Source organism: Mauremys reevesii, linkage group 1, assembly GCF_016161935.1.
Source record: "Mauremys reevesii isolate NIE-2019 linkage group 1, ASM1616193v1, whole genome shotgun sequence".
Lineage (NCBI taxonomy): Eukaryota > Metazoa > Chordata > Testudines > Geoemydidae > Mauremys > Mauremys reevesii.
The window spans coordinates 235,532,360-235,601,008 of NC_052623.1; the positions used below are offsets into that span (position 1 = coordinate 235,532,360).

At 44.3% G+C, this 68,649-nt stretch overlaps 2 long non-coding RNA genes across 2 annotated transcripts; one reads left to right on the forward strand and one right to left on the reverse strand.

Moving 5' to 3' along the window:
• Positions 1-19,615: 19,615 nt before the first annotated feature.
• Positions 19,616-24,849, reverse strand: LOC120387386. The gene is made up of 2 exons (XR_005590144.1): positions 24,407-24,849; positions 19,616-22,174 (listed from the first exon to the last, which is right to left on the reverse strand). It is a non-coding gene; the product is annotated as an uncharacterized LOC120387386 (long non-coding RNA).
• A 22,069-nt stretch (positions 24,850-46,918) lies between these two features.
• Positions 46,919-55,965, forward strand: LOC120374943. The gene is made up of 3 exons (XR_005586371.1): positions 46,919-47,179; positions 51,682-51,723; positions 55,477-55,965. It is a non-coding gene; the product is annotated as an uncharacterized LOC120374943 (long non-coding RNA).
• The last annotated feature ends 12,684 nt before the right edge of the window (positions 55,966-68,649 follow it).

Below are 68,649 nucleotides of genomic sequence, written 5' to 3' on the forward strand. Positions count from 1 at the left end.
TCGGGGAATGGGAACGGTGCCGAGGCGGGAGTTTTTGGGGCCCGGGAGATCGTTGGTCCTGAGGTGGGCGCGGGATCTTCTGTGGCGCTGTAATCAGTACCACCGGGGGAGCACTGTGCACCGAGGCGCTTGGGCCCGCGTCTTGAGAGGGCCGCAATGCAGACTCAATGAGGAGTTGTTTGAGTCGAATTTCCCTCTCTTTTCTTGTCAAGGGCTTGAACGCCTTACAGAATTTACTTGTCAGCCTGATGGCCCTCCCCCAGACACCTAAGGGCAGGAGTCATGGGGATCGCCCGTAGGCATGGTCTTGTTGCAAGATGTGAAAGGCTTGAAGCCTAGGACGGCATGCCCCAGAGCCCCGCAGGGCAGTTGTTGAGTGCGAAACTGCCCTCAACTACTAAACTACATTTAACACTACAGAGAAAATACTTAACACTAACTATTGACAATTAACTACAATGGTAACAAATAAGATAGGCTAGGGATTAGTGGAGCATTTGAGAAAACAAGAGACCACTGTTCCAACAACTGTCCCAAGCGGTAAGAAGGAACTGAAGGGGGGTCGGGCCAGCACTACTCCAGGGGGCTCCCTAGCTGGCCATATTGGCACTACTCCAGGGGGCTCCCTAGCTGGCCTGACAGGTAGCTTCTAGGGAAAAAGTTTCCGACTTCTGTGCATGCGGCGCGCGCACACCTAACTGGAGCAATCACTCAAAGAAGAACCTGTGCTTCTGATTAATAGTCATTGCATGGGTGAGCAGGTTGAGATGGTGGGATCATAAGCATAGTTTAAATAAATCCCCATCCACTCTGTTCAGGGAAACCATAATGTGAACAGAACATCTGTAACAAGGTGAAAAATGCTTGGCCTTTAAGGGCCTGCTCCTTGGAGGGGTTGATTTCACTAGGTGCTCAGCACCTTCTAGGAGTTGCTAAGCACTATTCAGGATCAAATTCTGAGTGTCCATTACTAAGAAAATTTGATTTTAAGGGACTGGTACGCTATGTTTTAATATGGACATTCAGTTTTGGGGGGACCAGGAGGCATGGTGGGTTGCTTGCTGTATTTTATGATATTATTGCTATGCCCTTATTTCTAGAGAATTAAATTAATCATATGTGGTTTAGGAGAAAAGTGAAAATGAGATTGGTGGTACGATCAGTGTGTAGTTGGTTGGTTGAAATTACAAAACCACATCACCATAGCACAATCTGGCACCCTCTTCACTGGGTACTTGCAGGATTGGAATTAGGGAGCTTCTCCTAGAGGTGCATGAATTAAGTATTGGTGGCTGAAGGCACTATATAAAGGTAATGCCTACAGGCATGCTATGTGGAGAGAGAGAGAGATGCATGCTCACTAGAACCCTCTGCTATACCTTTTTTAATAGCTGTATCTTGTGATGTACCCAGTACAAAACTCAGTGCTATCAGTTGTGTGAGAGGGTGGGACACAACGCCACCCAGATATTACCCCTCTGGGTTTTCCTGTGCCCTCACCCTCAGTGCATGCAATATGACACACCCAGCCAACAGGTAGGCCCATTCATGGTATTTGATGAAAATGTAAGAAATGGAATTAGCTGTATCTAGGTTTAAACACAATTTCTGGCCTAATGTGAACAGCTTCCATGCCTGGCTGTAGCACTAAAACTGAAGGCTTTTGTCACCACTGCTGCTTCTCCTCCTCCTTTTCACAAGACAGAGGGGAGAGGTAGGAGTGATCAGCTTGGGAGAGGCTGCCCCTACAGCTTCTTCTCGTCATCACCAGGTAGGATCAGGCCAAGAGAAGCCCCCACTTCTCTTCATTAAAGGAGAGAGAGGCCAAACCCATTTCTCTCCTTTGAATGGAGGTGTCACAAAGGTCGCTTGCAGGGAAGAGGACGTTGACAGCATCTCACAGAGGAGACTGCGAATGAATGGGTACCTGTGACTGTCAGTGAGGCATGCACAAGTGGTAGTGAGCGGCTTGGAAAAGTAGGAATGGGGCAGATGAGAACACATGGGAGAGCATATTGGTAACCTAACACTATTGTAACACACAGAAGCATGCACACTAAGGGCTAGTGTACACACAAAGTTGTACCACTTTAACTATACCCCATATAATTAAACTAGTGGATTGACATAGATTATTCCCATAGGAAAAGGGGAATAAACTATTCTGATAGAAGACATGTTTATACTGGTCTAACTGCATCGACACTAGGAGTTGTATCAGTATAACTAGTTTGGTAAAAATAAAATAAAAAAATCACATGGTTAACCACAATAGTTATATCGGTACACAAAGTGTAAGTTAAAATAAAAAAGGATCTGGTTTAAACTGCCTGACATCAGGAATAGAGAGGTAAGACGACAACTCTAGCCATATCAGCCCCTGTTGTATCTTGAACTTACAGCAGCTTCCAGACTCTGGATGCTGTTACCATACAGCATGTGCTGCAATACCGAGGCAGTAGTATGAACAGCACTTTAGTATTCGGTAGGTTTCATGAATGTAAAACAACCCCTTAATATTATTTTATTATGGTTTTGCAGAAGAATTTCCTTTGATTTTTTTTAAACCGTTTAAAAAAACTAAATAGAAGAAAAGACCAATGTTTCTAGCATTCGTACAGACATTGATATGATAGATCTAAATGACTCCTCTAGAACTCAGTCTCTTTCCTATATATTTATTCAATTTTTAATTGCTTATGATTTGCCATACACTGCAATGTCTCTCAAGTAACTGTTATGGTCTATCATCCAAAGACATTTTTAGCCAATTTTAAAACCACATGTTATTTACCTAATAGACCATACTGGCTCCTGTGGAGCCATTACACTCCATTGTGCAAATATTTATTTAGATAATCTTAGAACACACAGATTATTTGCTGACTGGAACATATGATGCTTTTGTATCTAGAGTTTTTCCAGAAAAATCCATACTTTCCATTTTATTAAAACCAAAATGTATATCTTGTAGATTATAGTGGTTTTTTTTGTGCTGTTAAAATCTAATATGTAAAAAGAAATTTGAAGCATAGTTAATGTGCTCCCTAAGAACAGTATGTGTGTGTATACCTGTTGTAACCCAGTGCACCCCTATATTCATATTCTACACACTAGTGTAATAATCTTTGTCCAAAATATGCCTTGTGAGTTATTGTTTCAAAACTAATAGCTCACTGGTCAACAATATCATGGTGAAATATATGTAGCAACATTATACATACAGTTATGAATTCCCCCGTATGATGTTGGTAGCACATTTTCAAACCCACGCACCTCTGACTAGGCAGGAGAAGTTAAACAGGTCTGTCCTAAACAAAAGAATTAGTTTACCTCAATTTACATATAAGTAGTAAATTTACATATGAGTAGTAAACAGGGTCCAATAACTGGAAGATAGCTAATGTAACCGGTAAGTCTAACGTCAATACCGGGCAAATTAGTTGAAACAATAGTAAAGAATAAAATTGTCAGACACATAGAAGAACATAACTTGTTGGGCAAAAGTCAACATGGTTTCTGTAAAGGGAAATCATGTCTTACTAATCTATTAGAGTTCTCTGAAGAGGCCAACAAACATGTGGACAAGGGGGATCCAGTGAACATAGTGTACTTAGATTTCCAGAAAGCCTTTGACAAGGTCCCTCACCAAAGGCTCTTACGTAAATTAAGTTGTCATGGAAAAAGAGGGAAGATCCTTTCATGGATTGAGAACTGGTTAAAAGAAAGGGAACAAAGAGTAGGAATAAATGGTAGATTTTCAGAATGGAGAGAGGTAACTGGGGTTCCCCAAGGGTCAGTCCTAGGACCAATTATATTCAACTTATTCATAAATGATCTGGAGAAAGGGGTAAACAGTGAGGTGGCAAAGTTTGCAGATGATACTAAACTGCTCAAGATAGTTGAGACCAAAGCAGACTGTGAAGAACTTCAAAAAGATCTCACAAATCTAAGTGATTGTGCAACAAAATGGCAAATTAAATTTAATGTGGATAAATGTAAAGTAATGCACATTGGAAAAAATAACCCCAACTATCCATATAATATGATGGGGGCTAATTTAGCTACAACTAATCAGGAAAGAGATCTTGGAGTCATCGTGGATAGTTCTCTGAAGACGTCCACGCAGTGTGCAGCGGTAGTCAAAAAAAGCAAACAGGATGTTAGGAATAATTAAAAAAAGGGATAGAGAATATGATGGAGAATATTTTATTGCCCTTATATAAATCCATGGTATTCCCACACCTTGAATACTGTGTACAGATGTCTCCTCATCTCAAAAAAGATATACTGGCATTAGAAAAAGTTCAGAAAAGGGCAACTAAAATGATTAGGGGTTTGGAACGGGTCCCATATGAGGAGAGATTAAAGAGACTAGGACTTTTCAGCTTGGAAAAGAAGAGACTAAGGGGGGATATGATAGAGGTACATAAAATCATAAGTGGTATGGAGAAAGTGAATAAGGAAAAGTTATTTACTTGTTCCCATAATATAAGAACTAGGGGCCACCAAATGAAATTAATGGGCAGCAGGTTTAAAACAAAAGGAAGTTCTTCTTCCCACAGCTCACAGTCAACTTGTGGAACTCCTGAGGAGGTTGTGAAGGCTAGGACTATAACAGTGTTTAAAAGAGAACTAGATAAATTCATGGAGGTTAAGTCCATTAATGGCTATTAACCAGGATGGGTAAGGAATGGTCCCCAGCTTCTGTTTGTCAGATGTTGGAGATGGATGGCAGGAGAGAGATCACTTGACCATTGCCTAGGTTCACTCTCTCTCGGGCACCTGGCATTGGCCACTGTCAGTAGACAGGATACTGGGCTGGATGGACCTTTGGTCTGACCCAGTACGGGACAGCAAGAACGAGACAAGGCAAATCATACATAGGAGGAAGAAATAACAGGGGCCACCTTCATCCCCAGATTCCACATCACCTTCTTTACAGTTTGAATAAACTTTATTTTAAGGGGCAGTCCTCAGAAGAATCCACTTCAAAGGGTGACTGGACTATAAAAATGAGGGGCAAAAACACCCCAGGGTATTTCTCCCTTGCTCTATCTTATATCTAAGAAGGCAAAGGAACCAGCCTTTTGACTTTGAGGAGGACATCCTGACCTGAGAGTTTGGTCAGAAATGTTGCTAGGAACATGTGGTAAGGATTTTATCTTGAACCAAGTGTAGTTTGTGAAGTTTTAGCTATTAGAAAGCTTTTTATCTTTATTCTTCTTGTAACCATTTCTGACTTTAATGCCTTATACTTCTACTCATTTAAAATCTATCTCTTTATAGTTAAATAAACTTGTTTTATTTTTAAAATCAAAACTAATCCAGTGTTGTGTTTAAATTGTACTGTTTGGGTAACTCCAGTTAAAGTAACAAACTGTTGCATATTGCCCCTTACAGTGGTAATGGACCTCTAATATCTAAGCTGTCCAAGAGAGCACTGATCAATGCAGAACACACTTTCTGGGGAAAATTTGCACCTGGGAGCGTTTTGGGGTCACCCTGCAGGTAGTAACCAAGACTGCTGGAAGCCAGAGTGTGGCTGGTGTGTTGCTGACAGGCAGCTGGGGTCAGAGTTGCAGGACTGAGGTTGTGGCTAAACCCAGACACTCAGAGTGTGACCTGTGTCAAAGTTAGAATCAAGACTCACAATTTGTCAGACCACTCTGTTTTTATTAGCGCAGCGCTCCGCCAATAACATTCAGATAATGTGAGTGGCCATGCAAGACCCAAACAGTCTTATTTATACAGATAAAAGAGCGGGAATCAAACAAAGGGACAAAGGAGAAAACAGCAAAATTCACCTGGGGCATAGCATGCATATCCTACTTCCTTACTAACTCCTATCGATCTAAGGGTAATGCTTCACCAATTGCCCTTAAACGGTGCAATTGTTCTATGTTAATGTCTGTTTTCCTGACACCTGGACTCCAGCATTCCAGCGACTTTCCTTAAAGGTACAGACAGCATTTCTTTAATCCTATCTATTTTTGTAACATAATTCATTCTACTTTCACAATCCCTCCTTTTGGTCACGCTTCGCCATGACCAACGATGGACTGGGTTCCACATATTAACCGTTCTTTATCTTTTTGTTCATCAGCGATATTTAAAATCATCATATTAGCACTCTGTTTTGGGGCAGTCACCTGGGTGGCATATTTTACACAATTTTGGATACAACAGGAGATTAACTGAAAACATACAAAAATCACTAAGATTCCAAACAGGATAGTCAGGGCTCCCTGAAACAACCAGTTTCCTAGGCCAGAGAAATTGAACAGGTTGCTTAGCCACTTCCATAAAGAACTCGGCTCTTCATGAGGAAGATATGCGATTTGTTCTAAGTGGCTAGCGCGATCTATTACCTCATTGGTATTGTCAGGTATATACACACAACATTCTTTTCCAATGAGTGCACAGGTCCCTCCTTTTGCCGCCAGCACTATGTCCAATGCCTGACGGTTTTGAAGGGCCACCTGTCGGATCGCCTCTGTTTCTTTGGCCAGAGTTTTTAAACTCTCTCCGGTTTCATTTGCCATTATTTCAACTACTGCTTGTAACCTCAGGAGCCTTTTTGCATGGTGTATTACTCCCCCAAGTGGGATAAGGGAACCGCCAATGGCATCTTCCCAGGTTAAGGGGCTTATGTTATTTATATACCATTGGGCATCTGGTAAGTCCCTTCTTTTTCGCCTGAAATTACGGAGGCGTTCTCGTGGGAAGGAACCTAGCACTCGGAATTGTGGGAAGAGTTGGGCGGGATAACAGATACCTGACCAGTTAGCTGGTAATGCAGTATAAGCTTTGGTTCCACAAACCCAATGATGGCCTATTAAGGCCAGGAAGGGTCGATTGCATCCATTTATTACATAGGTGTCTGTAAATGAGGAGTAATATCCTCCAAAGGGAACAGGGTAATCCTCCTTACGAGGAGTGGTAGTGTTTGTATGGCATTGAAAGATTGTATTATTTTTACTAAGATTACTGTAAGGGAAACATGAGATTGATTTTTCTGTTTGATCCCAGGTTGAGAAAAAATTCATATCCCCATACCCGGCCCGCCACTCTTTAGTTTTGTTTGAATAATCCCATACACCATTGGCCACGATATGCTGAAGGCAACGGCTTTTTCCCAGATCCAGCCCTGTCCCATTACACACCCAACACCAGTGACCCTTTCCCTCCACCACACTTATTCAGTTAGATACATTTATTCCCACTGCTTCCCAAGTGTCATTGCTGTTCCATGTTTTGTTAAACGGACGAGGTCCTCCAGTGAGATCTGGGGAATTGAGTGGGATAGCCAGGACAGGAATACCAGCTTGAGAATGGGCTGGGATGTGGCTGCAGACCCAGCATTTAGAAATATTAAGGGTCTGAGCTATCCACACTTGCTGCTGGATAAAAGAATTGTCATTGTGGGCTCCCCAGACCTTAAGACACCAGCAGCCGAGGAACAGGTGCCACCAGAGGTGCATATTGGAGGCAAGGCCCTTCTGGTTCTGACAACCTCAACTGAGGGAACCGCAGTCACGGTTTTACATCCACCAGGCAGCAGGCGCTAGGCTCACTACTGCTTCTTTTGGTGGGCCTTGCTTTAGGTTGTCGTCTGCTTCTGGCAACCCTTACGAGAGCGTAGATTGTAAGGTATTGCAGGCTGTTCCTCTGCGTCTTCTTCTGGAGTCAAAATTGACTCTGCGCGGTCCTGAGGTGATGATTGGTTCACCGGGGAGGGTGTCTTCTTACACTGCAAAGCATGTATCCACGCTGCGATGCCAGATAGTTTAACAGCCGTCTGGGTAGTAAGCAGTACCTGATGAGGACCCTTCCACCGGGGTTCCAAGGCGTGTTTTCGATGATGGTGCCGTACGTAGACCCAGTCACCTGGCTCGAGGTTGTGGCAAGCGTCGGAGGTGGGTTCCGTCGGCCAGGCGGCTCGAACCTGTGAATGGAAGTGACTTACAGCTTGCATTAATCCCTTGCAGTATTGAAGGAGCGTACTGTGAGTCAAGTTCAAGTCTGGGACTGGAGTAATGGTAGCCACAGCTCGCATAGGGCGTCCCATAACAATTTCAAAGGGACTCAGTTTATGTCTTTGGGATGGAGTGGATCGCATTTCCATAAGGGCTAGTGGTAAAGCTGCTGGCCAGCTTAACCCTGTGGAGTCACAAATCTTAGCAAGCTTATTCTTAAGTACACCATTTCGCCTTTCCACAGCACCTGCACTTTGTGGGTGGTAGGGACAGTGCAGCAGGTGTGTGATATGTAATATACGATCCAAGTGTTGAACAATTTGTCCAGTAAAATGTGTACCCCGGTCACTGGACAGAGTGGCAGGAATTCCCTTGGCAGGCATAATATGATTTAACAAACATTTAGCAACAGACAGTGAATCAGCCTTGTGACAAGGAAAGGCTTCAATCCAACCAGAAAATAAACATACCATAACCAAAATGAATTCATATCGTTGGCACTTGGGCATTTGTACAAAATCAAGTTGCCAATGCAAGAAGGGTGCTTGGGCAGGCCCCAGGAATCCCTGAGCCACTTTTACAGGTTTACCAATATTGTGGCGTTGACAAGTGGTACAGGCGGCACAGTGGCGGGCTGCAAAAGAGCTGAAATGGGGGGCCCACCATCCCACCTTAGTTACAGCAGAGACCATCCCCTCCTTTCCGACATGCGAAACACCGTGAAGCAGGGCGGCCAGAGATGGGTAGAGTGAAAAGGGAGCCACAAAGGCACCAGTAGGCGAACGCCAAAGGGAATCAGGATGCAGAGAGCAACCCTGGGCAACCCAGGAGTCTTTTTCGGCTTCTGGGGCAGAATCCTGGAGTAGGGTGAGGTCAGTGAGGGACGGCGGTGCTATAGAAACAGAAAGGGAACCTAGAAATGCATCTGGGGAAGGTTCTATGGCAGCAGCATGTTTAGCAGAGGCATCAGCAAATGCGTTACCCTTAGCAACATCAGTATCTGCCGTCGAGTGGCCAGGGCACTTAACAATAGCTAGGGCAGAGGGAAGTAAAACTGCATACAGGAGAGCAGCAATGTAGGGGCCGTTTTTAATGGGGGTACCGGCGGAGGTAAGGAAACCCCGAGCTTGCCACAGGGTGCCAAAGTCATGTACAACCCCAAAAGCATAGCGGGAGTCAGTGTAAATGGTGGCGGAGCGTCCCTCCGCCAAAAAGCAGGCACGGGTGAGGGCGACTAATTCAGCAACTTGTGCTGAGGTTACAGAAGGTAAAGGCGCAGCTTCGAGGGTTTCAGAGAGTGACACAACAGCGTATCCTGCAAGGAGACGACCTTGGCTGTCTCGAAAACAGGAACCATCAGTAAACAAAACAAGGTCAGAGTTAGGGAGAGGGACATCGGAAAGGTCAGGGCGCGGGACAGTGACAGCAGACACAGTTGCAAGACAGTCATGGGGATCACCATCATTAGACAAGGGAAGGAGAGTGGCAGGATTTAACTGAGAACAACGCTTTATGGTGATATACGAAGCCGACAGCAGTAGAAGTTCGTACCTGGTAAGGCGAGCGGAGGAGAGGTGGCTTGTGTTACGCTGTAACAGCAGAGTTTCCACAGAGTGAGGGACCATGAGAGTAAGGGGAGAGCGAAGGACAAGGGATTCAGACATTTCGACTAGGCGCGCTGCGGCAGCCACAGCACGCAGGCAGGGAGGTAGGCCTTGGGCCACAGGGTCCAAAGTGGCAGAGAAATAAGCTACTGGGCGGTTCTTTTCTCCGTGCACCTGAGTAAGAACTCCAAGTGCACATCCAGATTGTTCATGGCAGAAAAGGGTAAAAGGCTTAGAATAGTCTGGCAGCCCTAAAGTGGGGGCAGAAGCTAAACCTTGTTTGAGGGAAACAAAGGCAGAGTCTGCTTCAGGGGGCCATGGCATGGGATTAGGCACAGAGAGTCGAGTGAGTTCCTGGAGAGGTTTTGCAAGGGAGGCATATTGGGGAATCCATTGCCTGCAAAATCCAGCCATGCCCAAAAATTTTCGGACCTGGCGTGGGGAGCAGGGTCGGGGAAAGCTAAGGATAGCCTGGACACGGGTGGGAGAGAGCATACGGGAACCCTGGGAGAGAAGAAAACCAAGGTATGTGACAGAGGCTTGACAGAGCTGTAGTTTAGAGCAAGAAGCCTTGTGACCTTTGTTTGCTAAGGCAGTAAGGAGCACTAAAGAATCAGTTTTTGAGGCAGATAACGAGGGGGAACAGAGGAGTAGATCATCCACATATTGGACTAGAGTGGACCCGGATGGGAAAACAAGGTCAGCTAGGTCTCGGGCTAATGCCTGGGAAAAGTAAGATGGGCTTTCCGTATACCCCGGGGAAGCGTGGTCCATGTATATTGCTGTCCCTTGTAAGAAAAGGCAAAGAGGTACTGGGAGTCAGGGTGAACCGGAACAGAAAAGAAAGCAGAGCACAAATCAACAACAGTAAAATGAGTTGCAGCTGGTGGGATAGAAGCCAGAATCGTTGCTGGGTTTGGGACAACAGGAAAGGCGGGTATGACAATACGATTAATGGCTCGGAGGTCCTGAACAAATCGCCATGATTTGCCATCAGCTTTTCGAACTGGGAGGATAGGGGTGTTACAGGGACTGGAGCAGGGAACAATAATGCCTTGCTCCCGCAGGGCAGTTATGACTGGAGCAATGCCAGCCTCTGCCTCAGGGTTTAAAGGGTATTGAGAAAGGCGAGGCAGGGGTTTGGAGGAGTCCACAGTAATGCAGACGGGGTCAGTGTTTAAGCGGCCCACCTCAGAGGGATGGGTTGGCCACAGAGAGGATGGGACCTGCGAAATTAGGTGTTCAAGGGATGGGACCAGTGGGCAACAAGGGACTGGAGTGGAAAGGGAAGTTTCAGACAGCAGGGAGGCTACAGAATCACTCAGAGAGGACTGGGGAATTTGTAAATAGACCCCATCCGGGGAACAGTATATGGTGCAGCCAAGCTTACATAACAGATCCCGACCCAAAAGGTTTACCGGAGTGGAATCAGAGAGAAGGAAGGCATGATCCGCAGGAAGGGGACCAACCTGGACTGGTAGAGGTTTTGAAAGGGGATAAGAGGTTGGGACTCCCGTAATGCCCACAGCGGACACAGTTTTTCCGGAGCGGGGAACCGCAGGCAGATCAGTAGTACGAACTGCAGAGAGTGAAGCTCCCGTATCAACAAGGAAAGGGAGAGAAAGATCATTGATAGTTAACACACACTCACCCGTAGGAGTGAGTGGTAGTAAAGGAGTTAAAATTTCCTGAGGTTCCCCGGCATCCCATCATTGCTGTGAGACAAAGTAAGGCTGGGGACTGACTGGCTGTGCTGGCAGGGGGTCTAGCTGGTTATTTACAGAATTACCAGGCCGGCTGGGACATTCGTTCTTCCAATGTCCGGGCTGTTTACAGTAATTACAAACATCCCCATAACCCGAAAAACCAGTTCCTTTGCCCCTCCCTCGACCACGTCCCCGTCCCTGGTATTTTCCCTTTCCCCGGAACTGTTTGCCCTGCCCTGAATAATGCTGTATTTGCAGGGCCATTAACTGTTGAGCTGATTGTTCCTCCTTTCCCTTTAAAGTACGTTGGCAATGCTCTGCCACTGTTTGCAATTTGTCCATGGTTTCAGTCTCCCACCCAACACTTATTCGTTTTAGCATATTGCCAATAGCAGGTAGGAGGCCATTAACAAACGCACTAGCCAGGGCGCCCTGTCCATTTCTGTCTGGCTGTTGTATACCAGAATGTTGCAGAAAAATGTCAGTTAGCCGAGTGCGATAGTCGCCCGGGTTTTCTCCCTGTCGTTGCTTACAGCCATTTATGACCATCCAGTTGGTTTTACGAGTCCATACCTGAGGGATGGCTTCAAATAGATTTTTAGCTCGCTCTTTACACTTTTTCCGGTAATCAGTATCAGGACCAGTGTCTGGTAAAGTAGAGTGGCGGTCAGCAGTGAGCCAATTTGCTGCTGTGAGCCATTTTTCATGCTCACTTGGGGCTGCTACAAGTAGCTTGCACAGCTGCAGGATGTCTGCCTCAGAGGGTTCATAGGTGTCACATACTAACAAAAATTCCTCTGCAAATTTGGTAGGATTTTCCCGGGGCTTTGGAAAGCCTTTTACAATTGAAAGGAGCTCTGTGCGAGTCCAGGGTTTATAGCTCCAAGTGGGACCCCCTTCTCGGCCCCCAGTATGCAGGATTCGGAGGGGAGCCTAGACATTTTTAAGGCCCAAGCGCGAGCTTTTACGGGGCAGAGTGGGTTCAGAGGAATGGGCCTCAGCCGTACTAGATGATCCAGACAGGTCTGAACTGGAGATCTCTGGGAATTGTTCAGGAGCTGAGAAATCTGGTGACGGTTGTTCCTGAGCTGGGGCCGTGGGTGGCTGTCTATTGATCCGACGCAAGGCTGCCAGGCCAATTAGTGCGTCTTCCTCATCATCGTCCCCGGAATCTAGCAAGGGGTTTTCTTCGTCTTTTCCCACCCGGAGACAGGAGTATGAAGGGGGGTCTGCTCGGAGAACAGGATCAAGGAGCGCTCGGTCTAGTGGTGGGAGAGGAGGTTTCCAATAAAGCTTTTAACTTATCATTTGAATCTTTGAGAGAGGCGAGTTTCGATTCTGTCCATCTACGATTTGCCTCTTCCCACCATTGCATGAAACAGTCAACCTCTCCTTTTGCCAATTTAGTTTTAGATTGGCCGAGTTTGTCTTTTAAGACGTCTACTCGGTCCTTGTCCCAAGATCCTAACAGTGGCCACTGAGTTTTGGGATCTCCCTGAGTTAGCCTAGACCATTTTTCCAGAAATTTACAGGAGTCCGGACCCTTCCTAAAATGCATAAAATGAGCCGGGTTTCTTTAGGAACTGCCCGACTTAGACGTCTGGTTACCCATACAGGAGGACTTTACACACCAATCACACAAGAAGGAAATTCGGGTTCATCAGAGCGATGCCCGGTGCCACACAAAAGGAGCCCACAGGCTACTGCCTCAATCGCCCTTGCTTTCACACCAGGGGCTTTACCCAAGGTGCGGTGCGGCTGCGATTGTGCAGATTTCACTCACTCAGACCGCGGGGACAGGAACCCCTTGGTTGGCCAATCCCCGGACGGAGACGGCACCCAGACTCAAACACTCCACAGAGAGGACGGATAGACACAGAGACAGGACAGTCCTCAGTCCGGACAAAACACAGATATAATTACCTGACCAGATTCCTGATGCCAGATCCTGGGATCCCTACCAGAACAGAGTGGGAACCAACAGGTTCGATGGCGTAGACTTCACTGTGGTTGTGCACCCTTCCGTTCAGAAGGAGGACCGCTTGGGCCAAATGCCCAGGTGCCGGCTGCCACGGTCGTCCCACAAAACGGTCAGGGATCACACAGCCCCAGTGAAGACGGTTGCCATCTCGGTGGAACCTCCAAATTGTCAAAGTTAGAATCAAGACTCACAATTTGTCAGACCACTCTGTTTTTATTAGCGCAGCGCTCCGCCAATAACATTCAGATAATGTGAGTGGCCATGCAAGACCCAAACAGTCTTATTTATACAGATAAAAGAGCGGGAATCAAACAAAGGGACAAAGGAGAAAACAGCAAAATTCACCTGGGGCATAGCATGCATATCCTACTTCCTTACTAACTCCTATCGATCTAAGGGTAATGCTTCACCAATTGCCCTTAAACGGTGCAATTGTTCTATGTTAATGTCTGTTTTCCTGACACCTGGACTCCAGCATTCCAGCGACTTTCCTTAAAGGTACAGACAGCATTTCTTTAATCCTATCTATTTTTGTAACATAATTCATTCTACTTTCACACCTGCATGCTGGCAGCTGTTTGTGAACGTCCCAGGTTGGGAGCTACAACACCAAAACATTGTGAAGGTTGCAGGGCAGGCAGTGACATAACCCCTCACTGATCTGGATTGCACCCCAGAGTGTGGCACCTATCTAAAGTGGTTATCACATATGCACAATAGCTGCAGGATTCAGATTTCATAATGATTTTTAAAGTGTGTGTGTAATATATATAAAATGTGTGTGCACGTGTGTGTGTGTGTGTGTGTGTGCATGTATATACACTTTATAGATATACACACATTGTGAAATATTGTTGAATACTGTAGGTGCTTTGCATATAAAGTAGCTATTTTCCAAACACTGAATATTTCTATAGTTAGATTAACATATCATTGAGTCACCATGACCCAGATCCTCAAAGGTATTTAGGTGCTGAACTCCCATTGAAATTTAGTGGGAGTTTGGTGCCTAAATATCTTTGAGGATCTGGGCCAGACTCTTTAAATATCTCCTGATAATGTCTTCAACTGGTGGTGGTATGTATATGTTTGTCTCTTATTTTGTGATACTATATAGGCTTTACATTAAAAAAATGCATGGCTGTAAAAATAATCAAATATAGTTGAGAAACAACCAAGCCATTTTCTTAAAATGAAAAACATCATATAGACCTTTGATTAAATTCTCCTCTTAATTACACTGCTGTAATCCTGTATTATTCACAGTGGTGTCAGAGAGAAATAGGGGTCCCTTTGTGTGTTAGGTTTGAACCCAAAAGATTATTTCAATGGATGAAAATAAAAATGCTGGGCATAGGAGCTAGACAATGGGATCATTGTCAGCCCTTTACCTGCAAAGCTCGACTGGGGCCCATTGTGATAGTGGTTTTCTTTTTGCTAGAGTGGATCCTGTTTCTTGCTGAGATGTAGTGAGCATTAGACATCAGTACAACTACCCAAGAGCTAGCGGTGTCTCAGCTTTCTCGTCTGCCTTCCTGTATTCTGTGTGGTGTAGGGCATGACAAAGTGAAAAGCTTTGGAAAAAACAGATTCATTCAGTGTAATTGAACTAAATGGATAATAGGACACTTATTAGAGCATTAAACAGAAGAATATTCTTTGCAGGCTTTTGCAAAGACTACACTTCTTTGTCACTTTATAATAGACACTCACTTAGGAGTCTATTCTCTTCTCCATGCATTGGGATTTTAGATGTCTAACTCCCATTAATGTTAATGAGAGCTATGCATATAAACTCTTGAGCATAACAAAAAAATCAGAAAAAATAGACCCTTTAGTTCCTAGCAAAAATGCGTTGCCAAAGCAAAGATAGCTCAAGGTCCATACTTATTTGTTTCTGTTGTGGGAATATTTTAGTTGAGCAAACCTGCAGCATAACTCTTAAACTAAACCTAATCATTTAGGGCCAAATTCTGCAACCTTTATTTATATAGAATAGTAATTAATTCCTCAAATAAACCAACTGAATTCAATGATTCCAACTACTTGTGGAGTAAGATATGATTCAGTGAGAATAAGGCTGGCAGAATCTGGCCCTTATATATTTTCAGGCATAATGGACCAGATTCTTACACGTTTTTCTCATGTTGGGTAACACTTTACTCCACAAACAGTCCCAGTGACTTTGGTTGGACTGTACAACACCACTTAATTTGTGCCAGGGATGAGCCCCGGCACCTCTAGGCTTGGCAGTTTATAGCTCCGTCACCCTTTGCCTTGTCAGTTATGAAAGTAAAAAAATCGCTTGACTCCCGGCACCTCGTTCATTACAGATTAAGCACTGCATTTACAACATACGTAAAGGTATCAGAATTAGGCCCATTGTTTGCTTTTTAATTTCTTTAATACTATTATAGTTGAAAAAATTAGATTGTGCTAGTACTTTAAACATTACAGTTCACTTTTGCACAGGAGATGCAATGATCTTCAGGGCTTGCAGTTATACTGGTCCATATTCACTTGTCAGTTACAGCAGTGCAGTTCCATTGAAGCCTTCAATGGAGTTCCATTGGGGTAACGCAGAACAGTTTTGCCTATTTATTAAGTAATTAATGCTCAGAACCCCCCAGTGAGTAGGATTAGTATAGATAGAGAGAAACGCTTGTTGGCAATTTATTCTTGGTGACTGACCTCAGTTCACCTGGATATTATATTGAAACCTACCTTGACAAAATTAACATTCCAGTAAAATGATGCTAACTTCTTAGAGTTTACCTCTGTTGTTTTCCTCATTTTATAGTTGGAGGAACTGAGGCCAAGATGCAATGTGACTTTGTGTAAAGCTCCAGAGAATGTTGGAGCCAGAATTGGAGTCCAGCTACCCGTGCTCTTCTTACCCATGTTTCTCACAGTTCTATCAAAGAAAGACAGTTTCATTGTGAAGCTTACTGGAAATTAAAATGAAAGTATCTGAGTGAAAACAGAACAGAGGAGAAAGTGCAGATAATACATTTCTGGGTTCTCCCTTCATTTTTTTATTAGTGAATGGAATCACAGAGAGTTTCTCTGAGCACACAGTGTAGTCTTACAGTTTGTATTTTGTATTCTCTTTCAACCGCCCCATTAGCTGAAGGACAAGTTCTATTTGCAATATTTTCTTATTAAATTGGTCTACGTCAGGACCTTCTCAAATATGTAAAAAGGTTGGGATTTTTTCCCTTTTAGAGTCAGGAAGCATACACTTGTTTGGTCTCAGTGAAAACTCCAGTTACTTGCAGTCAACTGTGGGTTAACTTAAAAGTAAGCAGAAAATTGATTTTCTTTCAATAATGAGTTAGTGTTTTTATTCATTGTTTATATCCATCCTAAATAAGAACTGACATGGCCAGAAAAAACAGGTTGATTAGTAGCGATGGCTAAAAATTGTATCCAATAGGCCTGATTCTCCTCTCACTCATACTGGTGTAAATTAGAAATAAACCTATTTAATTTGTATTGGAGTCACACCAGCTCAAAGTTGGTGTAAAAGAAGAATCAGCTCCATTACATTTGGGGACAGTTTGGGTTAGTTCTTAAGAGAGTAGAATGCCTAATAACGATTTTACTAAATATTATATTTCAGTAAGACTGGTACAGTGTGTATTTTGATTAAACAAGTATTTGTACAGAGCTAAATAACCCTCTCTCCTACTTATCCAGGAACATTTCAGGTGGCTTCCACTAGATGGCTACACTAAAACCAGTTTTGTTGCATAGCAGAAGCACCCAATATTTACACATAAATGCTTGCTTTCTACATTGAACTGCTTCTGCCACCTGTTCATCTCTTCTGATGAAGACAACCTCAGATAACCTGAAGTACATAATGAGCTAGAATGGAATATATCATTCTCTTTTTATTACAAAGAGCACTGCTGTCTCGCACAAGTGAGACAGATGAGATTTCAGTCATGAGAGCTCATTCCTTTATAATTAGCAATACAGTCAATTTGTTGAGACAGAGGTGAGACCGAAAACATAGTGCCCTTAAAATAATGATACTATAACATTCTCGTTTAACCCTCCCCAATAAACTGGGTATTTGCTGTTAAAGTGCTGGGGTTTATTTGTTTAACAATTAAATCCGTGGCAAGTTTGAGGTTTTTAAGCTTTCCGAGCCTAAAAATCACACTCAAGTATTTCTGGAAGAAATCATCATATCTGAAGGGGTTTCCTCAACACATGTGATGACTCAGACCGACTGATGCATTTGATCCTATTTTAATTTGCCACTTATGCATGTGACACTCACTCACCAAACAGCACATTTCCAACTAGAGACCAAAAGAGTGCCCTGCCTAGAGTGTAGAACAGTGCTTTATTTAGTCACTTATTAACAAATATTATAGGTGTAGAACCAAGTCCAACCCTAGGTTTTGTAGGGCCTACGTGATGGTTTTAACAATTATGACCACAGAGTCAGGACCTTATAATTCCTGTGGATTCTTTCAGCTAGAAAGGGGTCAGACCTGGTGCTATTATATAGCATTTGTCATCAGTAGACCTCAAAGTGCTTTACAAAGGAGGTCTCACTATTCTCATTTTACAGAGGGGGAAATTGAGGCACAGGGAGGTGACTTGCCCAATGTCACTGGAAGCAAAGGGGAGACTGAAACCCAGGCCTCATGAGTCCTAGCCACCAGATGCCACTACCTCACTACTACTGAAGGGTTGAGGTTTTGGCAGACAACTGGGAAGAGTAATAGTAATACCTAGCTCTTAAATCATTGTACAAAGGTGAGAATCATTATCCCCATTTATAGATGGGGAAACTGAGGCATTGGAGTGTCATGATTTGCTAAGGATACCCAGCAGGCCATTGGCAAAGCTGGGAATAGAACTCAGGTCTCCTGAGCCCCAGTGCCCTAGCTACTAAGTCCAGAGTAGATCCTTGATGTGTGTAGGGAGGAGATGCTAACAAACTTTCACTCCTCATTTATGGCTTGATCTGTTTCCGTTGATGTCTATAGCAAAACTCCCATTGATGCCTATGGGGCAGGATCAGAGCTTTAGGCTCCAATTCAGCTGAGTACTGGAAGCGTGGAAGTAGTCTAACTGAAATCAAAGGGACAACTCACATCCTAAAGTTACACACATGCTTAAGTACCTTGTTGAATTCAAGCCTCACACTAATCAAAGGAGGGAGGGAATTGTAACGAACTGCATGAACATAGAGCTACGGTTGCTGATATCTATTCCTAAAGAAAACAAACACTAAAAATACAGGAAATCCCAATTTAAAATTTAATCAAACTTTATTTTTCCTTTTCTCTTTCGCAATACATAAATTTCCCATACAAGTACAAATAAATCTAAATTCACATGTTTTAACTCTGACCTTGTAAACATTACTAGTTCTCATGTTGTATTTGAAGGTATGGTTCTCAGTCAGGATACCATCTTGCTGTGGACTTTTGCTGCAAATTAATACAGTAATTTGTGTGGGGAACATACATAAGTGTGGAGATGGAAATAATTGGCTTCAGAGTTCACAAAATGAGTGCAAGTCAGACTTTTCCATTCTTTAATTTTAGAACATGTTTATGAAGGAGAATCAACAGTTTCTTTTGTGGCTACAGTTATGGTGTGTGCAGAATATACATACAATGTGGCAGTGTTTTCTGATATTTCGTTACACTAGTGCAATTCTATATTTTGATGCATAGGTTTGCTTTTATACAAATAGAAGATATGAGGTAAGAATGTAGACAGTTTCAGGAGTGGGCTCAGCACGTTGGAAATATATTTAGTTTATGTACACACTGAAAAGCTGTGGTCAGATTGAAGACTGTTTATGTTTGGAGTTTGATTTCTTCTTTTTACTGTAACAGCTTTAACTCTGTTAATGTTTTTTTTTCTGTTGGAATATGAATCCGTATATGACCCCAGGAGTCCATTGTACAGTATGGAGCTAGTTATATCACTCATGTATAAGTTAAACAAATTTTTGGTTCCATGTGGATAGATCTGAACTCCAGATCTGGATCCAGACTTCATGGGCTGGAGCCTCAGCTGTTGTGCAGCACCATGTGACAGTAGAACTGCCATATTTATTAGTAGTACAGTAGTATTTTTATTATTTGTATTGTGGTAGGGGCTCCATCGTACACTGGACCCCATTGTGCTGGGCATTGTACAAAGACATACCATAGAGAGAGGTGCTTACTGACCCCATGAGGGTCACCCTGTACAAAGGGAATCCTCCACAGTTTACAGCCTCTTATGTTACCTTCCCACCCACCCACTTCTATTGCTGCATAGCTGGAAGACAAGGAGTGTGACATGGACTTTGCTGTGCCATGCTCATCTCCAAATGCAGCGTCAGCTCCTGGGGCCTTTTGCAACCTCAGTGAATTAAAGAAGCCCTCGAGTTACTATAGTTTGTCAGCCCTATACTGAGTAACCCAGGACTGAGGGAGAGCAAAAGGGAGTTTTGTGTCACCTTCAGACCTGTCCCCTCACTCCCAAACTGCACTTTGTACAGTTCTGCTGAACCCCAGAATCTGGGCCCATAGCTCTATAATGGACACACTATAAAAACCCTAATCCAAACTTGGGAGGTTGGATCTGAACTTAAGCAAACTCCATAGTGTTCAGATTCATTGCCTGGTTCACTGCATGATGAGAAAGATTTCGTTTTCAGACTTAGGGCTGGGTGTAGGGGTTTGATTTAGGCTCATGTCTTGTGTCTATTTACATTGATTGACTACAACAGTAAGTGGTATAAAAAGGACTGCAAAATATAATGATCTTTCTTAGGAGGAAATGTAGACTAGTGGGTAGAGGACTGGGACTCAGGAGACCTGGATTCTATTCCCAGCTCTGTTACTAGCCTATGGGGTGAGCTTGGGCAAGTTATGTCACTGCTCTGTGCCTCAGTTTCCCCATCTGTATAATGGGAAGATGATGCCGCTTTTGCAAAGCACTTTTGGATTTGATGGCGATATAAAAGTTAAGTATTTATTACTAAGAGTAGAAGGTATTGCTGCTAACCTCCAATCATTGAGTTCACCTTCATCTCTGAATTACTGGCATGGTAAATCTGCTTATTCTGTGACTAACCTGCCTTAATTGCAACTAAAATATGTATAAACCACTGGTTTTTCAACTCTGTCTCCAAAAGATGCAAATACACAATGATTACAACTAAGTTCTAGATCAATGCTAGACAATAAAGAAAAGGCTGACATGCTTTTTGTCATTTAGGCTGACCAACAGTAACTAACCTAAAAACCCATGTCTAAATTAACAGTGGTGTGGAAGAATCTGACTTTATTAGCAAGTTGCAATCACACTGCAAACAGAGCCAAGGAGAATACCAGTCCATTGGAGGAATATTCCTAGGTTAGTGTGGAAAGAAGAGGGAGCACAGCAAGATGCTTTGCTGAAGCACATGGAAGGGAGCCAAGAAAAGCACCTGTTCCAATTCTTCTTAATTGCCTCATAACAGGAATAGTCTCCACACAGGCTGCTCAAGAAGAACCAGCCTGAAAAGTAAGTTGCACTGGAAAAAATTCAGCAGCAATTAAGAGCTGGTCACCCAGACATGAAATCTGTATTAACTCACAAACGGTAGTCATGGTTAGATCACCACAGTCTCTCTACACTTCACATATATTCACAAGCTGTAGATAGGCTAGTCAAAGCTTGTTGCTGTGACAGTGTTTTTCTACTGCCTATAGATTTTTACTCATTGCACGCAGGGGCTGCTGTGAGGAAAACAGGAATGTAATCAGTTGATGCACAGGGAGATCAGTTTTCTTGTCACTTGGTGCTGTACAGTGAGTAGGATCCTAATTTACATTTAGTAACAAAAATGCAACCATGATAAAATAATGAAACTCATAAAAGCCAGAAAATTCAGAGCTGAAGCTGAAGTTCCACCACCCATTGTGCCTCTATTACAGCAGGTAGGCCCAGATCCTCAGCTGGTGTAAAAATTCATAGCTGCATTGCTTTAAGTGCAGCTACACTGATAGGGTATCTATACACTGCCTTTCAATAAATACTTGCTGTTTAGAGAATCCCATAAAAATGCTTGCAAATTTTAGCTAGTTCCAGTTAAAACAGCTCTCTCTTCTGTTGCCTTAGTGTTTTCCATGGGTTTAGTGTATATCCCTAATGCTACACCTTACTGTTTTGTTTTGATGAATTAGAACAGACTAGAGGAAATTATCAACCTCAAAAAGTGTTTCCCAGAAGTTCCATTCCAATCATCGCCATGGTGCTGGACCATGCTTTCATTTGCAGCAGAGTGTGGCACAACTTGTCAGATGCCATCAGCACATACTCAAAAAATTATTGAACAGACTTTGTCATACCAATCATTTACTTCTTAAGATATACATTCTTTACCCAAGAGATGGGAATACATACAGTATCTGGGTGGCATTTTCAAAAACGCATAAGTGACTTTAAATGGGTCTTACTCTTCTATGAGACTTGGGAACTTTTGAAAATCCCTTTACTCATTTTTAATATGCACAGCACAATTTGACAAGAAGCCACAAAACTGTCACAATCAAACCTGCAAAGTAGCAGGTTCATTTTAAAGCCAGAAGGACCATGATCATGGAGTCTGACCTTCAAAATAGAGCAGGCACTAGAATTTCACCTAGTAATTCTTGTATCTAGCACAACTACTTTTGGTTGAACTAAAACATATCAGCCATGGTCAGTAAGTGTTCACAGACCTGGGCAGCTGGTATCCACACAGCACAAAGCCACATCCACTCCCAGACAGATGCTCTTTCTAATCTTATTTTAGGTGCTTTCATGGTAACCTGTCATCTGGCCTGTCCCTGTCTTGGGGCTGGATGGCCTCCCTCTTCTTGGTCTTCAAGAGGTTCAAGATGTTCTGAAAGCCTAGCAAAAATAAATACAATTGTAGTCATGTGTATAAGATGTAAAAATAAGTCATTTATATGGCAACTTTCATCCTAAAGGATCTCCAAACGATTGAATATATATATATACACACACACACACACACGAGAATGGTTTTCCCCAAAACTGAAATGCAAGCATTTCTGGGGTGGAACATGGCAACTTTTTTTCCCACACTAACAATACAAAGTTTTAAGACTGGATAGGAAGTAAAGAAGACTGTCATAGCCAAATGAATCTGTGGGAAGAACGCGCTTATAGGCAGAGTGCAACTACCCCAGTTGCTATTTGAGAAAGAGGGCATAAAAAGCAGATAGCAAATGCAGGAATATAAATCAGCAGCCATACCCATCACTTTAAAGTGACTTCACCTTCACTTGTCTCCTTGTCGCTGACCTCCTATTTTATTGTGGAAGCAACCATAATAAACTGGGTTACTGGGCAACAAAATGGCAGATGAAATTCAGTGTTGATAAATGCAAAGCAATGCACATTGGAAAACATAATCCCAACTATACATGTTGTGGCAGAGCTCTGACGTTGCTCCTGTGGGTCCTGCACTTCTAGGCGGTTTATGCTTAGCCTCAGTGGCTCACTGTGACCCTCCACGTAGCTCTTCTCTCTCTAGGGCCAGGGTAACAGTCTGAGCCCTTTTCATCATAGGCCTGCAAGGAGGTTGGTGAGAGACCTCCCACAGTCTCTGTTCAGCCTCCTGTCCTGACAGGGACCTGACTTCCCCTTCCAGGAGCCGTTCCTGTAGTGGTGGGTTGGGGGGAACCCAGGCCCACCCTCTACTCCGGGTTCCAGCCCAGGGACCCTAATGGTAGCAGTTGTTGGCAGCCAACCTTTCACTGCCAGAGTTGCTACATTTCCCTGGGCCACTTCCCCACAGCTCTCCTGCTTTTCCCTTCTTCACCCTTACCTTAGGGCTCCTTTAACAATGGTTTGAGGGTGTCTTCAGTAACCAGCCCTTCAGCCGCACTTCCTCTCCTCTGGCTCCCTGGCTCTCCTCTGCCTGACTGGAGTGAGCCCTTTTTATAGCATCAAAAGGGCCTTAATTAGAGTCAGGTGGTCACATTAACTGAATGGCCTCACCTGACTCTTTACAGGTTAATTAGAGTCAGGTGTTCTCATTAGCCTGGAGTAGCCCCTGCTCTGGTCAGTCAGGGAACAGAAAACTGTTAATCCAGTTGCCAGTATATCTGCCTTCAGCTATTCTGCTGTACCCACCTGGCCTGGGTCTATCACAATACAAAATGATGGGATCTAAATTAGCTCTCATTCAAGAAAGAGCTCTTGCAGTCATTGTGGATAGTTCTCTGAAAACATCCACTCATGGTGCTAGTGGCAGTTAAAAAAAGCTAGTGGAATGTGAGGAATCAATAGGAAAGGAATAGATAAGACAGTAAATAGAATAATGCCACTATATAAATCGATGGTGCACCCACACCTTGAATACTGCCTGCAGTTCTGATCACCCCATCTCCAAAAAGGTATATTAGAATTGGAAAAGGTACATAGAAGGGCAGCAAAAACGATTACGGGTATGGCACAGCTTTCTGTGAAGAAAGATTAAAAAGACTAGGACTTCTCAGCTTGGAAAAGAGATGACTCAGGGAGGCTATGATAGAAGTCACATGAATGGTGTGGAGAAAGTGAATAAAGTAGTGTTATTTACTCCTTTACATAACACAAGAACCAAAAGTCAGTTCTTCACACAACGCACAGTCAACCTGTGGAACTCTTTGCCATGGGATGTTGTGAGGGCCAAAGCTATATGTAAGCAGGGGAATGGTCTTGCTATTGTGAGGAACTTTCCTGGCTTATACACTACCCCGGTGAAGTGGGCTAGCGAAAGGATGTGAGTCCCTGCTCCCACTTCCTTTACCCAGAGGCCTGCCTGACCTCAAGGGCTCCCCTTCCACTCTTCTGTGTGGCAGAGTTCTCGTAACCCAAACAAGGCTGGGCCCAGGATTCCTTGGGTGGTGGGGCTTGACTTCCAACCTTGTCATGGTCACTTAGGGCAGGGGCTAGGGTGTCCCCACTCTGGGATGCTCTCTCTCCCCCTGCCACATCCCTGACCCATTGCTCATTACATACAGTTCAAAGCAAATAGAATTTATTAAACAGCAAGCAATTTTTAAAAAATAAGGAAGAAATGGGAAAAGTTAAAGGAAAACACACAACCCTGTGTGGCAGTGCAAGACTCACCACCATGGTGCCTCCTGCTAGCCATTCTGGAATTAGCTCAAGTCCTTCCACAGGGCACCCTCCTCCAGTGGTGTCTCACTCGCCATTACTCCCACTTTGCTGTCTCCACCACTTTGTGGCCCACGTTGCTCCCCGGAATGCGGCATCCTCTTCTTGGCACAGCCCTGTGGCTGTGCCCCGCTCTGCTGTCTCCCACCATTTCGGGGGAACCAGCAGTCTATAGTCCAGCCCCTCTCCTCAGTAGCCTGCTGCAGTCACCAGTCTAGTCCCTTGCTCCAGGAGCAAACTGCAGTCTGTGCTGACCACTTCCCTCAGGGCAAATGGGGGCAGCCCTTGCACCTTATCTGCCCTTCCTCCAGGGCCTCAGTCTGTCAGAGGTCAGCCAGAAGCTCCTTCTGCTCTGCTACCCTGCTCAGCCATTGTGCTTCTAGGCAGCCAGTCCTTCTCCCTAGCAGACCAGGGAGAGACCCTCTGCTCTGTTGAGCAACCCTTTATATATGGCCCCTGTTGGCCCTGATTGGCCGCTGCAACAAGCCACCTCCACAGTAGCCAACTTTCACGTGATAAATAAGCACCCTGACTTTCACAATAAGCCAAAAATCAAGCTCATTTCATTTCAAAACAAGGCCAAAACAAGCCAGTCCCTAAGAACCCCCACACTCTATGTGACTAGATCCCCTGGGGGTGCAGTCTGGGACTGGGGTGGGCCCACTGTGCACCCTTGACTCTCTCCCCAACTTGCCCCTGCTTGCCCCTCTTGCTCCTGCTTGCCCTCCCTTGCTCCCTTGTCTCTGCTTGCCCCCTTGTCTTTGCTTGCTGAGGGCCAACCAAAAAAAGGAAAAAGAAGCAACAAGCTACAAGCCAAAAACTAGCCAACAAGCAACTCACAAGCCAATTAAGCCAAAAACAAGCCCACTTTCAGTGGGTTTTTTTTCACGGTTTTGGTATGTGCTCATCTCCCAATTGGCTCGCTTAGTGAGCCCTCCTCTAATTGGAGGGTTCTGCGAAGGCTCCCTTCTGCCTGCTTTAACCCTTCCTCCCTGTGCGGAGCAGCTGCCCCATCACACCCCACTCTGTGGCACGGGGACATCACAACCAGCATCTTGGAGATTTAAGGGAAGTTCAGTCTGCTCCTCACAAGTCCCAGGACACTTCTCAGCCCCTGGCTGTGCTGGAGGGATGCTGCAGGTCGGACACTTCCCAGCTCCAGCTCCAGACAACTCCAGCTCCAGCTCCACTCTGCCTCAGCTCCACGCTGCCTCAGCACTGCTGATGCTCTGCCTCCAGCTCTCTGGGCTGCTTCTCTGGCCCCTCTGGCTCTGGTTGCTGAAGTTCTCCTCCCAGGACAGGTCTGCTCTGTCGGCTGCTTCTGTCACTCTGCTCCCAGCACTGACCTGCTTTCTGGGCTGCTTCTCTGGCTTTTGTTGATGTGACTCCACTCCCAGCACAGATCTGCTCCCCCTTGGCTGCTTCTTTGGTTTTCTCTGGCTGGCATGGCTCTGCTCCCCAGCTCAGCTCGGGTTCCTGCTCACTCCTTAGCACTGCCCCACTCTGTCGCAGTCTGACCCCCCAGGCAGCCAGGAGCTGCTCTAGGTATTTTGCTGCCCCAAGCACGGCAGGCAGGCTGCCTTCGGCGGCTTGCCTGCGGGAGGTCCCCGGTCCTGCGGATTCGGCGGCACGCCTGTGGGAGGTCCACCGAAGCCGCGGGGCCAGCGGACCCTCCACAGGCATGCCGCCAAAGGCGACCTCCCTGCTGCCTTCGCAGCGACCGTCAGAGCGCCCCCCGCGGCTTGCTGCCCCAGGCACGCGCTTGGCGTGCTGGTGCCTGGAGCCACCCCTGCAGGCAGCTCCAGCTGACATGGAAGGCAAGACCCCTTGGCCTCCTGACTCCCTCATTAGCCTGTCCACCCTGTCAATCAGGCAGACCTGGATCATTGGTCTCTCCCCATTGCCCCTGGGGACTGTCAGTCTCAGGGTCCTGATTTCACATCGATCCTTCCCCTTTCTTTTGGCACTGGAAGCTACCCAACCAAAACTCCCCACTGAGCTTTAATAAGGGGCCGACAGTCCCTTTACATATAATTGGGTTCATAAAAGCATTAGATAAGTTCATGGAGGACAGATCCATCAATGGCTATTAGCCAAGATTGTCAGGAATGCTGCCCCATGCTCTGGGTGTCCCTAACCTCTGACTGCCAGAAACTGGGAGTGGATAACAGGGAATGGATCACACAATAATTGTTGTGTTCATTCCCTCTGCACCACCTGGCACTGGCCACTGTTTGAAGACAAGATACTGGGCTGGGTGAACGATTGGTCTGACCCAGTATGGTCGTTCTTATGTTCTTAACCACAGTAGCCAGGCTAATGAAGGTGTGGGATACGCATTAGGCTGCGGGGAGAGGATGTGCCCACCAGCAGCTCTCTACCTCAAGAAGTGGTCCATATGAAGTAGTTTGAGAACCCCTAGCATAAGCTCAGTGGTTTGCAAGCCTTTCCATTCTGCGGACCACGTTGTGAGCTGAGAAGACCTCTTGTGGTGTGAGCCATCTCCATAGTGATCCACAGACCATAGTTTAATAATCACTGACATAGGCTATTTTTTTCTATTTTGTTTCACTGCTTCCTGTGAACATCCATTTCCTTTTGTCCCTAGTAGGCAAAGTTCCAAGGAAATATTCCAAACGCATCACTGGCTTGCTCGAGAATGTAGGTGTGTCTATCTCTAAAGATTTTCATAATGGAAGTAAGGAGGTGTGTGTATTTAAGCAGAATGATTAATGGCCTTGATGTGCTATTGTGTGCCCTCTAATAATATCAGTCATTATTCTATTTGGCTTTAATTTTGTATGCAGGTTGATATAGTTAAGATTAATGAAGCAGTTCTTCTTAATGAAGAAACTAGTTCAGAGGATGCATTTTTCCACCAAAGAGTTTGCAAGATAAATTAATTAATGCCATTCACAATCTCCCCCTATTTCAGGAGAAAGGAGGGAGTAGTCGGAGGCCACAGGTGTAAGAAAAAATGAGATGTGATTCTCTGAGAAAGTTTTGAGCACACTTTTTTCTGATTACTATGGGGAGCAGCAAGCACGCAAGCTTCTCAAAGTGAAAGGCAGCTAGTTGATTAAGTGAGAATAGCATAATAAGCAATGTTGTGAGTGCACATAAAGCTACTCTACATCAAATCAAACTGACAGTAGCAAGTTTGGAGTGCTCAGGACCCTTGAAAATCAGGTCCTCGGTATTTTGGTTGAAAAAGGAAGAAGAAATGTTGTGAAAATGTTTGCACTTGAAATTGTTTTCATGTTGCAGGGTTTAAAATAGACTCATTTAGTTTTGTGGTGTGTTTTATACAAATCATCATTATTTCATTTACCTGTTTTGATAACCATTTTGATAAAAAATGTTTATCTTTTTAATCAAAAACTCAAAATTTCAGTAAATCAAAAATATTGATAACAGTAGTGCTGGTCAGAAAAATGGTTGTTTTTTTTCCCCATGGAAGAACTCTCATCTGATTTCTGACTTCGGCAGACAGGAATACAATGGTAACTGAGTCAGAGAGCAATCCTTCAGAAAGAAAACTTTAGAATGTCTTTGTTATTGGCTGTGAAGTGAAAAAATCCAAGCAAAAGAAGAATCTTGCATTAAAAGTGATGTTGTCTTGCTATGACAATGAGACCTATACCACTAAGACTATATTAAATATATATTTTTTTAAAATTCGCAGTATTACTTACATGATATGACAAAGCAAAAAAAGTTTGCAACTCCATAATAACTACTAGACCATACATGTTTGAGATACCATTCATGTTTGCCCTCTTTTTACATTGGATCTGTAAATATCCCGTTCTTAGAACATAAGAGGAACCCATTCTAATCAATGAGAAGCACTGGAATAAACTCAGCCCAAATGTAAGCTGACACAATCATCTACCATTGACTTCAGTGGGAGTTTCACCTTCTTATTCCATGCTGGATTTGGTCCAAAGATCTCTGAGCAGCAAAGACTTCTGAAATCCATGTGTCCTTTAGTGATTAGACTGATGCTTTTTTTGAGGTAAATACCAGTTGGTTTCTTCTTGTCATAGCTGGTAGGAGGATAAAAACAGAGAAAATCTGCAAGGACTAAATCTAAAATATAAAAGTAGAATAGAAAGGGTTAAGATAAAACAAACAAATAGGCTTAAGATCCATTTTAAAAAAAACAACTCCTCTCTGTTTTCTCTCTTCATATTTGCCTAGAAATTATCTTCACTGCAGTGTCGGTGTGATGGCCATTGTCTGAGATGGCACAAGGGATTAAACCAGGGCCGGTCAAAGCTAAAAGTGTAAGTCTCTACAGTTTGAGCTAATAAGCCAGGTTGTGTACTGTTAAGGTATGTCTACACTACGGGATTATTCCGATTTTACAGAAACTGGTTTTTTAAAACAGATTGTATAAAGTCGAGTGCACGCGGCCACACTAAGCACATTAATTTGGCGGTGTCCATGTACCAAGGCTAGTGTCGATTTCCGGAGCGTTGCACTGTGGGTAGCTATCCCATAGCTATCCCATAGTTCCGGCAGTCTCCCCCGCCCATTGGAAATCTGGGTTGAGATCCCAATGCCTGATGGGGCAAAAAACATTGTCGCGGGTGGTTCTGGGTACAGCCTCACCCCTCCCTCCATGCAAGTAGCAGACAACCGTTTCGCGCCTTTTTCCCTGGGTGAACTGTGCAGACGCCATTCCACGGCAAGCATGGACCCTGCTGAGCTCAAGACAGCAATCATGGACGTTTTAAACACCTCGCGCATTCTCGTGCAGTCAATGCTGAAGCAGGACCTGAAAACCAGTCGAGGAGGAGGCGGCTATGGCAGCATGGCGACAAGAGTGATGAGGGCATGGACACAGAATTCTCTCAAACCGCGGGCCCCTGCACTTTGGAGATCATGCTGGTAATGGGGCAGGTTCTAGCCTTGAACGCCGATTTTTGGGCCCAGGAAACAAGCACAGACTGGTGGGACCGCATAGTGTTGCAGGTGTGGGACGATTCCCAGTGGCTGCGAAACTTTCGCATGCGTAAGGGCACTTTCATGGAACTTTGTGACTTGCTTTCCCCTGCCCTGAAAAGCCAGAATACCAAGATGAGAGCAGCCCTCACAGTAGAGAAGCGAGTGGCGATAACCCTCTGGAAGCTTGCAATGCCAGACAGCTACCGGTCAGTCGGGAATCAATTTGGAGTGGGCAAATCTACTGTGGGGGCTGCTGTGATGCAAATAGCCAATGCAATCATTAAGCCGCTGCTACGAAAGGTTGTGACTCTGGGAAATGTGCAGCTCATAGTGGATGGCTTTGCTGCAATGGGATTCCCTAACTGTGGTGGGGCGATAGATGGAACCCATATCCCTATCTTGGCACCGGAGCACCAGGGCACCCAGTACATAAACCGAAAGGGGTACTTTTCCATGGTGCTGCAAGCACTGGTAGATCACAAGGGACGTTTCACCAACATCCATGTGGGATGGCCGGGAAGGGTTCATGACGCTCACGTCTTCAGGAACACTACTCTGTTTAAATGGCTGCAGCAAGGGAATTACTTCCCAGATCAGAAATTAACAGTTGGGGTGTTGAAATGCCTGTAGTTATCCTGAGGGACCCAGCCTACCCCTTAATGCTATGGCTCATGAAGCCATACACAGGCAGCCTGGACAGTAGTCAGGAGTTGTTCAACTACAGGCTGAGCAAGTGCAGAATGGTGGTAGAATGTGCATTTGGCCGTTTAAAGGCGCGCTGGCGCACATTACTGACTCGCTCAGACCTCAGCCAAACCAATGTCCCCATTGTTATTGCTGCTTGCTGTGTGCTCCACAATCTCTGTGAGAGTAAGGGGGAGACCTTTATGGCGGGGTGGGAGGCTGAGGCAAATCACCTGGCTGATGATTACACGCAGCCAGACACCAGGGCGATTAGAAGAGCACACCAGGAAGCAGTGCGCATCAGAGAAGCTTTGAAAACCAGTTTCATCACAGGCCAGGGTACGGTGTGACTGTTGTGTTTGTTTCTCCTTGATGAAACCCCTCTCCTCCTTGATTGACTCATTCCCTGTAAGCCACCCACCCTCCCCCTTCGATTACCGCTTGCTTCCTAAGGAAATAAAATCACTCTTGTTTAAAAATCATGTATTCTTTATTAATTAATTAATTATAAAAAGAGGGCGAGAACTGACAAGGTAGCCTGGGTGGGGTTTGGGAGGAGGATAGGAGGGAAGGAAAAGGCCACTAAAAAAAATTCAAAATAATGACAGCCTTTTGGTTGGGCTGTCCACTGGGGTGGAATGGGCAGGTGCACGGAGCCTCCCCCCACGCGTTCTTAGTCGTCTGGTGGGTGAGGAGGCTAAGGAACATGGTGAGGGGGGAGGGCGGTTATACAGGGGCTGCAGCGGCACTCTGTGATCCTGCTGCTGTTCCTGAAGCTCCACCAGACGCCGGAGCATGTCAGTTTGATCACGCAGCAGCCCCAGAGTTGCATCCTGACACCTCAGATCTTCCTGCCGCCACCTCTCATCTCGAGCGTCTCTCATGTTCGTCCCTCCTATCCTCACGTTCGTCCCTCCTGTTCTCACGGTCACTGGCATCTTTCCTGTACTTTACTACCATGTCCTTCCACTCATTCAGACGAGCTCCTTCGTTGCGGGTCACTTCCATGATTTCTGAGAACATTTCGTCTCGCGTCTTTTTTTCCGCCACCTTATCTGAGATAGCCTTTGGGATGGAGGAGGGAGACTTGAAAAATTTGCAGCTGCAGGAGGGAGGGAAAAAAGGGAGAGAATTATTTTAAAAGATACATTTTACAGAACAATGGTTATACTCTTTCACAGTGAACAACACTATTCACCTTACATAGCACATGTGATCTCACTACAAGATCACATTTTGCATCTTAATATTGAGTGCCTGTGGCTTTGGTGTTAGAGATCACAGACGCAGGCCCGGGCATCAGAATTCGGCTTGCATGCAACCATGGTAAGCCATTGTCTTTCGGCTTCTGCAGCCTTCATATATCCAGCGCCCTCCTTTCCCAAATAGCAAGCAAAGCCCGTTGAGTGCTGCTTCTTTCCTGTTAACGTGCATCATCAGAACCGCCCCCATCCAATTCTCTGGGATGATCGCTTTACCCCTCCCCCCACCGCGTGACTGGTATCATGGAAGATCACTGCTAGCCACCCTCCTCCCCACTGCGTGGCTGGTAGAAGGGAAGATCCTAGCTAGCCAAACACGAAAAAGCTCAGTGCCAATCACCCGCCCCTCTCCCCCTGCTTGGCTAAATGCAGGGAAGGATTTCTTTTAAGCCACAGGCAAACAGCCCAACCATCTCTGTCCCCTTAATTAAATTCCTGAATTTCAACCAGGTTACCATGAATGATATCACTCTCCTGAGGATAACACAGTGAGATATAGAATGAATGTTGCTTGAATGCCAGCAAACACCGGGACCATACGCAGCTAGGCTTTGTCATGCAATGATACCAGATTACTTGCTACATGCATGGCGTGGTCAAGTGTCCGACCATGGAGGACGGAATACGGCTGCCCTGCCCAGAAACCTTCTGCAAAGGCTTTTGGAGTACCTCCAGGAGAGCTTCATGGAGATGTCCCTGGAGGATTTCCGCTCCATCCCCAGACATGTTAACAGACTTTTCCAGTAACTTTACTGGCTGCGAATGCATCCCAAGTCCTCAGGGCAAATTAATCATTAAAAAACGCTTGCTTTTAAACCATGTTTTATATTTACAAAGGTACACTCACCAGAGGTCCCTTCCACAGCTTCATTGTCTGGGATAGTGGCTTGGGAGGGCTGGGAGGGTAATTCCGTCAGGGTGAGAAAAAGCTCCTGGCTGTTGGGGAGAACGGAGTGCTGTGTGCTCTCTGCAAGGTCGTCCTCCTCTTCCTCCTCCTCATCTTCCCCGTCCGCAGAATCCTCAGCCATGGCTGCGATTACCACCCCCACCTCAGAATCCACGGACAGTGGTGGGGTAGTGGTGGCGGACCCCCCCTAGAATTGCATGCAGCTCAGCGTAGAAGCAGCATGTTTTCGGCCCTGCCCCGGACCTTCCATTTGCTTCTTTGGTTTTCTGGTAGGCTTGTCTGAGCTCCTTAACTTTCACACAGCACTGTACTGAGTCCCTGGTGTGGCCTCTCTGCATCATGGCCTTGGAAATTTTTTCAAATGTTTTTTCATTTCGTCTTTTGGAACGGAGTTCTGTTAGCACGGAATCCTCTCCCCATACAGCGATCAGATCCAGTACCTCCCGTGCGGTCCATGCTGGAGGTCTTTTTCGATTCTCAGGAGACTGCATTGTTACCTGTGCTGATGAGCTCTGCGTGGTCACCTGTGCTGGTGAGCTCTCCACGCTGGTCAAACAGGAAATGAAATTCAAAAGTTTGCGGGGCTTTTCCTGTCTACCTGGCCAGTGCATCCGAGTTCAGATGGCTTTCCAGAGCGGTCACAATGATGCACTGTGGGATACCACCCAGAGGCCAATACCGTCGAATTGCAGCCACACTAACCCTAATCCAACATGGCAATACAGATTTCAGCGCTACTCCCCTCGTCGGGGAGGAGTACAGAAATCAGTTTTAAGAGCTCTTTATATCAATATAAAGGGCTTCGTTGTGTGGACGGGTGCAGAGTTAAATCAGTTTAACGCTGCTAAATTCGGTATAAACGCGTAGTGTAGACCAGGCCTTAGCTGTAACAGACTCACGCCCTTGGAGAATCAGAAAGAGGAAGACCCACACCACATGCACTGACCAGCAGGGAACATGAGCTCTTTGGGGGAGGGCCTACCTTTCTGGCATGTTTGTAAGGACCTAAACTGCGTAGGCCCCAGTCCTGCAAGCAGATCCACATGAGCGGCCCATTCCACCCACTCAGTGGAATTCTATGTGGATCACGTGTTCATCCCAGCGGACCCCCTCCCCTTTTTTTGTGACTCTTTTTATATTTCATCTGTTCAGGCTCATCAGGTTTATTCTGCCTTGGGACTAGTCGTGTTAAGTCTTAGTAGGCTGTTGTTTTGGGGTGTTTTTTTGGAATGGGTGTGTGTGTGTGTATCTAAAAATGTCTTTTCATTGGGAAAGGCCACTTAATAGGTACGATAAGCCGTCCACCCCTATTGTTCCCCAGCTATTTCACAGTTGACAGCTTCACCATTTTTAAACAGAAAAGTCACCTTGCATTTGTAGTTTTAAAAAACAAATTTTTTCCAATTCAAGAAAACCCTACAAACAAACATGAAAAAGCCCAACATGTAAACATTTTGTCAAAAAATTTCAAATGAAATTGTCCCCAAAATAGTTTGGAAATTTCCCTGGCTGATAAATCAGCCCACTTAAATTAGTTGTTATGACACTGCTGCAGAACCAATGAAGCATCTGTCTTAGATATTTATAAAAATGACACTTTTGGAAATGTGTGATTAACCATTTCTCTATTTTTTTAAAAAATAGAGATAGACCTGATGTAAATTACAAACTGTGGGTTGTCCCAAGCCTGCATCTGTGCTGGTATAAAAGTGATGCATTTTGATAAACTGCACTGCTGAATGCAGCAGTATTGAGTGATTGCATTGCTGGAAGAATTACTGTCTTGCCTTTGGTGGGTAAATTATGGAACTCCTTCCTCCCGCCAACTACATCAGAATTAGTGAAGGCCCTCTAGAAGGCTCCTGCAACCCTGTCCATATTTACCATGTTTCTATTAGACTGACTTTTGGTAGATTTAACTGAACCACTGGGAAATTTGTCTTTGGAAGTTTCTCTCATGTAGACCCACCCCCAGCAGTGGTGCTTCTTGAAATGGTTTAACAGCTTGAAATTCTCTGAAATATGACGTTTATGGAGATTAGTCAGGCCAGCATCTTTACTGGTAGCTGCTTGAGTCATGGACTTGCCTTTGCAAAGAACAAGTCAATATTGGCAGGGCTAGCGAAAAGTGTGCTTCCCAAATGAAAGCAGGCAAAGAAAAGAAGCGCCTCTGATTAAAAATGCACACTCAGGCAGAAAGCAAGGCTAAACAAACTGCAGTGTCCATATTTGTTTGCTGTAGTATGGAAGCAGTCCTATCATGCTGCAGAGGTGCAAACTCAGGAGTGGTAGTAGAAGACTGTCATTATTCCCTGGTCCCACTCACCTGCCATGGGCTACAAAAGTGGCTCCTATAACAGTATCTGTCATGGCAGGTTTAAGTACTTTTACTTAGGGCAAGTTCTCACTTGCCACATATCTCACCTTTTGTGTTTTAGTTTTGGTGGGGAGACATAGAGCTGCTCATCTGTCTAAATCATTTAAGTATTCACCCACGAAAGCTCATGCTGCAAAACATCTGTTAGTCTATAAGGTGCCACAGGATTCTTTGCTGCTTCTACAGAACCAGACTAACACGGCTACCCCTCTGATATAAGTTCTACTAGTAGATGAATAGTGATGTGGTGATGTCAGTTACAGTGGAAGTTAGCTAGATGGCACTAGCGCATACTTTTGTGTTGCTATACGGCGGTGAGGGGAAGCCTCACCTACAGATAACAGAAGATAAGGGCATGATCAAGCATCCTTGCCCCAAAAATATTCTAGTAAAATTCTGGGGGCAGGACAACCACATGCAATGTGCCCCTTCCAAGCTACTCAACAGAACGAGAACCCATGTGTGTCCTCCCCGGCCTTCCAAAGACAAACCGGAAGGACGACTGGGGACAACTCCCTTCCACTAAAGATCTGCAAGTCTGGAGACAGACCCTTGCAAGATACTGAGGGGGGTCAGGAGTACCAGGAAGAGACATGACTTGTTTCTCTGTGTCATGAATCCAACCAAACTGAGATTGGCACCTGCCTTAGAAGTGAGGCAAAGCGTGACAAATGATAGAAAGAGCTGCTCCTTCATCTAGAGAAGGAATTCGTACTGTAGAACTGTACAACAATCATTAACCATTTAAACATGCTGTAGCCACTTGTAGTTGAGGACAGGCTGCACGAGTGGCATTTGACTAGCCTGTGTACAATGGCTCACAGTGCAATGCATCATTTGTTCATTAACCAGCATCACAGTCTTCAACTGTTCCTTTTTCATTGCACCCTTTCCTTCTTATTTCACACAGCAGGGAACGTTGTTGTTTCACACAAACATAACAGCAGTGGTTTCATTATCACTAGAGCAGCAGAAAAATATTTTCTTTCCTTGCAATATTTTGTAGCGGCAGGGAAGGAGGTAGAAAGGTTCCCACTATATTATGTCATACATATAAGCTCATTTTCCTGAATCAGGGTCTAAGTCCCATTAACGTCAGTGGGACTTATGTGTGTTCTCAAGTTAAGCACATGCTTAAGAGCTGCGCTGAATGGGGTTGCTGCTCTAAACCAGGGCATTCCTCCTAGGGCCTGCTCAGTGGTTTTCTTACCTCTCCCCCTCCACCTCTTCCCCCCAGGAAGTCTGCATTGGTAAAAATTACCTCTTGGCACAAAAGGCCTAATCCAAGGCCAACTGAAGTGAATCCAAGTGAGAGTAGTATAAAGAGAAGTCTTTCCAAAGACCTCACTGGACTTTGAATTAAGCCCTAAATGGCTCAGCTGCGTGGTAGAGATTTTACCCATTGTACTTTTCAGACATTCGACTTACCCAAACCCAGTGGTGGAATTGAAGCCTCAATCTGTTTGCTATCTCAGCTGGCAGACTGTGCATTTAAAAAGCACAGGATATTTCTGAGTCCACCCACATAAAATCTGCATTGGTGAATATCTTTGGATGTACACGCATACATACACACACACAAATATATATATATATTTTATACACACTAAGAGTGAATTAAAATAACATTATTGAAGTTGCAAAGTCAAGCGCTCAGAAGTTAGGAAATGACAGAATGAAGGTTGTCTTTGCAACTTTAATTTGGGCCCCTTCTGCATACGCATGTCTTTAGTTATATGATCACATACTATTTTTTTCCACAGGACCCCTGCCTCATTCATTGCATAGGATGGATGGTGCTCACTTAGTGAGCAGCTATTCAATATTTGGTTTTCTCTTTATTGTTCAGTGTGTGGCCCCAGGTCTTATTTACTGCCTCTTATTCAAACCCTGCCCTGAAGACAGAATTATTAATTTCCTCATAGGCTTTTCTGTGGCACTCATCACTATGGTATCTTAGTCCTTCACAAATATACATGATTATATTTTCACAACACCCTTGTGAGATGAGTATTATTAGCCCCATTTTACAGATGAGGAACTAAGGAACAGAGATTCAGGTCAAAGTATACATTAATTTTAGATGCCCAGTCTGAGACACCTAGGGGCTGATTCTTCAGAGTGCTAGCATTATATAGCACTTTTTATATGCAAGCACAGCTCCAGGTGACTTCAGCTGCAGCTGTGAGCACTCAGCACTTCTGCAAATCAGACCCCAGGGTCTTAAGTCAGGCAGCTAGAAAATGAGGAATGCACAGTTAGTGACCACCTGTGAAAAGTTTGGTTTAAATGACTTGCCCAGCATCACATAGCAACTCTGTGACAGAGGCAGGGGTAGAATCCAGTTCTCCGGGGCAGCATTCAAATGCCTTATACTTATATTGTAAATTGCTCGGGGCAAGGACTGTCTCTTTGTTCTGTGTTTGTACAGTCCTGGTCCGTGACTGGGACTAGGTGTAAAAATAATACAAATAATTAACAATAATATTACTAGGGCCCTACCAAATTCATAGCCCATTTTCGTCAATTTCACAGTCATAGGATTTTTTAAATAGTCAGTTTCACGGTTTCAGATGTTTACACCTGAAATTTCACAGTGTTGTAGCCATGGGGGCCCTGACACAAAAAGGGACTGTGGGGGTCACAAAGCTATTGTGGGGGAGGGGGGGTTGCAGGATTGCTACCCTTACTTCTGCACTGCTGCTGGCATGGTAAGGGTGTGCCCAGTGCTTACATTTTGCCAGGGCTGTGCCCCGGCACCTGTAGGCTTGACAGTTCATAGCCCCGGCTCCGCTGGGCTTGCTGCATCATTTATGAATGTAAAACAATTATTTGAGCCCGGCACATATGTCATTACAAATTAAGCACTGGGTGTGTCACCCTCACTTCTGCGCTGCCATCAGAGCTGCGGAGCTTCCTGCAGCCAGGGGAGGCTCCTGGGTCTGATCCCCCTGGCTGGGATGCCCCCACTCTACCCCTCCCCTACAATAGCCAGCTATCACAGGGGAGATCAGATTTCATGGTCTGTGATGCATTTTTCACAGCCATGAATTTGGTAGGGCCCTAAATATTACAAGTAATAAACCATGGGCCCAGTCTTTCTCTTTCTGCAGTCTCCTATCTCATGCTCAATACACTCCTTCCACCTTCTGCAAAAAAATGAGACAAGGGTCTTACAGACAACAGCCTTATTCACTATGCAACCCTGATTTAACCCCAGACCAGGTCCAGCCTTTGCACTAAATGGGGCAGGGGTTCTGTATTAAAATTAGTACGAGATCCAGTAATTAAAGAGTGCATCACAATGAATACACACAAGGTTGCCGAATTAGGGTTGCATAGGAAACGTAGCTTTTGAGTGCTTGGCTTTGCAACGTTCATTATGTTATTTTAATGGATTTTATGTGTGTGTGTGTGTGTGTGTGTAGTTTCCTAGGTTTTGTTTTTTTAAAAGTAAGCTGAAAACAAAATTTTATCATGTGGCATCATATTGACACCCTCATGTGTCATCAGCAGAGTTGGAAACTTAAATTCCACCACGTTCACTTCTGCCACTTTCAGCTAACAGAGAAACTGATGCTGGTAGTAGGTTGTCATCCTCTCTGTGGCCCAGCACTAGAGGGGGATGGGACACTTTGCCAGTGGGATTCACAGATTTTTGCTGACAACTGGGGAATGGTGAGATTCAGGAGTCTTGGGTTCCAGTCCAGGCTCTGGAGGGGAATGTGTCTAGTGAGCACTGACTCTTCTGCTCAGTCCCCTCATCCGAGACCCCTTCTTGCTCCATTGTTTCCAAGCTGTCCCTGTCCCAGGCCTGTCTCTTTGTCCCAGTCCCATTCTCCAAAACTAACCAGTCCCAGTCTCCACTGAGGCGTCTCATGCCAATTTTCTTGCCCAGCAAGCCTTCTCTCACCCCTCCAGGCTCCCAGTCGCAGTCTCCTCCCAGTCTTCTTTCTCAGACATTCCCAGTTCCTCCTTATCCAGCCAATTCCGGTTCCCCCTCCCTCCTTGCTCCTCATCCAATCTCCTCCACCTGGCCTTCAGTTGCAGCCCCAGTCCCATTCTCTGTCTCAGCTGGCTCCCAGTCCCAGTTTTCCTCCTCGTCCTTTCTCAGCATGTCTACCCCCGCTCCTTGTCCCATCTCTTTGCCCAGCCAGTCCCATCTCTCTGCTCCTGGCTATTCATTAGATGCGTCTGCGCTCACCACCTTCCCACTGCCCCTCTGAGTCTCAAACCCCGTTTCCTTTCCAGCCTGTCCCAATCTCCCTGTTGGCTCCTCAATCTCAGTCTCCTCCCCTCCCCCACTACAGGCTTCCTATCCCTCCCCCAGTCCCCTCTCTGGCCTAGTCTTTTAATCTAGCCTGTCATAGTCCAGCCAGGCCCAATCTCGTTGCCCAGTCAGGCCCAGTTTCCACCACTGCCCCAACATGCACGATCCCAAGTTTTCCTTTTCTCTGCCCTTCCAGCCTCCAATCCCAGTTCCCACCCCAGGCTCTTTGTGTCGATTTTCTCCTTCCACCCTCCCACTGTCCTATTCTTTTGCCCTTGGCATTAGAATTAGTCAGCTTCCTCCTCCTGCTCATTGCCTGGGCCCTGTGGTGGTGGGGGGTGTCATTGACAGCAAAGGTGAGACAGGCTCCCCCTTCTTAGTTTAGGTGCCCAGGCCCAGCACAGCTTGCAGCAGCCCAGAACTGCAATTGCAGTGAAAGTTCTGCTCAGGCCCAGGCAGGAGCAAGCCCAGTGCAGATGGAAACTTCAAGGAATTTAACCAATAAAATATAAGAAGGGTGACCTGTGATTTTTTTCAAAATGGCCAGATTCAGGCAGATTTTCTCAGGGATGGCCAAAGCACACCCTTGTCACAAAGGCCTCACTCCTGCCAAATTTTCACGTCCGTGCGCCAAACCATGGGGAGCTGGTAATGTTCAAAGAAAAGTTCATACATTTTTTAAAGATTGGCCAAAACAACTTATTTTTCCTTAGCCTCATTTTCAGAAACATCTGAACCATTTTGGCCGAAATCTCCCCCCTCTTCCCCAAATCAGCCTGAGGCAGACACCTGGCATAGAAAATTTCAGCCCAAGCAATTGAAGTTTTGGCAAAGTCATAAGCAACTGAAAACACGGTCTTATGATGGGAAGTGTCAGGCAACCTTAATAATAGGTGGAATTGCCCGCCCTGCCAATAATATAAACAGGCACAGTCAGTTGATGGTAAGAGAGAGGCCCAAAATAAAATCAGTACCAAGGGGAGAAAGAGGAAGCTTGGAAAACATGAACAGTGTCAAAGGATCTCTTCTTAAGGGATTTTGGAGTTTGGTGAAGTAGCATGCTGCCCCCTTTCCCCCCGCCCCCCCGCAATCTATAACAAAGCTGAGAGAAAAATATTGAGTTGCTGTTCACTTGTAATTTAATATATTATTTTTATACTCTAGTCATCATTTGTTAGGGCCCTCTCCCTCCTCCATAATATTGCTGGAAAAGATAATATTGAACAGTTTGCCAGCAATTTTTATTTGCTGTATTATAGGCATTCATCTTATCACCATTACCATAAAATACAACTGGGCATATGACTGCGCAAGATATCTGCAGCCCTTGAATGCACTCATAGTGCTGGGGGACTCCGGCCATGCAAGAAGTCGGTATACCCAGGGCACCGGTGAGTTATTGAGTGTATTAGCCGCTTTTAAAATTGGAGTTTATGCTGGGTTTTTTTAAGTCACTCATTTGTCTTTCATTTTCATCTCTGCTTCTGACAATGTATTCCTCTCCCCCTTCTTTTTAGTAGTTTATTCATTCCAGAGACTCGGGGATATAAAATGTACATCTGCTAGGGCTGTGTGAAACCAAATTGCACAGTCATGCATATCTCGGTGCTTGTATTCGTTTTCCACTGGCTTTTTTTTTTTAACCTCTTAAATTATCATGGGGGGGCGGGGTGAGAAAGCTGGTATTCGCACAGTATTAAAATTACCCAGGAAATCAGATACCTTGAGCAGTCCTGGGCTGAGGACTTGCAGACCGGAAGGAGGGGGCTATGGTGGCTGTAAGCCACCTTTGCACTCTCCTGATCCTGGGCTACTCCTGGGGGCTGAAGCAGACAATGGCGTAACTTAGACAGCTCTGAAGGCCTGAGTTACAGCAACATCCCTGGGCTGCTCTACGTGTTGTAGTGCTGCCGCTTTGGCCAAGCCTCTAACACACCTGACATGCCCCCAATGCCAGGGTTTGTGAGGGGGTCCTTGGAAGGCAGCACGCAGCTTCCTATTGCTGTTCCTGGGCCAAAGAAATTCTTCCCCAACTGGACTTGAGGCTCATAGATCTCCTTTATGAGACTCTGGCCTTTTCACTTGGTGTAAAGGGGCTGGAGCAGTCGATGAGGATTTCACCCAGATGTCTCCAATTTTGGCACGTAACGAGGTGGCAGAGTTCTTTTGTTGACCTACCTGCTAGCAGGAGTTGGAACTCTAGAGAGAATGCTGATTGATTTGCTGACATGTTGTGGCAGCAGGGCCGGTGCAACCATTTAGGCGACCTAGGCAGTCGCCTAGGGTGCTAGGATTTGGGGGGGCGCCATTTTCTTCGGCAGCGACCGCGGCGGACGGATCTTCGGCCACCCTGGTTGCTGCCAGCATTTAGGCGGAGGGAGCTGGGACAGGGGAGCGTGGAGAGGACTGCCTGTAGCAAGTAAGGGGGGGGGGCAGCACGCAGGGGAACTCCCTGCCCCAGCTCACCCCTGCCCCGCCTCCTCCCCGAGCACGCCATGACTGCTTCACTTCTCCCACCTTCCAGGCTTGTGGCACCTACGCTGATTGGCGCCGCAAGCTTGGGAGGCGGGAAAAGTGAAGCAGCAATGGCGTGCTCAGGGAGGAGGTGGGGCAGGGGTGAGCTGCTTCACTTCTCCACAAGGGGGGTGCCACAAGGGGGGCGCCTCAGGGCGGAGGGGGGGAGCTGCCGCGGGGGGGGGGGCGCCTCAGGGTGGGGGCGTGGGGTGGGGGGGAGGGCGCAAGATGGAAGTTTTGCCTAGGGCGCGAAACATCCTTGCACTGGCCCTGTGTGGCAGGCATTTCTCATTAACCTCACCCATGATAGAGGGCAAGTGGCAGTGGTTGTTTGGCTGATGGGAACTAGGGCTTGGGACAATATTAATTCTCCCCATAAGCTTGGGGAGAATTAATACTGAGGTCTACATTTTTGCTGTTGTTTGAGCAACTAGTAAGCCCAAACAGGAAGGGGGTAATTTTTGTTGGAATATACTAAACTGTTCAGCGAGGGATGGGAATTCCATTTGCTTCCTTGACCCCATATATGGTTCCCTGAAACAGTGAACAGATACAAACACAAAAAACCTAAGCAAGTATGGGACTAGATTCCATGCACATCCCTAACATCTAACACCACAATGCCCATGTGGTTCTATAGATACACTTTTTACAGCTTCATATTCTATTGAAATCAGTGGCACCACCTTCAAAACCCTATCACTTCCTGATGTCCCCCAGACTTCTGCATACAAGGAACTGCCAGGTTAACACTTTAAATTGGAATTATAATATTAGATTTTAACAACAAAGCAAACAAGCCCAAACTGTGCAAACAATCTGGATTGCTTCATTAGCTGGAGTGATTGCTTCATCTTTCCTCCTATCAATTTAAAACATAATATTTTCTTTGCATGCTCTTCTAAAAATACCGACCCAAATTTGTCCTAGTTACAGCTGAGTTCCACCAAGATTAAACTTGCCTCATTATGTTTCTCAACTTCTTAAATTTGTACTATAAGCCTAGCATGGTGTTAGTTTAGTAATGAAGTAGGTAGCAGACACCCACACTAAATTTTCGCCGTTCATGAGAAAGGGAGGTAGCCCACCCCAGTGCAAGTTATTATTAAGCACCTGTGGGTAGAAATGAGTAGCAGTTATTTCAATATCCAGCCATCTCTAATCAACAGTTTTGTGTGTCCAAATACCTCTTCATAACTGAACCTTCACTCCTAGAGAACCTCAGGGAAAAAGGAACAACCTGTGTCTTTCTTTTACAAATGCTTTTTTCTCTAACCTGAAAAAAACCCTTGGAGAGCAGCCAGTTCTGTTGGAGCCACTCTATTAACTGCTAATCTTACACTTTGGGAAAAGCTGCAGGTGCATTCAAAACTACAACCACCAATTTAATATGAACTGCCATTCTTCAGTCCGACAGAACAAGAACAGGATTGCCCAGGATGGCTTTTCTCTTATTTGTCCAAATTGATTTGTGTACATGTGTGCAAAGGGGGCAATTCCAGTAATAAAGGCAGAAGAACATAGTGTGGGGCTAGAACTGAGGAGGTGGCTCAGTGTATGGTGAGGGTGAAGGCCTGGGAACACAATTCTCCTTCTTACATTAAATTATTTAATTCAACATAAGTGAAGCCAGAACAGAGTGTTTTCATGGTTGAATATCTCCATGGGAACTTTGTATCAGTGGATCCAGACTTTTATTGTAATTGGGGTGGTGTGGGACTGGTTTTGGCTCAGAGGTGTTATGTTAGGGCTTAAGTGTATCTTCAGCAACCAGCTCAAAGCCCTGTCAGCTGGTGTCACTGCATGGGAGTTCACAGCCCTCGTAGCATCCCTGGACACTCTGGGTCCATGCAAACTCTTGAACCCATTGGACACAGAAGTGCTTCAAATGGTTCCCAAAATATTACTCTGCCTCAGTTTGCTTGAGATACTCCCTGCTTCTCTTGATCATGCAACCCAGTGGCTTGCTTTGTAGCACAGCCTAGTAAGTTTTGACTGGTTTGGCACTCATTATGGAAGTCATGCAGAGCTTTATTTATCATTCACCTCTGACTGCCAGCTCCCAGAAATAGGAATTTCAAGGAAGAAAACAAGTGTTTTTAAGCTAACAGATACTTGTCCTTTCAAATGAAATATAGTTGCTATTTTTACTAATACTACATACAAAAAAGTTAAAAGAATGTTATGAAGGTTGTAAAGTGAAGTACTCGAAAGTTAGGAAATGCCAGTATTAATGTTCCATGTGCAACCTTAATTCAGTCCCCTTTTATGTATATGTTATGATCCAGGCTGTGATTACATGCTTTTTGTTTTCCACAGGACCCTAATGCAAAGTACCCACCTCAGCCAAGTCTGACTCTTGTCAGACATTTGAATCCGGTGGCTTCCCCCTCCAAGTTGCCTGGGACTAGCATGAGGATCATTGAAAGCACAAGACAAACAGGTTTACTGCTCTCCGTTCAAGTGTCTAGACCCAGCATGGCCCAGAGCTGCACTTGCAGGGAAAGCTCAGTTCAGCCCCAGCAGGAGCATGATCAGTGTAGATGGAATCTTTGGGGAATTTAGGGGATAAAAATCTAAGATGTCTCTACTGAGTATGTGCGAACTGTGGGGTTTTTTCCCCCAAGGGCTTATAACTGGGCCAAATTAGGGCAGAGATGGGAATAGGCACATCCCTGACATAAGGGCTGTCTTCCTGCCAAACTTTAAGTCCCTGCTCCAAAGCAGAGCACTAAAGCTTTTCCTTCCTTAGAGGTTTTTAAGGTCAGGCTTGACAAAGCCCTGGCTGGGATGATTTAGTTGGGAATTGGTCCTGCTTTGAGCAGGGGGTTGGCCTAGATGACCTCCTGAGGTCCCTTCCAACCCTGATATTCTATGATTCTATGAAAGATAAAGTCACCAGACTTTTTTTAACTTGGGCAAAACAACGTATATTTCCCTCGTTCTTGGAAATGGCTGAACCATTTGGCTGAAGTTTTCTGAAACAAATTTCAGCCGAAGTCAACACCCAGCCTGGAAAACTTCAGTCCAAGTGGTTAAAATTTGGCAAAGTTGGGGTCCTGGTCTGTGATTAGGGCTCCTATCTGCTACAATAATACTATGACTAATAAAGTTATAGGCAACAGAAGATGGGGTTGTATATTGGGAAGTGTCTGGCAACCTTAATAACAGGCAATGCTACCAGCCCCACTTATACAATAAAGTGAACAATTTATTTCTTCTTCTTTGAGATCAGTCAAAAGAGGGGAGTGAAACCATCTTAAAAGCCATAGAAATACAATGATTCAAACAGATCACTCTGTCTACGTACTTATATGGCCTCATCATCACATCCTCTGAGCAGCTCGTGGTTATTAATGAATGTATCCTCACAACCTCTCTGTGAGGTAGGGAAGTGTAATTTCACCCAGTTTACAGGTGGGGGAACTGAGACACAGAGAAATTGATTTGCCCAGTGTCCTACAAGAAGCTAGTGGAAGAGGTAGGTATTGAATATTGGTCTTTTAGCATTATTTCCATCAAAAGAACAAATTCTGCTTTCATTTACACATGAACAACTTTTCTGAGGTTAGCTGGGGCTGTAGGTAACTGGGTCCTGTGAAACCCACAGTGGAATTTGGCTCTAATTTGCTTTAATAAAGTTCCATGTGGGCCATATGAACCAGGCACTATGGAGTCTCGTTGCAGATATTTGGCACTGATCAACTGATGCAAGTTAACTTGGAGGTTTTGGTTTCACAGTAGTAGAATTAGTATTAGCACAGAAAACTGCTGTCACTTTCCCCCAGCTCATGTTCAACCTGTGCTCCAGCCACTTCCCCTCTCCTAGGCCCTGGGAGACCCCAGTACAAACTCAAGACTCCCTAGATGACTTTCATAGGAGTTTTGATGTCTTATTCCCAACTCAATTCTAAGGCTAGGTGTCCTTCTATCTAGCATCTTCCGGGGAGATTGGGTGACTCCTACCACTGCAGTAGTTGGGGGCTGTTCAACCTCCAAATCTGACTACAGGAAGGAAATGATTAGTAACCCCGGAGGGAGAAGGGAACCCCCGTGTCCCTGGCAATTCCTACTGCTGCCACTTGCTCTTCTGATCGGGCTGCAGGTAACACCCCATGATCCCTAACACAATATGTGGGGAATACTGAGGGCTATCTAGCAGCTGCATTCCAGAGAGTATGACGTTATTCTCAGGGGCCCTATATGCCACAGTAGGAATTATGGGGCAATATTTGCCGCCAGTAGAGAAGTGTTAGCAGCTGCAGCAGTAGATGATCCCTTTAGGTTAGTAGCACAATGGCAGGGCAGCGCAGAGAGGAAGTATGCACCACTGCTGCCAGCCGCACAATACCCCTGCATGAAATTCACCGTTTCTGTTTCCAAAAGCAAACTCCATGCACAGATATGCACAGTTTTCCTCTTGCTTTGAAAGTCAGCTTCTCAGTGTTCATAGCAAGGCACCATTATGATTAAGGTGATCATAATTAGCATACATAGATTTCTCTTGAGACTGAAATCAGAATTTATAGCCTGAGACAAAGTGGAGGTCAATACATTTTGATGCTAGCAGGAAAAAAATCCAATAGATGGATTATTATTATTATTTATTTTATAATTATTATTGTTATACACATATACTGGGTGTATCTTCTCCAAGATACCAAAAAACATTTTATTTTGACAGGCGGGAGGACAATTGGAGAAAAATATCTGAGAGGCACCTGATTACCTAATGATTGAATAATTGTAATAGGGTCACTTAAAGATAAGGACTCTGAATGTGATAAGCCAACCAGACTTGTAGCTCATATAACCATGACTGCATATCAAATTGATTGCAGGTCGGGGGAGGGGACAAAGTCATCCTTCAAAGTAGCCATCAAAGGAGGATCCCAATAATGAATCTATAATGAAGACAGAAGAACATCTACATCTGACCTATTAGCTCAGGGCTCATATTGAGGGGGTGACTCAGTGTATGGTAGGGGTGAAGGGCAGGGAACACAATCCTCCTTGTTACAATAAATTATTTAATTCAATATATAGGAGGACAGATGGGACAGAGAGTTCTTCTAGTTAAATATTTCCTATTTGAACCCTACAGCAGTGGATCCATACTTCCATACTTTGTGTTTACTGTGGGATGGGAAGCAGGGAACAAGACTAAAAACAAAGCTTTTTTGGGGACATGTATTGCTGCACATCAATGAGGCCTTAATTCAGGGACCCTGAGACCTGAAGTTAATGGGACTGCTACGGTGCTTAAAGTTACGCACGTGCTTAAGTCCCTCTGACCGGGCCTGAAAGGGGCACTTCTGCAACCCAGTAACTTCCACTGGGTCTTCAAACTTACTTCATAATTAATCATCAGAATAAATACTAACATTCTGCATATACTTATTAAGATTTTAGATTCTAGGAACACAGACGATTGTTGTTAAACTCACAGTCCATATCAGAAAGCCATCCAGCAGCATGGCCCAATAAGATAAATTAACTTACCTCTCAATATATTGAAGCAGCAGACTCACTCACTGCCTCCCAAACACCACCCTGATCCCTAAAACCCCTCTCCTGTATTTGGCCTTTACAGGGTGCCCTGACGGTCTGTAAAATCAGGCCATTTTAGACCTCACAGAGCCAAAGAGTCCCCAGAGAGAGCAGTTGGCAGTCTTTGTGAACAGACTCTACTTTGAGCACCTCTGCTGATGACAGCTGTGGCAACGTGTGAGGGACAAGGAGAGAGATGACCTATCAGGTAGGCAAGCCCAGGCCATCTAGAACTTTATTGGTCAATACCAACATCATAAACTCCATCTTCTAGGTCAGATGAAATGGAGATATAAAGCTGGCTGCCACCTGCACACTGAAAATATAGCACACCCTGCTTCCTCACTGACCTTTCCATCAAGGTTTTCAAAGTTCTTGACAAACAGTAATGAATTAGCGCTCATATTACCCTCCATTAGGTAGGGAAGTAGTATCCTCCTCATTTTACAGGTGGGACACTGAGGCACAGAGATTAAATGACGTGCCCAAGGTCACCCTGTTAATCTGTGTCATAGCCAGAACTAGAGCCCAAGTGTCTCCTGATTCTCAGTTCTCCTGGTCTTTAACCTCAAAACTATCATCCTTCATTACCAACTTGATGAAATCCTGGCCTCACTGAAGTCAATGGGAGTTGACTTGCAAATGGAGTAGATTTGTTGTAAATGGCTCAAAGGCTTTATGCCTTGCCATGGAGGGATGCTAGGAATATTCTCCAATGAATTTTGAAGTAAAAGGGAAAACAGTTCCAGTCAGAGGCTGCCGACAGAGCAGGCCCAGTAGGTGAGAATGGTGAAAACAGTTTGTCTGTAACACTTAAAAGCTTGGGAAAGTATTTGTTAGCAACAGATCAGGAGGTGCAAACAGTTTAAACAGCAAACATAAAACCATGCAGGGCAAGACATGCTGATGATAAATAGCAGTGGCCAAATAGGATTCAACAAATATATTATTCAGTAAATTTTGTGGTATTCAACCAGCTCTATATCTGGTTGAGTGCTATTCAGAGGATAAATTATTTTGCAAGTACCGGTGAAAGTCATCAGATAATATATTTGCCAGATTTTTTCTGCTGCTTGACCAGCCCTAATGAAAATCATCAGCCTATTTCATATGCAATCTTTTCTGGTTTGATTGTTTCCAAGTGCTGGTCCACCCATTCCAGTCAAAGTTCAGCTATTTTGAAGGCATTTAGCTAGAATTAGGACTAAGCCATTGATATATTTATTTTTTCTTTTTTTTTTACTTTTTAATTTTAAAGTGAACTTAACCCCCACACACACTTTCTTACCTAATATTGATTACATCTACTTATTTATTTGAGGGGGAGGTTGCACTGCTGCCCATCACCATAGTATCAGAGTGCCATGTAAAATACTTCGGTTATAGTTAAATCCCTAGTAGGCTTCATGTGGAATCTGTGGCTCTTCTCCATTATCATCTCTAATTGTCTCAATTTAAAACATTCTTTCTTCAAGCAAGTTAAATCTAAGGCACGTTGGACATGAAAGATGCTGTGCATCACTTTAATCCTTGCTTGGTCATGGTCAGAGATCTCCTTCTCTGCCGTTCAGAGAAATCTGTTTTTCCCTGTTCCTGGTGTTGTTCTTTAGCCTCTAATAGTTTTACCCCACACGGTGCTTTCCCCCACATGTTGATATTCTTCCCAAAGCTCCAAATGTCTCCCTGTTGTTCCTGTGCTGTCAGCCAAGCTCTCCGTACTTCTTTTCCAACTCCGCTCATTAAAGCTGCTAAATGATGTAGTGCTTTTCTCTTTATTAGCACATCAGCAGTAGTTTGCCAACTGGCATGTCAGGTTTCTCTGAGTGTTGTAGGAGAGCTTGTACCTCTAAGGTTCCCCACCATTTGCATGTAGGGGTTAGCACAGAGGCAGAGTCCTTCTTTCTCTCTCCAGTAGGAGTCCCAATGGTGGAGATTAGCTTCTCATTCTGCATTTTTGATCAGGGATGAAGCTCTTGCTCAGGGCTTCTCCCCTTGTAAGGCTCCCATGACCTCAAAATGGTGAGAAGGCCACCAATAACCAATACCCATCAGCACCGCCGGTGCCTCTATCATCTACACACTTGATGCTTTGCGATGGCCACTAGAATTTGCCAGCTTGTTCTTCTCCACTGACCTACTTTAGCTATTGCTGGTACTCCTTCCAGTATGGGGAACTCTGGCTCAGATCCACAAAAGGATTTAGCTGATTTCAATGGGAATTAGGGTCCTAAATGCCTTTGAGGATCTGAGCCTTTGGCTTTTTTGTGATAGCACCACAAATTGGTGATACAGTTGCCTGAAAATGCCACAATTGCTGTGCTGCAAGGGACAGCTGTATAATGACTTGGTAGAGCTCAACAATAAAAAACCTAACTGAATTATGCAATCGTTTATTTTTATCTATACAAATAATTCAAAGCAAATTACTAAACTCATAACTCAAAGGAAGTATTTCATGATTTCAGCAAACTTTTTTGGCGAGAGCAAATAGCTGTTAATTCTCCTCTGAACGTATTTCTGCTATTTGTTAATGATATCACTTACATCTGAATGCTTCAGTACCCTTCTAATTTCCCTGTTTGTATTTTTGAAGAGAGCATGACTAATATTGTCCAAATTATATTATGGCAATTAAAAAGACAAAAGGCCTACACACGGATTGATTGAAGAAAAATAAATCTTTTTTAAACAAATCCTTTTTCTGAAACAATTGCATTTCTTTAGATTCTGATCTTTCTCACTGACAACTAAAGCTCTGATCCTGCTGTTGAACCCACTTCAGACCCCATTGATTTCAGATATTAGATTCCGGGACTAAATTTGTAACTGATTTCTAGGAAACGGGATAGGATTCCATCTACATGCCTACAACGTAGTGGCAATGAATTTACAATTATTCACAGTAATAACACTGGGGAGAATGGAATTGTCAACTCTCACAGTTTTATTGTGAGTCTTGCCTAATTTTATATTTTTCTTAAAGTCTCTGCTCCTGGAGTCTCAGTGATTACATGAGAATCTCAACTTTCATTTAGAAAAAAAATAAATAAAATTAAATTAAAAAAATCCAGTGTTCTTGGTTTCAGAGAAAAGCTTGAAAATGTGACCCCTAAAAATTCAGAAACCAGAAGATTAATAAAGAATCCAAAATGTATTATTTTTTTAAATTGTGCTTTGGGGGTCTGTCTTGTGATTTTTTAATGCTTAGATAAATTACTGGGCAAGTTAGTGTGAATTTCATGCTAGTACAGATGACTCATGCAAGATCTTATGCCTCATTTACTCCCTTAGGATCAAATGGGAGTTTTACTTGAATAAAGACCACAGAATCTGGCCCTTACAGGCTGCTCCTGTTCCCACTGAATTCAGGGTCAAAACTCCTATTGCCTTCAGTTGTGTAGGAACAGGAATTTCGTCCCAGATTCAGGAAAGCACTCAAGCATGTGCTTAACTTTAAGCACGTTTAAATTCTATAGACTTTAAGTGGTGAAATGCTTTCCCAATTTGGGATGCTTTCCCAAAGTATGTCAGGGCCTTAGGGTTTGTCTACATTTGAAGGTAGTGTGTGAATAACTCCATATGTAGACTAGCCCTCAAGTGGGATATAAAGACATATATAAAGGTATAAAGACATGCCCAGGCCCTCTAAATTGGAGTAGATTTAATCTTTTCTGAGGGATAATTTGACTTTCAGAGGATTTTTCCCTACAAAGCATTTTTAGTGCTTTGTCTAATCTAGTTTTTCAGTATCCCTCATTCTGAAACCTATCTCTTCTTCAATATCTTCCCTCTAGGAACCCCACTTCTCAGGGATGCATCTTTTGCAGCCAACAACAAACAAAGATCTTCAAATCAAAAGCTGAGGGCGAGAGCTTTGAATCACTTTAGATATCTAGTGGGTTTGCATGGCTGCAACAGCTTGGGGAATTGTGTGGAATCTGTTGTTTTAAAGTACAAAGGGTGATCCAGTTCCTTTAAACATCTGAATGTTTTCTTTCCTCTTTTTAAATCAGTATTAGCAGGAGTTCTTTATTTAAATGATCTTGCTCATGATATGAGTAGGAAGCCTCCTTCCACAGATAGCTTTGTGAGGGAGAAACCTGATAATTCATTTATTTCATGATAATGGCAGGGATAGCTTTAAGGTTTTCACCATCTGTGCTCCTATGGGAAGGAGGAGCAAAGCCAATACAAATTTAACCTTCAGATTTATGCCTCTGTGCCTCTCCATTGTGCCTCTCAATTTTTTTTAATTAACCGTTTCACTGCTGTAGAATAGAATGTACAACTTCCAAATCACACCTTTTTCTTTTCTCAGCAGGATTGAAATTTAGACTTTGGTTACTATCCTAGGCAAGCTACATTTTTAGCAAGCTTTGATCTTGAGCTCAATTCCCGAATCCCCTGTCTGCTCAGCTATGTGACCAAAATATCCAACCTTAATGTAAAGGATGAGTCAATCTTTAATGCTTATTTAATTCACAATCTCCATGCAAATAACCTTACTGTAAAGCAGAATGCACAACTTTTTTTTGTTGGCAGATCTGTTCTTATAGGTAAAAAGCAAGATCTGGTGTATGCACAGGGTTTGATCTTGCAGCCCTCAGACAGGAAGAAATCAGAAGCTGGGTTACATACAGCCAAATGTTTAGCAAAAAAGAAACAAAAATCTATTGATTTGTAAGTACTCTTGTGCTTTTGTATTTTTAGACAGAAGACTCAGGGAGGCTGGTGGCATCTGAAAATCTGCAGGTAAGACTGACCAGTAAAGTTGCGAATAGTCAATTTAGTGAGTAATGATCATAATGTATCAGCTTCCAAAGAGGGTAGGCACCTATCCTTCCTCCCCTGAAAAGCTGCCACTGGGAGGACTGGATTTTCTGTGAGTGTTGTAAAACACCTCTGTCCTAGGAATTAAGTGTTGTTGCAAAGTTGTGGACAGGGAAATGTATATAGTTCTGTGAGTCACAGGACAGGATTATTTGAAGACATACAAAGTCCTTTGCTCCCATTTTATCTAGCTACCTATTGAAACATTTATTACACTTTTTCATACTTTTATCTGAATACCACCTAATTGTTGTGTACATCATTTAATTGTGGTCATTTTCCTATGTGTCGTGGTGGGGGGCTTAGGGAAGCATAAGACTCCCCCTCAGTGTGGGTCAGAAATTTTCTGTCGATTGCTTTTCTATGGAAAATTGGGGTTTCAACTACATAAAATTTTTCATGAAAAGTGCCCACTTTTTGCAGAAATTTTTGACTTTTCCTGTTGTGGGGCATCATGGGAATCCCTGACCATGGTGCATCATGGGAGATGTATTCTGGCTGGTGAGCCTGGCCTGTAGAGGAGAATAGAGCACGATGCACTACAACTCCCATAGGGCACCCTACAGCTTTTCTGAACAGATTTTTTTTTTTTTTTTTGGTTTTCAGCTGAAAAATTCCAATTTTTTTGCCAAAAAGTTAAAAAAAAATCACAGGAAATTTTTGATAAAAATGAAATTTTGTTCAATTCAAAGAAATTTTCTGTGAAAAAAACCTGCCATTTTCTGACCAGCTCTACTCCTCCCTTCTTCCCCTGCTTCTGTTACCTGTTTTGCCAGTCTTTGAACAGGGAGACAGACTCAGCAGGGCTTCTACTTCCCCTTCTGCCCTGTACAAGTGGGCATAGATTTATAGGGAATGGGCCTAGCCTCCGATCTCCTCCAGCCACCCTAGCTGTTGGCTAGTTGCAAGTAAGCTGCTTGTCAAGGCCAGTAATAGAATACAAGGAAGGGACGGTAATATTCTGAGTCACAACTCCTTCCCAGTGTAGATACATGGTGCCCCCTACACTGGCCGTAAACCTATTCCTAACCCTGGATGAATTAGGGACCCAATCTTCCTCTTCATTGACTTCAGTGACAAAATCCCTGTTGACGAGGGTTGGTGAAAAAATTTCAGCTGAAAAATTTTTCAGAGGAAAATTGGGATTTCTATAAAATGGAAATTTTCACAGAAAGTGTCTGATCACTTTTTTTCTTTTTGGTTGGAGAACCAAAAACCAAAACGTTTTTTGTTTTGAGCTGAAAATGCTTCAGTTTGCAGTTGCATCAAAAAAAAAGAACATTTTTTCATTTGGGCCTTTTCATTTTTTTTCAATGAAAAGTCAAAATTTGCAATGAAAATAAAGACTATTTTCCAACCAGCCCTAGTGTTGACTGCAGTGGGAGCAAGAGATGGGCTTATAATTACAGTACGAATGTTTGCACATATGTTTGACATAAACATTGATTGTAGGTTTCAGGTGCCCACAACTTGAACTGAAACTAATCAATGGTATTTGCCCTATATGGTCAATGATATTTGGCCTGCCAGCCTGGGCCAGTCAAGGCAGAGCACTCTGGGATTGGGAACCACAGGAGGGGGCCTGGCCTGGAGGCAGAGTGTGGGCGGCACCACGCTAGGCTGTTTGGGAAGGCACAGCCTACCCCTGCCTATGATACCTGCCGCTCATGGTTGTCAGAATAGGAACAACTCTGACAGAGGACTCCTGTCCTGGAATCCAGCTGACAGAATGCTGAGGATCCTCCTGATTGGTTCACAGCTTCTGTGTAAACCCAGCACCGGAACGGGTAGTTAGTTGTCCATGCAACTGGGTTCCCTCTGCTTTGGACTGCTTCCCCTGTGATACCTGTGCCCAACTGCCTGCAGCTGATCTCCTGGTAGCCTGACCCTGCCTGCCTCCTGACACCTGATTCCCAGTTTGCCCTCTGGCCTGTCTTGGACTCTGACCTCCTGGTATTGGACCAGGCCTGACTCCGAATTCCTGCTCCCACGTCCTGGTTGTGACCAGAGAAGGCTGGTCACGAGATCAGTGGGTGCTCCCTTCTCCCACAGGAAAAAGAATGATCTAAGTCTTCTAACTGAACCATTAATGGAGTATTTCACTTATTCTTTCTGAGATGACTAAACCAAATGTAGGGGGGAGTAGCCAACCTAAAACTTCTTTTAGGTAATGTAATTGCAAATATCATAGAAAAGTAGGGCTGGAAGCGATTTCAAGAGGTCATGTAGTCCAGCCCCTCCACCCTGCCCCCCAGCTGCACTCATAATTCCACAACCTCCTTAAGTAACCTCTTCTAGTGCTTAAATAACCCGATAGTTAGAAAGATTTTACTACTGTATTGGCATAGCTCTTTCCCACCTGCTCTAGCCTTTTGTAATTCCAAGATCATCCAGAACTGATTATTGTTTTCTCCTGTAAAGGTCTGGAGGTTTTAGTATTCTCTTTCTTATCCAATTAGACCCAAAATTATAAAGCCTCCCCCTGATTTTTTTTAGATAAGAAAATTATTCCAGTCACATGCTCCCTGATGTGGCCTAGATGCATATTTCTGCCCCTGCTCCCTCCCCGTCCATTATGAATTTCAAATCACTGGATTGTTAGACTTTAGTTCTCGAGCTGAGTTAAGCAGATCAGTGCCATAATCGTGTGTGTTAGTGACATGTTTCTCCATTGTTATCCAAGTTTGACAAGCCATAACAAATTTATTTGAGCTAAACTATATGCAAGCAGTTACCATATTATTAACTATGCTTACTGCTCTACCTCTTAAAACCTTGTATTATGTGTTGTGGTGTTCCAGCTCCCAGTATTGTTATATTTTTGGAGACTTGTATTTTACTTTGTTTCCAAGAATTAAATGTGTTCTGTAATCATTCTACTTCATTTAAGAGTCTCAAAGTTCTTCACAAATATTCATTAAGGAAACTTCACAGCACTCCAGTGAGGGAGCTAAACATTGTGCATAGATAGACAAATTGAGGTAGAGTGGCGAGGGAATTCCACAAGGTCACACAGGAGGTCAGTGATACAGAACTCAGGAGTGGAGCCCTCATGGAAAATATGTATGAAATTAAAAAAAAAAAATTGGCCAAAAAAAAATCAATTTCAGACGATTTTTGGTTTTCAGGCAAAAAAAAGTAAACAGACACTTTCTGAAAAGTTATTTATTTATTATTATTATTTTATTATTTATATTACAGTAGTCCCCTAGGAGACAGTCATAGACCAGGAGCATACAGTCTAAAAAGACAAGATGGACACAGGGATGGGGACGGGGTAGAACACAGAAGCAGAGTGAACTGTATGATGGCGGTAAACATCATGTTAGTTCCACAATTTTTTTCTGTTTGTTTTTTGGTGGGTTTCGTTAGTCAAAAACCCAATTTCCTGCCCTTCTCCCCACCAAAACAATGTTTGATAGACAATGGAATCCACACACACACACACACACGGCAACCCAGCTCCTGTTGAAATTCTATGAATTTTGAGCATTAAATTCTCATAGATGCTTTTGAAAATTCCAGCCTAAAGGCATAGGGAATTTAAATTTTGTTTTACAATTTATTTCCCCTTTGTTAGTTGTGGAAAAGGTCAGGTTTATGATAAAGAAAAGATTCTCTCATCTTTTTATAAAAACAAAAACAAACTATTTGTCTGTCTTGTTTTCTGAACAGCTTCTGTTTCCTGTGCTACCCCTTGTGGACCGATGTGCCACTTGGTGTTCCAGCAGATGCTGAGCGCTCAAGGAGAGTGAAACGTACACATATCATGGCCAACATTTGCAAATCAGATATCAGCACAGAGACCTCTTCTGGGTTTGAATTTGACCCTGGACTGGACCCTCTCTCAGGTTCCAGGTGCCTCCACAGTCACTGTTTTCACCCCCATTCTCTGGCCAGCATCTGGTGTTGACCCAGATTTCTCCTCAGCCTTCCAGCCAAGCACAAATCGATGCTCAGCTGAGACCGCAGCTCCACTAGCTTCCTCAGCAAAGCAAGCTGCCTCAGCATGGACTTCCCTCTCATGCCTTCCCTGTAGCTGTCCCCAAAGGGCCTCCCCAGTCAGCTGAGAGTATCCCAGCTGTTATGGTAGCCCCAGCTCAGCAGCTCTACCATCACTAGCTGATGTACAGCCCATTCCAGCAGGCTCTTCTGTCCTGCCCCTCTGACTTAGGAGGGATTTGAATGTGCTCATTCTCCCAACAATATTTCAGGAGGTGGACTAGATGGATTTTAGTTTCTAGTGTGAAGCCATCTCTAATCATAGTGCAGTTTGGTTCCTGATATAAGCTCTGATCCTGCACTGAGGTCCACCTGGACATAGGGGACCCTCTGTGCAGAGCTTACTGGAGGCTCGGGGCCTTAAGCAGTATATCATAGAGGGCCCTGAAGCACAAGATGCTGAGCAACTCTTGTAGGTGTTAAGAGCCTTCAACACCCTTTGGGCTTCAGTGTGAGGTGAGGTCACTTTACACTTCCAGGCATTGCTCAACAGCATGCAGGGTTGAGCCCATACAAACCCCGGTTGCCTTTAAAGCCAAACATGCTAATTTATTTACCTACCAATATCTCTGTAACATCAGCCTGGGTTTGGCTTTGAAGGTCTGCATTACCAGATATACTGAGTTGATTGCAAGACTGTAGAAGTGAAGAGTTTTGTCACCAGCTGGCCTCTTCCTAGGTTTTAAATATAACGGATGTTTTAAATCATGAAACAAATGCCTTCTGTGGTCTGGGAAGAAGCAGAGCTTTATTAATTACATTTTAAGAGCATATGAAAAATTAATAATTGCATGGCTAGAATTGTGAATGTATATGCCATCATAGCATCTGGTTTGTAAAACTTCAATGAAATATTTACTTGGTGTGGCTCTGCCCACTTAAAGGGAGACATTTCTGCTATATAGCAGATCTAAAAAAGGAACATATCTCTTGTGTAATGCTGAGCAGAACTCTGGCAATGAGAAGTGTGTTCTGGGAGTCAGGTGCTTAGGATATTTCCCCATGAGATGAGATCATGGAGTAATCTTCTCGATGCTGTGCTATTAGTTTGTAGTCTGTATTTACCCTCTACAGCTAAGAACCTCACTATGAAGATAGTATCAGAGGGGTAGCCATGTTAGTCTGGATCTGTAAAAGCAGCAAAGAGTCTTGTGGCACCTTATAGACTAACAGACGTATTGGAGCATGAGCTTTTGTGGGTGAATACCCACTTCATCGGATGCATGTAGTGGAAATTTCCAGGACCAGGTATATATAAGCAAGCAAGAAGCAGGCTAGAGATGAAGAAACTTCTCCCAGTGTCTTGGGGGTGCGGCAACACATGCACCCACTCTGCATCCAAATCAGAAGTCTGAACGTACCATCCACCCTTAAGTTGTTGCTTTGTTTGCTATCAAATGACCAAGGCACTGTGGTTCTTGCCTTTTTATGGAACTAAATTCCCTCTGAGACAAACTGGCTTTTCCAATTGTTTTTCATTTGTGTATGTGTGTGAATGTAAAGTGATCATGGAAGGAGCCTCACTGACAGGCATGAAGAATGATGACCTCCTTCTAATCACAGAGCAGCCCCAGCATGCATAGAGATGACAAAATCTTCTTCACATAGTTCCACCAATGTGCCTCGACTCTAACCTGGATGGTCCACCTGTGAGGGGATATATGGGGAAAAACAGAGGGTCGTGTTAGTCTCAGTTTCCATGCTGAGACTTCCAGCAAGTGTGCCAATTGCCAGGGCTGCCAAGAGCGGGTTCGGGCCCCAGTGAAAAAAATTTTTTTGGCCCCCCCAGCAAGGGCGGTCCGGCTAAACAGGGCCAACGAAGCCAGCCCCGGGCCCCCTTCCAGACTGCCGGACCCCAGTAATTTGCACTGGCTTCCCCCACCTCTCGTCGGCCCTGCTGATTGCTACCAGTTGCGCTGGTGGTTTTGGTCGACCTGCCCACTGGAGAACATGGCCACTAAACTGCATCTTGGGAAGTAAGTGTCCTTGCAGAAGAAACCAACGTGACATGACTCCTATGTGCTCCAATAAAACAGAGCTAATCATGGAAACTGCTTCAACATATGTTTTTCAAAGAGAAGACTCAGTAAGATGCAGCACGTCTGTGACCCCCTTCCTGATCCAGCAAAGCACTTCAGTCCATGCTTAACTATAACCATGGAAGTAGTCCCATTGACTTTCATGGAAATATTCCTGTGCTTAACGTTAAGCATGTGGTTGTCTGGCTCAGGGCCCATGCTGCACACTGTCACATGAGAAAACCTGAACTGGATTTCCATTTGGTTCCTGGGCTTAGAAGCTCTGCAGGTGATGTATATTCTTCCCCTGAGGAGGATAACAATAGTGATGATATGGCTGATTAAGCTGTACTGTTGATAAGTTCTAAAGTGAGTCCCATCCAGCTCTTCCTGGGCAAAGTTCATTTCTGAATCTGTAGCCACATCTCCAAAGTTCAGCTGTGTTTGTGTCTGAGATTTCTATATGTAAATACCCATTTTGCATGCCAAGTTCCAAGAATATTGTGAACCACAGGTACAATGCAGCTGTTGTCCTGGGGACAAGACTTGGAACAGGAGGTAAGGCATTTGGTACAAAGGGTACCAAGCTGTGCAACTCCCCAGCGCAGAAACTCAGTCTGAACTCAAAGCTAGGCTCCATAATACAAGAACATCAGTTTACTGAACCCTTTAGTTAACAGAGGCAAAAACACTGGCCAGAGAGTCCTTCTTTCCCACTTAAATACAACCCCCTCCTCCTCCTCCCCAAAAGGAAAGGCAACCTTTAGAATGCAATCTAAGGGTGGCGAGAAGATACAATCCCAGCAGGACAACACAGAAGCTTAAACTCTCGTTTTAGGGTTCTTACAGACCATAGGGATCAGTGCTCTTTAAATGGTTAGGTAGATTAGATCCGATCTGAACATCTAAATGTAGGATTTGGATGTCCCAATGACATGCCCATATGTTAAAATTGTGCCCGGAATATGTAAGATGAATCTCAGAGACAGTAATCTCTTATTTTTAGAAAATAAGTTTCTTTTTTTCATTCTCCTCCATACAACCACCCTGAGCTCATCCATAAGTGTTCTACTACCCCATCCACATTTAATTCCTTCTTAAAGCCTCATGTCTGCCATGTCACTTACAGGGAGTTAAATTAAGTTGTATTGAAAACATATTTGTTTTTTTCTACAGCCTGTAATCTATTTGTCTATCCAGCCTGAGAATGTGAGCACATCAGAGCAGGGACCATCCTTCTGTCTCTATGTTTACTCTGCCAAAAAAAAAAAAACCCAACCCCACTCACAGCAGTGACTCTCAGAGGCTGGGTCCACTGACCTGGACTCACGGGGTTTGCGCTCCAAAACTAAAAACAGCACTGTAGATGTTGCTGCCTGAACCCCAAAAGCCATACTGATATTTTTAGCCCCATGGTGTGAGCCCCTGGAGCCCAAGTCAATTAACATGGGCTCTGAGACTTGCTGCTGCCGGTCTTTTTTTTTTTGCAATATAGTCGTACCTTGTGCACATTGTTCATGCTATTATAAATAACTAACAACAATTACTAAGCATGGGAATGAAAGTGGAAGAGAGCAATAATGGAAGGATTAAAGAATAACTAGAGAAAGGAGGAGACAGTAAACATTGGATTTCCAAATGAAATTAATAGGCAGCAGGTTTAAAACAAATACAAGGAAGATCTTCTTCACGCAGCGCACAGTCAACTTGTGGAACTCCTTACCTGAGGAGGTTGTGAAGGCTAGGACTATAACAGGGTTTAGAAGAGAACTGGATAAATTCATGGAGGTTAAGTCCATAAATGGCTATTAGCCAGGATGGGTAAGGAATGGTGTCCCTAGCCTCTGTTCAGCAGAGGATGGAGATGGATGGCAGGAGAGAGATCACTTGATCATTGCCTGTTAGGTTCACTCCCTCTGGGGCACCTGGCATTGGCCACTGTCGGTAGACAGATACTAGGCTAGATGGACCTTTGGTCTGACCCGGTACAGCCATTCTTATGTTCTTATGAAGCAATGAGGTGAGGATGAAAACTGCTACCATTTTATTTTTAATAACAAGCTAATACATTAAGTCCCTGATCCTGGTCCACTGAAGTCAATGAGAGTTTTGCCATAGTCTTCAATGGCAGTAGGATCAGGCCCTAAGCAGCAAAAGGCTAAAATCACCAGTAAATGAAGGGCAGCACTGGAAAATTCTCTGGAATCATTGTAATAAATGTAAAGAATTTTAAAGAGGATTATATAAGGAAAAGGAAAAGTGTGTTTGAAAGGGTAGCCCTGAGGGTATAAAATAAGGGTCTGATCCTGGAAAGGCTCATGCACATGAATATCTTTATGCATGTGAGTAATCACCTTGATTAATCTAGGCCTAAGAATAACCTCTCTTTGGTCTGTGAGCATTCAAGACCTAATCCTGCCCCCACTGAAAGTAATGGGAGTTTTGCCACTGATTTCAGCAGAAGCAGGATCAGGTCATTGAAGAAGGCTGTATTCCTAGGGCCTGGCTGGGATACTCTTGCTCATACAGAACAAGTGTCTTACCCCCACGAGTGGTCCCATTGATTTCAGTGGGATTGCTCATGGCATAAGGTATTATTCAATTATTCAGCATGAGTAAGAGGATGACACTCTGGCCCCTAGAGAATTGTGTCTGAAGCTTTAATATGCCTTAAAACTGGCAAAGACCCACACAGTGATGGACTTCCTATAGAGTTTTATTATAAATTTTGGGATGTTTTAGGGAAGAAGTTGCTGGAGGCTTATAATGGCACACTCTGGAAAAGCAAGTTGACAGGATCAATGAGCCGAGAAGAGCTATTCACATTGATTTACAAGAGAGGAGAAAAAGAAGACCGGAGACCAATCCCTTTACTGAATACTGTGGATAAGATATTGGCAAAAGTATTGGAATGAGATTAAGAACAGCTATTGAGGAAATTAGTCTAGAAAGTGTAGAGATCCTGAAAGATCATTTGATTTAAATTCATGTGATTTGTTGTGGGGAAAAAAGAGACCTGTCCCCATGTATCTGATGTCTTAATCAGGCAAGAAAAGCCTTTGGCAGAGCAAAGCATAGATTTCAGTGGGCAGTTTTACTGAAAAGGAGGCTGAGGTCAAAGTTTATATCTTTGATCCACATTTTATTTAAAGATATTTCTTTCTTTGAAAAAAAATCATTTTTGAAAATCAGTGTATCCATTGTTTTCAATACATTCAAAATCTTGCATGTACACAGGATCAGGGTCCATGCATGCTTAACATATGATCATAAAAAATAAAAGGTATTCATTGCAAAGCAGGAAAGATGTTGCCAGAAGGTACACCTGGAAATCAGTTTTAAAAGTTACATCGCCATATGGTAAATTGATAACCTAAAAATACTAAAAGAAACACAAAGTAGTTGTGTTTTTAGACATGAATTTGGTGCTGGATTGACAGCACTGGAGATAGAAATCCTTTATTTATCTCAGAACAAATACACTACTGGCAACCCATACATTATCCCTCTAATAGGCCCCAATTCTGACCTGGAGGTATCACACCTAGGAATGATGTTTTAATACCTTCAGTTTTCACATCCTTTTCGGCCCTGGTTTAGCGAAGTACTTAAAACACAGGTCTAATTTTAAACTTCTGAGCAGGGGCAGCTCTAGCCATTTTGCCACCCCAAGCACAGCGGCATGCCGCGGGGGGCGCTCTGCCGGTCGCCGGTCCTGCGGCTCCGGGGGACATCCCGCAGACGTGCCTGCGGAGGGTCCGCTGATCCCGCGGCTCCGGTGGACCTCCCGCAGGCGTGCCTGCGGAGGGTCCGCTGATCCCGCGGCTCCGGTGGACCTCCCGCAGACGTGCCTGCGGATGCTTCACCGAAGCCGTGGGATCAGCAGACCCTCTGCAGGCACGTCTGCGGGAGGTCCACCGGAGTCGCCTGCCACCCTCCCGGCGACCGGCAGAGCGCCCCCCGTGGCATGCCGCCCCAAGCACACACTTGGTGCGCTGGGGCCTGGAGCTGCCCTTGCTTCTGAGTAATGCCCTAGGGCCTTCTCTAAATTAACTCTGCCTGCTATCAATGGTCCCCAAGGGACTATCCACTAGCTGGAGTCAGCCTCAGAATGGCATGCTCTAGCCCCACAGAGCTTGGCTGGAGGGTGTAGGACTTGGCTGTGCTGGCTTTACATCAGCTGAGGGTTCAAGACTAAAGAAAACTCAGAAGGACGATCCAGCCACTGCCTTCTCCTTTGTGCCACTCAAAGAGGACAGAGTGGCGAAGGGAATCAGGACCAGGTTATTTATCTGTTAATTGCACTGAGTAGTCCATATAACCATTGACAAACAGTATGTCTACACTGCAGCTGGGAAGGTGCTTCCCTGGGCAGGTAGACAGACACATGCTAACTCTGCTCCAGTTACTGTGCTAAAAATAGCAGTGTAGCAGGATAAGCACAGGCAGTGGCTGGGGCTAGCTGGCTAAGTACACACCTAGGGTCTGGGTAGGTTTATGCTCAGGTACCTAGCTTGAGTTGGCACCTGTGCTGCCCCCGGCTCGAGCTGGCACATGTCTGTCTACCTGCTCTGGGAAGTACCCTCTCAGCTGCGCTGTAGACATGCCCTAAATGATCGACACAAAGTTAGCTAAGAAATCGCAGGCAAGAATATTAATAGCTACTCAGTTAGTGGAGAAACAAATTTCACACATACATAAATCCCAGGGAAGCACTGGTTCCATTAAAGTAATGGGCATATATAACACAGTTTGAGCAAAAGCTGTCAGTTGACAGAAGTGCAGTGCTTCCTTATAATGGTGCAGATGTCTTCTGCATACAGCAGTGTGCAAGTATATACACCTCTACCAGGGGCGGCTCTAGAAATTAGGCTGCCCCAGGCAGCGCGGTGTGCTGCGCCGCCCTTCCTCGGTCCCGCGGCGGGTCCCCTCTTCCCGCGGCTCCGGTTGAGCTCCCGCCGGCAGGTCCACCGGAGCCCCCGGACGAGCGGACCTGCCGCGGGCACGGTCCGGCGGCTCCGCTTGAGCTGCCGCAGTCATGCCTGCGGCAGGTCCGGTCGTCCGCGGCTCCGGTGGACCTCCCGCAGGCATGACTGCGGCAGGTCCACCGGCCCAGCCTGCCGCCCCCTAGATTTGGCCGCCCTAGGCAACAGCTTGGTTTGCTGGTGCCTAGAGCCGCCCCTGACCTCTACCCCGATATAACACGACCCGCTATATCACGAATTCGGATATAATGCGGTAAAGCAGTGCTCCAGGAGGGTGGGGCTGCGCACTCCGGTGGATCAAAGTAAGTTTGATAAAACGTGGTTTCACCTATAATGCGGTAAGATTTTTTGGCTCCCGAGGACAGTGTTATATCGGGGTAGAGGTGTACATACAAAGCAACATACAAGCATATGATGCTGGGGGGAAGAGCATTGCTTACAGAAACCTGAGTTGTACTCCCGACTGCTTAATTCTGGTGATGGTTGAATTGTCGTGTAAAGCAGAAGAATATAACTCTTGTATCTAATGTTGCAAACCGACTATTCTTATGGGGATATGGGGCCAAATGCAGAGGTGACATAAATGCTGGTGTGCGTTGTATCAGTTGGCCTGATCCTCAGCTAGTGCCCTGCTGGATTCCATACATACACAGGCTGAGTGTCCAGCTCCAGTAAGGCTATGTACTTTGTCAGTTTAGGTGAGTTTTAATATAATTCATATGACATACATTACTAAAGTCACAAGTAAAAAACTAATTTGCTGGTCTGAGGATCCCCTAATACATTTCTACTCACCACAAATGCACCTGATAACATGGGATAGTTGTCAGTCGCTGCTCTGAAAAGGCCCAGCGCGGGGACAGCTAGGATGGTCCATGTTAGGACTGAGGTATGGGTACAGAGTGGGTTGGGAAACTTTTATTGCATCTATTTGCACCAGACTTTACTCTCTGTAGGAGTTCACCCATTGGGGGGCAATGAGAAGATCCTCCTTGATGTATAAATAGATTTCAGGTCTGTTTTTTTGATGCTTGAATCATACTGTGAGTAGTTAATGGACAGGGTACGCAACTGCCACTTCTTGTATGCTAGGAAGCCACGAAGCCATCCTCACGGGGTTAATGCAATAGCAAAATTGTGTCACTTGCTCTAGAATGTCTGCTTCCTTGACATTACTGTAAAAGCACTGGATCAAATCTTGAGGTCTTTATGTTTCTACTCAGTCCTTATCCAGGTAAAACCTCTGTTAAGAGCCTAATCCAAAACACACTGAAGACCATGCAAGTCTTTCTAGTGTTTTCAGTGGGCTTGGGATCAGGCCCCTAATCACTAGGTTCTTAGGCACCATTGAAATCAATGGAAGTTAGGAGCCTAAATACATCTGAGGATCTGGGCCCAAGCGTTTACCTTTGGAAAGCCTAGTGAAAACTGAGTGTGGCCCTCAGGCTTTGGCCCTTTGTGCAGCTGATGTGTATGAGACAAAGAGGAAAGCAAGTACAAAGTATTCCATGGCACAGTTTTATCTCACATCATGGCACATTGAGCTTCTATTAATTGCTAGCATTGTTATATTTCTTAAAATTGCTTAAAGCAGTAGCAGGCTGTATTTGCATTCCAGCAAATGTAATTAGATTAGTTTCACTTGGCACATATTTGACTGTACTAGCTAAGAGCGGGCCATGTTCATCCTCTGGAGAAGAAAAGGAAGAGGACAGAGGAGCAGAACAGAAATTCTGGGTTTGAAGCATCAGTTAATGGTATATGTGCATGTTGCATTTACTCCTGCTTTCCCTAATTATACAGTTATATAATTAGTTTGCTTAGGCTAAAATGAGACTGTCTTCAGATAGCTATATAGGGCCAGATCCTCAGTTCATATAAATCAAAGGTGCTTCAGTCTGATTTACACCAGCTAAGGTTCAGGCCATTAGTTTGTTATTCTCTACACTGCTAGAGTATCATTCAAATTACTGAAATCTGCATACATGATTCACTACTAAAAGTGAGTAATTTAGTAAGCCAACTCTATTTTTGTGCATACGTGTGAATTAGGTCTTCCCATGTGAATTTGTTTCCCAGTTACATAACCAATTTGAACAGTGATAATCTACATAAAGGAAAATCTGAACTGAATTTCTTGCAAAGGAACAGACTTTCATCAGATTCTTTTCTGCAGGTAATGAGGCTGCTATCTAGTTACAGTACTTTCCCTTTATTGTCCTTTTATTCTATCAGATGGAGCTCTAAATTTTTGTCTTTACAGTTTTGCTATATACTAATCAAACATGTTTCCAGTCTGAATAGTGGATTGAAACATCCACTTTCAACACAAATAAACCTAGAGTTCATTTTGGGAGACCTGCACTCAGATCTGATCACTATGGTTGATTCCACCTATAACCCTTTGTAACTTTTATCTCAAAATGTTCCCAATTAATATTAAGTTGTTAAAGAAAAGGTTGCAATAAAACCCAGCTTAGTTTTCAGGTTCCAGCCTCTAGATCAGTTACAGAAAATGTATTTAATAGAGGACCACTAGGCAACAATTTGAATAATACCAAACTTTATTAAAAGAAAAATGCTTAGTAAAGCAAACAGGCATGAAGTTACCACTTACAAAATACTACAAATATACTGACACTCAAAGATGAAATAGTGGATCTGTGGGTGATCAGCCCACTGACAACAGAGTTAAGTACAGCCTTATAATACTGGAACTTGACAGAACCTTTTGATTTTAAATTGACGCTCTCTCGCAATTTAGCAAAACTACTCCTTTTATAATTCATTAAAATACTAATTAACAATAAATTGCTCTTTCCCATAATTGTATTTCTACCACCTTCTTATTGGTTCTTTACGTTACACATTATTTAAATTAACATCTGCACCAATGTCCTTCCCATGCTACCAATTTAGATAGCATTTTCATAAAACATTTACAATTCTCAAAAATACTCATTAAAAACCTTGCTCAAACCATTCATAACCAAAACATAATGGTAACATAACCCTGGGTCATGTTCTTGTTAACTCTTACTTTCCCATAACATTGTGTCCAACTTACCTTTAACTTTTCTCATACTAGCAACTTCAGTTTCCCACACTCCTCTACACATATGCTAATTTAGGCCCAAAACCTAACTTCTACTTATTTCTTAACCCAAAACATCCTATAGGCTACACATTACTTGCTGCTGAGAATGAATATAGCCTTGAAATCTATTATGGGACTTCTCAATGTAAAAGAGTGTTTGTGTGTAGTTATCCCTCCACTGAACAGGAATCAAGATATCATGGCCTGGCAGGTTGGTTTCCCATTGGAGAAGAAATCAGTGATAAAAAGTTTGGGTATATTTTTGCACAGTTTGTTTTATTTGCTCATATACACCAGTCCTGGAACAGAGGTGGTCACAAAAATCCTCTCTCAGTGATCTCAGCCCAGACACCAATGGCTGGTGCCCAAGGAGTAATGTCTCAAGAATTTACTCTAGAGAGCTTAAAGCAGACAGCAAACTCCCTTGCTGTCTGCCACAGCTCCCCCACAGAAACTACAATGGGTACCCAACAACAACACAGCATTACTTCCAAGACTAGCACCTACCTTGTGTAGTAAGATAAAGAACATGTAAGACTAGATGTATGTAACCCTTCTGCTAGTTGCTTAACAGCAGCAAAAAGGCCTGGTTCAATATATCTAGGGTCCACACTGACAAATAATTAAACTGGCTCAAGCCCCCACCCATAAATCTGGGAAAACTAAATACACCCTCCCTGGATACCCTTAACAGGCTGAGAACACATGTGCTAGAGTATCCACTGAAACAGCTCTTGTTTTTTGCTGCAGCAGGAGTGTATTTTCTGCATTTCTCTTACAGCCCCAGATTTTCGGCGGTCACAACACATCTGACCACAAGCAGAGCACTGGGGGCAATTCCCTTTGAAGACCATCAATTACACACTACTCCTAAATCAGCCAGAAGAAGTGACTTGCACCTGACCTTTGGCTGTATGGTAGTGCAGATCACTAGCCAATAAGCAGCCAACCCAACATACATTATTATTTAGTTTACTGTTAATTCTTTATCTTATTTTATTATTTCTATTACCAAAGTACCCACAGGTCCCAGCTGAGATCAGGGCCCCATTGTACTAGGCACTAAACACACATAATAAGAGACTGTCTCTGCCCTGAAGAGCTTATACACTAAATAGGCAAGACAGACAAAGGATGGGAGAAAGGTGCTATTATTATATTACAGGTGGGGAACTGAGGCACGGAGAGGTTAAACAAGAAGCCAGTGGTGGAGCTAGGAATTAAACTCCTGGTCCAGTGCCTTAATCACAAAGCCACCCTTCCTCTTCACCAAGCTATTATAGAGCAAGTGCCATATCTATCTATCTATCTATCTATATATCTCAAAGTAGTGTTAGCTGACAGTAGCAAGGAAAATCAGAATGAAATCTTTCTTACCACCTTTAACCCGCTCCCGTGTGCTAGAGTAAATGATATGCAAGGCCACATAGTACAATACGTAGGAATAATAGGATGAGCTAAGGGGATTTTCAGCTAGAGGTGTCCTTGCTTTAGTTGGTGTAAGTCAATGCTTTAATTTGTTTACCTATAATTTCTTTCAGTTTTGTTAACGATAGGCCAACTGTTTCAATACTGTACTCTCCACTTTGTTCCCACTCACCTTAGCTCCCTTCCCTACCACAGTGATTTGAAAGAGCTTTGTGGAGCATCCGTATTTGTCTCAATACATTGTCTTGTGTGATGACTCACCGTCAAAATAGTACAGCAGTCCCATTTGACATGGCACACTGGAATGGCTTCCGAGCTGCTGCAATGTGTTATTTCCAGCCAGAAGATTAGGGTGGAATTAAGAAAGTGGATTGTTTGACACAGTTCAACGTAGTAACTTCAGCATATTGTATTACTTTCTCCCAGAGAGTCGCTACTAAATGGGCTGCTTGACATGATGCTTTAAAAAGGATGTAAAGGTGCCGTCAGTAAGTAGTTTACAGCTTTTATAATGCAAATGTAGAAATATATATTAGAAAACTGTTAGGAAGCATCACCAACCCAAAGGTGTTTCTCTGCCCTGCCATTCTAGATAGCCTGGCTCAGTTCCTGATCCTCTATGTTTATGGATGATAATTAGGACACCACAATAGCAAGATAACAGATAAAAGAGCCTTTATTCCAAGAAATTTAAATAACCACCTGTACTGCACTCCAAACACTCACTCAATAAAGCAATAGCTAATTAATAACAAATATTAACGCCAGGCATTTATGCAGCACTTTTCAATCGCATATCTCAAAGTTCCAGTGGTGGCTAGCTACCTTGCAAGGTAATTTGCATCACCATACATTTCCATCTCAGTTATGGCTCTCGCCAAAGATACTTGTAATAGCTTGTAACGGGTTGGACTCACCCCTGCAGCGCCTCCTGCTGGTGACTCTGGGGAATTAGCTCTTTCCAGCCCTGGAGCGCCCTCTGCAGGCCGGTGACCCACCTGTTTAGTACTGGCCCCCGTGTCCCTCCCAGGACCCTGGTGCCCTTTCACATGGGGTGCTGCCCCTTGGCAGTAACCCCTTTTTCTCTGGGTCTGCTCTCCTCAGGGAACCCTCACCCTACTATCCCCACTTCACCTCAGTAGTGGCTATTGCCCAGTCTCTATCTAGCCCCCCAGCACTCATCATCGGCAAAGGGGGTTTTTTGGACCTGCTGCCTCGGCCTACCCCTGGGTTGCCCCCTGCAACACCCAGTTCCTTTTGCCCTGTGCTAGGCCACAGCCTGGGGCTTTCCAGGCTGGAGCTTCCCCAGCTCCTCAGC